The sequence below is a fragment of the Leptodactylus fuscus genome, chromosome 2 (assembly GCF_031893055.1).
Source record: "Leptodactylus fuscus isolate aLepFus1 chromosome 2, aLepFus1.hap2, whole genome shotgun sequence".
NCBI lineage: Eukaryota > Metazoa > Chordata > Amphibia > Anura > Leptodactylidae > Leptodactylus > Leptodactylus fuscus.
The window spans coordinates 262741502-262813590 of record NC_134266.1 but is presented as its reverse complement, the minus strand read 5'-3'; the positions used below and the strand labels follow the sequence as shown (position 1 = coordinate 262813590).

Genomic DNA, 72089 nt, shown 5'->3' with positions numbered 1-72089 from the left:
GGACTGGGGTGATATGCTGGGTCTGGTGACACTAACCTATCTATCTGCAGGGCTGGGGTGATATGCTGGTTCTGGTGACACTAACCTATCTATCTGCAGGGCTGGGGTGATATGCTGGATCTGGTGACAGTAACCTATCTATCTGCAGGACTGGGGTGATATGCTGGTTCTGGTGACAGTAACCTATCTATCTGCAGGGCTGGGGTGATATGCTGGTTCTGGAATCTCATGTATGTGAGTATATACTGTATATATTGAATGATCCAGGGCTTCTTTCTGCAGTCTGTATCTGAGGAGATGCCAGGAGGGTGGGTGGAGGTTACACGAGCAGCAGAACATCGCTGTAATGGTGGGATACAGATTGTACAGTCACAGCCGCACCATATGGTCGTTGTGTTCCAGGAAATTTCCTAGAATCCCTCCTTGTACTCAATATTCCTATAATAAATGGCAATATAAATATTAACCTCTTCCTGCCGCAGCCATTTTTAATTTTTGGTTTTAAATTTTTGACTCCCTGTCTTAACTTTTTTATGTTTCCATTCACAGAGCCATGTGAGGGGCTTAGTTTTTGCGGGACACATTGTACTTCATAATGGAAATCACAGTGTGTTCGCCGCACATATTTTTTATTGCAAGATGTGGATGGGATTCGCTAGAATAAATTTAATATAAAGTCAATACAAATTCTACAGTCAGAAGAGACAGAATTTTTCCTAACCCTGCCTGTACAAGCTGTTCACTTCAGTGCGATGATGTCACATATCCTGAGATCCCGAGTCAGTCTGCAGAATAAATAAACAACCCCACATACAGACCGTCCGCTGACATCTCGCACCCCCGGCCTGCTTACCCAAACTGCAGGTGCACAGAATTCCCTTAAGGCCAGAAAGAAAAAAAAAATGTAAAAATAAATAAATATTCCTATCCTGCAATACCTCACATGGCCACAAGGTCACGAGGTCTGACAGCAAAACAAACACAGAAGAGAGACAAAGAGAATGGAGGCAACATCATAGAGTTTCAACTTTTTGAGATACTTGGATTAGGGTCTACTATTTACTGTATATATTGTCTTTATAGGACAGAACTCGCCTTTACTTATTTACTTTATTTAATGTATAAACCCATTATATATATATATATATATATATATATATATATATATACACAAAAATGTAGTATAATACGTTGTGTCTGTCAGAAATAATGAACAGAAACAGATCCGTTTTTTGATACATTAATCTCTACGTAAACGGAAGGTCAACTGATTGCATATTATCACCCCATAGTGACCCTTGCACACAGTATTATGCCCCATAGTGGCCCCTCCACACAGTATTATGCCCCATAGTGACCACTGCACACAATATTATTATGCCCCATAGTGGCCCCTGCACAAAGTATTATCCCCCATAGTGGCCCCTGCACACAGTATTATCCCCCATAGTTCCCCTGCACACAGTATTATGTCCCATAGTGGCCCCTGCACACAGTATTATGTCCCATAGTGGCTCCTGCACACAGTATTATTCCCCATAGTGGCCCCTGCACACAATATTATACCCCATAGTGTCCCCTGCACACAGTATTATGCCCCATAGTGACCCCTACACACAGTATTATGTCCCATAGTGGCCCCTGTACACAGTATTATACCCTATAGTGGCCTCTGCACAGTATTATGTCCCATAGTGGCCCCTGCACACAGTATTATACCCTATAGTGGCCCCTACTCACAGTATTATTCCCCATAGTGTCCCTTGCACACAGTGTTATACCCTATAGTGGCCCCTGCACACAGTATTGTTCCCCATAGTGACCCCTGCACACAGTATTATCCCCCATAGTGGCCCCTGTACACAGTATTATGTCCCATAGTGGCCCCTGTACACAGTATTATACCCTATAGTGGCCTCTGCACACAGTATTATTCCCCATAGTGTCCCCTGCACACAGTATTGTTCCCCATAGTGGCCCCTAATCACAGTATTGTTCCCCATAGTGGCCCCTGCACACAGTATTATCCCCCATAGTGGCCCCTGCACACAGTATTGTTCCCCATAGTGACCCCTGCACACAGTATTATCCCCCATAGTGGCCCCTGCACACAGTATTATCCCCCATAGTGGCCCCTGCACACAGTATTATCCCCCATAGTGTCCCCTGCACACAGTATTGTTCCCCATAGTGGCCCCTTCACATAGTATTATGCCCCATAGTGGCCCCTGCACAGAGTATTATGTCCCATAGTGGCCCCTGCACACAGTATTATTCCACATAGTAGCCCCTGCACACAGTATTATGTCCCATAATGGCCCCTGCACACAGTATTATCCCCCATAGTGTCCCCTGCACACAGTATTGTTCCCCATAGTGGCCCCTTCACATAGTATTATGCCCCATAGTGGCCCCTGCACAGAGTATTATGTCCCATAGTGGCCCCTGCACACAGTATTATTCCACATAGTGGCCCCTGCACACAGTATTATTCCCCATAGTGGACCCTGCACACAGTATTATACCCTATAGTGGCCTCTGCACGCAGTATTATTCCCCATAGTGGCCCCTACTCACAGTATTGTTCCCCATAGTGGCCTTTGCACACAGTATTGTTCCCCATAGTGGCCCCTACTCACAGTATTGTTCCCCATAGTGGCCTTTGCACACAGTATTGTTCCCCATAGTGGCCCCTGCACACAGTATTATGCCCCATAGTGGCCCCTGCACACAGTATTATCCCCCATAGTGGCCCCTGCACACAGTATTATGCCCCATAGTGGCCACTGCACAGAGTATTATGTCCCATAATGGCCCCTGCACACAGTATTATTCCCCATAGTGGCCCCTGCACACAGTATTATTCCCCTTAGTGGCCTCTGCACACAGTATTATACCCCATAGTGGGCACCCATGAAAAATTATACTCAGACCCCAGAGTATAATAATCGGACACCCAGAGGGACACAAACATAAAAAACTACTGTTACTTACCTATCTCCCGGTTCTGAGGCATTCTCCGCCGCTGTCAGCCATCTTTCCAGGACGTCATGTGACCAGGCGGCCTGCGACGCATATGGATGCAGGTCCCGGGTCATGTGATGTCACGCAAGTAGGCCCGAAGTAGCCCCGAATCATGCCCGGATTGTGGAGAGGTAAGTAACACTGTTTTTTATGTTCTTTACCTCTCCCGAGCCTCCGATCGTTATACTCGGGGGTCCAAAAAGACCCCCGAATATAATAGTGCTTTTGGGGCCCGCAGTGTCACCGATCCCGGCCCCTGCCAGGATTGGTAAGTAAGTAGGGCCCGTTACCGGCTGGAGTAACTTCAGCCGGTAACAGCCTATTTTTTTAAAAAAATGCAGCGGTAGCGGCTGTCGGCGGGCCCCTAATGTCCCGGGCCCTGTGGCAGCTGCTACCGCTGCTACCCCGATAGTTATGCCACTGATCCTAAGGCCCCTGCATATTCTTTGTCATTCCGAAGGTTGTGGACCCACTGTATCATCCAGCTGGTTTGACGTCGAGTGATTCCCAAGGACATTGTCTCCTGGTTTTCAACCTTTAAACTCCCTTGCAGGAATCTGGATGTAACTCCAGGGGACTACCAGGTCACTACCTCTAAGAGTTGCCCTTGTATTGGTGACAGTTGAGAGGCTTGGGAGATACCAATATATGGCACCAATGGAACAGGTAGGAACATAGTCAAGGTGAAGACTGAGGTCGAAGTTGGCAGAGATTGTTCGTTGGCAATAGGTCTGGACAGGCAGCACAGGTTCAAAGTCAGGAATCAGGCTGAGGTCAAGTACGGGTAAACAGGAGTTGAATGGACCGGAAAACTTTTGTATGGACTAGCAATTTAAGGACCAAAGTTGCTCAGGCACCTTTCTGTGGGACAAGGTGACCAGGACTCGATGAGGATTGGCCTGGGGCATATTAGTCTGTCCATACGCTAGACCTATGGTTAGGGGAAGATGTAGGTGGCAGAGGGAAACGGGAGACCGAGAGTGATGGGTCTTTAGGTAACTCAATGACTAGAACCACCTAAGATACTGGTGATCCACATCAAGTTTTTGAAATTTTACTTGATCTGATATTTCAAAAAATAAAAATATTTCACTCCATTATTTTATATTTCCGTCTTAGTTTTTATTGTGTTGCCGACTTACTGAGACATGAGTAAAGTGTATGTATTATTGAGGTGGGAATTGCTTTTACATTTATTTTCGTCGCTATGTAAAAGCCCAGTATGAGCTTGTGGTTAATCGATGGCAGTGGCATTCCCCAACTAGAACCCAAGCACTAACTTAGGAGAGCCAAGAAGTCAATTAGAAGTGAGCGGACTCCCCGAGGAGCCGCTACCATTTGTGTTCTAGGGATTAACAGATTGAAGTAGATGGCTGTGGTCTCGGCAGGAGGCTGTGCAAAAATGCATAAAACATCAATCATAATCATTAAAGGTAATTGCTCATAAAAAGGCTGGATAGAGAAAAAAAATTTGCTTTCAAGCTCGACCAAAAATATTTATACTTGATTTGTAGGAAATGAAATAAAATGGGCTTTACTGGATCGCTTCAGATGGGGTCATGGACAGGTATGTGGAGGTGAAACATTCAGGGGATTGACATTCGAGAAATTTGTCGATAAAGCGGATGTATAGGATTAGAAAAATATGGCTGCTTTCCTCTAGACACCGCTCTACACCTGGCCAAAGGTTGTCATCACCCATGAAACTCGTTTTGATGAATATTCGTGGGTTTGCCTGATGTTTTGTTTTGGACCATACTCTTCAGATGCATGTGGATGTCCATAATAAGCCCTTTCCTGGGCTCCGTTGTGACATCTGGGGCATCCTCTAGGTCAGTGGTTCTCAACCTTTCTAATGCCGTGACCCTGCAATACAGTTCCTCATGTTGTGGTGACCCAATTCAGTTTGGAATGTGCGTCCATAACGGCGTGTGTTCCAGCTGGATAGCGTTGATGCAGACAGTAGCGTGGCTTCTGAGAGGCTAAAGCCATCAGAAATATGTATTTTCTGATGGCTTTAGGCATACCTCCCAACTTTTGAAGATTAGAAAGAGGGACAAAATATGCGGTGCGCGAAGCGCGTCGCGGCGAATTTAGCTCCGCCCACTTTTATGTTGACTCCGCCCATTCTCATTCATTTTTCATGTGTTCCCACACAGTATAATCCTCCTACAGTCACCCGTACATTATATGTCCCCTCGCCATCTCTCCCCCAGTTTCATATAACCCCTTCATCTGCCCCCAGTTTCATGTCCCCTCCATCTCTTCCCCCAGTTTCATGTCCCCCCATCTCTGCCCCCAGTGTCATGCCGTACCCCCCTTCATCTGCCCACAGTTTCATGCCCCCCCATCTCTTCCCCCAGTTTCAGGTCCTCATCTGTTCCCCAGTTCCATGTTCCCCCATCTCTGCCCAGAGCTTCATGTCCCTCCATCTCTGTCCCCAGTGTCATGCCGTCCCCCCCTTCATCTGCCCCTTCATTATGTTGCACCTTAATGTTTAAAGGGATTCTACCACTAAAACACATTTTTTTCTAGTTACCACGTCGGAATAGCCTTTAAAAAGGCTATTCGTCTCCTACCTGTGGAAGTGCTCTCCACTGCGCCGTTCGTTCAAAGTACCGGTTTGTACCGGTATGCTAATTAGTTCTCTCGCAGCGATGGGGGCGTCCCCATCGCAGGAGCAGCGATGGGGGCGTCCCCATTGCAGCTCGAAAACTGACCGCAGCGCCGCCTCTCTGGTCTTCGGTGTCCTCCCCTTGCTTCTTCAGCGTCTGTCGGACGCCTGCGCAGTACGCTCTGTTCGGCGAAGATTCCCGAATGTGCTGCGCATGCGCGAAATTGCGGTGCCCGCACTATGGCTGGGACTGCAATTTCGCGCATGCGCAGTACGTTCGGCAATCTTCGCCGAACAGAGCGTACTGCGCAGGCGTCCGACAGACGCTGAAGAAGCAAGGGGAGGACACCGAAGACCAGAGAGGCGGCGCTGCGGTCAGTTTTCGAGCTGCAATGGGGACGCCCCCATCACTGCGAGAGAACTAATTAGCATACCGGTACAAACCGGTATTTTGAATGAACGGCGCGGCGGAGAGCACTTCCACAGGTAGGAGACGAATAGCCTTTTTAAAGGCTATTCCGACGTGGTAACTAGAAAAAAATGTGTTTTAGTGGTAGAATCCCTTTAAACCAAAAAAAAAACCCACTTATACTCACCTTCCAACGCTCCCCCGCCGCTCTCTCCGCAGTCTCGCTTACTTATATAGTTGTAGGCACGATGTGACGGGGTCGCGACCCACAGGTTGAGAACCGTTGTTCTATGTCCTCTTCTGACATCACGCACCAAAGCCTTTGATTGGTGTCAACAACGTGACACTTTCATGTAGAATATAATAGTTTCGAAACTTTTGAAAAATTTGGGTCGATTCCGACCAACCTGAACCAACTCAGTCACCTGTAGTTGTGTGTAGTATTACTACTCACATCCATTTACTAAGTTGCAATACCTGACTCATCCCATGGACACGTGTGGCACTGTTTCTGGAAGAAAACATCAATGTTTGCTTGGCTGGTTACAAGATGACAGATGAACTGGAATGTACCTGTTGAAATCCACTTTTGTGGGTTCTATCATTGTCTCACGGTATTCAGTTATCCCCTGGACTTGCCGTAGGGTCAAATTAGGCGACAGCGAAAAAAATAGAGGAATTTCTGAGGAAAGGGATCACAATCCCAGCAAGTGAGACATAAATAAGAAAATGGGAACCCATCAGTAAATAACTAGAATGGTATCAGAATGGTCAGATAATGGAACAGATGATGATGATGGTAGTCAATGGATGGGGATATTGATAAGCAGAAGATGACCATAAACTAATCCTAATTCTAGCTAGCCCTGAACACTTCCCTAATGCTATCCCTACATGTTGTTGACGTGGTTTGGTCCAAAACAGGAATTCAGGAACCTGATATTTTTTAATTTCACGTTAGGAGGAAATGTTCTCTAAATGTTCACAAAATGATCAGATAAGAACATGACTACGAATCCTGCCTACCTTCTGGCACCATCAGCAGAGATTTGTAAACCGCCTGATACTTCTTCCAAAGACTTGCAAAAAAGCACACTTGGCAGAAGCTGTCAGACGCTTAAAAATATTTTCAGCGACAAACTAATTTAGCCCAAGCTTCTGGAAGCTTCAGACCACAGCAACAGACTTGTCAAATAGCATCCACTTGTCCGGGGCTGGGAAGACAAGAGCGTTCTAATCCAAAGCCTCAAGAGGCTTAGTACACGGTCTGTGGAAAACAACCCCTGTCTGCGTGGCAATTGCTTTTTTGGAAATATTTTAAGGGTATTAAGAGGTATTCCCATTTCTAGGCTCATATTAAAATTTGTATCTTTAATGTGTCCCTTTTAGATAATTTGGTGATCACTCTCTGTTACTAGGGAAGATCTGTCCATAGATACCATCTAAAAGCATATCAGGTTTACAGTGATAAAAAAATATGCAAATCTATTCTCCAGGATGTAATTAGGAGAACAGTGCACTCTGTACACCGCCCTCTAGAGGGCAGCATCCTTAACATCATGCATGACTCAGTTAAAAAGTCTATTTAATTAATCATGATGCGGATTTAATTGCCAAATTAGTATTTCTATTCCAAAAGGAACAGATTCCCAGCTATGATTGCATGATGTTAAGGATGCTGCCCTCTAGAGGGCAGTGTACAGAGTGCACTGTTCTCCTAATTACATCCTGGAGAATAGATTTGCATATTTTTTACCCAGAATCCCTAGCGGAGCAGGAATGACTTGTAAGTCTCCGTACTGCCTATGTAGGCACACACTCTCCCTGATGTGTATGATTATCCCCTGACCCAGGCTTACAGTGAATGAAGGAGAGAGGGCCTGGAGTTCCTTCCTATGAAGAGGGGAGGATTCCACACAGTTTTCCCACCTCCTACATAGAAGTTTCTCAAAAGTCAGAGAGGGTATATTTATTTCTAACTAGCGGCTTGTGTTATTTCTGATGGATTGTTAGTCATTTACAGTAAGCTGCTTTCCTTATTGTGCTCAGATCTCTTTTTTTTCTGTGGGATCTTTTTAGCTGCATCATGTCCTGTATTTGCAGTTCAGTGCTCCTGGATCTCCTATGTTATGTTCTCTTTTTCTTGGTCTTTTTCATCTATTTGTTTGCTATCTTACAGTAACTCCTGGCAGTATTGCCTTTAAAGAAATCAGTTACTGCCACTATCATGAGCATTCCTACTAACATCAGACTCACGAAGGTTAACAGCAACTAGGAACTACCTCAGGGAAAACACTACCACCACCACCACCCTGCAGACCCCCTAAGAACTGCACCAGCCCAACCGGAGAACTGGAGCAATCCATGCTATCCATCAAGGAACTACTACTACTCCCAGGCTCCTAGCTGCCACCAAAAGTTTGGTGTACTGATTAACAACTGGCCCTCAGACCAATCAGCTGTACGAAGCTGCTTCTGGCGCCCATCTTATACTCAATACTGAGTTGGAAGCAGAAAGTTCCGCCTCATTTGGGGGCCATCCCTACAGCTCACCTCCTATTTAAGTGAGTGATGGCGCCGGATGCTATTCGAGGGTCGGTGATTACTGCTTGCGGCCCTGTATTGTGTTTATAATGGGTGTCAGAGAAGCTTCAGTCTGGGTGACGGCTCTTGACCCCTTGACCAATCGGGTATATATGGTGTATCCTAAGGATAGGCAATAAAAATGTTAAACCTGGACAACCCCTTTAAGGTCAAATTAGACCATCTCTTCCAAATGGAAGAAAGACCCGCATGCAGACAACTGTTTTGGGGTCATTGCTCCTCATCAGTGCAAAGCAGGGTACTGGCAGGAGTGTGGGGTCATAGACATGGCTCAGATGGGGTACTATGTCACCTACGTAGAGCTGAGCGTCCATGTGTATGGGAGGATTGTGAGACATAGATGAGTCCATTATCCCATCTTTATGGCTGTCCCAGCTCACCGAACTGGATACGTTTCTGTACGGAACTCCACCGAAAGTCAAAATTAGTTGTCATGGCTACCCCAGCTCTACCGATCTGCGCCAATCTTCATAAACAACCCGTAATATAAGAAACTTCTCTTTCTCGAGTTTCATTTTTCATGACAGGACACTTGTATAAGAAGGTTTTTTGTTCAGTATGGCAAGTGGCCAGGCCATCATTGTGTGCGCTGTTTAATGATTTCCCAAATGCGACGTGGATCTGATTTTGTACAATGCGGCCCGACAAAGAATTCTTGTGCTTTGAGCTGGGCTATTGCTCGGCTCGCTGGTGTACAGAAAGAAGGAAAGCAACTCTTAATGGTTGGCAGGAGCTTATACCTCTAAATACTACATGTATTATCCTGGTGAAGAGGAGAATCCATCTACCCCGGTATCTACCACAGCGAGACAGATGGAGTCTGCAGAGAATGCCATGTTTTTTGGGTGTTTTTGAAAGTTTTTTTTCTGAAAGTTTTGTAACTGTTTCTTTGTCACCACTCTCCGGGATAATTGCGATTCTGGACATGTATCGTGTAGCGGTGAGACCAACTCGCTTGTCACAGTAAATTGTAAATGAATGTGGCCTCATCCTTTATTTGTGTAGCAAAGCAAGACTGGGTTTGCGATCTGAGAACATTATATTCATTTATGAGGGACACTTAAGGAAAAACTTAATACCCTGAGTATGTCTATTACATGGCTTGACAAGGAACCCCAATGTGAGAATCTTTGTATCATGTACCACCATCTCTCCATCATCGACAATGGATGGTCATGTGGTGGTGGTGGTGGTTCTTTGTAGAAAAAAGCTCCCAAGGTTTGCTAATTCTGGACAACCCCTTTAACTAAGGACATAAAAGAGTGTTGTTATCAGTGGGTGTCACTGTCTCTGGAAAATGACAACCATCAGATATTTTTCTTATCCTGGACCTTTAAAGGGATTCTACCATTAAACTACTTTTTTTTCTAATTACCACATCGGAATAACCTTAAGAAAGGCTATTCGTCTCCTACCTTTAGACGTGGTCTCCGCCGCGCCGTTCCGTAGAAAAACCGGTATGCAAATGAGCTCGCCGCAGCAATGAGGGCGGGCCCCAGCGCTGAAACACCGATGAGCGCGTCCCCATTGCTGCCCAAGAGCTCTTTCCTGCACCGCCTCCTTCTTCTGCAGCAACTCCGCCTCTTCTGGCTTCTCTTGCTCTTGTAGTTCGAAACAGGAGCATAGAGAGGCCACCCCAAAATGGCCGCCGGCCAGCTCCTGTATTGAACTGCAAGAGCGGCTACCCCAAAATGGCCGCTGGCCGGCTCCTGTATTGAACTGCAAGAGCGGCTACCCAAAAATGGCCGTCGGTGGCCATTTTTGGGTAGCCGCTCTTGCAGTTCAATACAGGAGCCGGCCAGTGGCCATTTTGGAGTGGCCTCTCTATGCTCCTGTATAGAACAACAAGAGCAAGAGTAGCCAGAAGAGCCGGAGTTGCTGCAGAAGAAGGAGGCGGCTCAGGAAAGAACTCTCGGGCAGCAATGGGGTTACGCTCATCGGCCTTTCAGCGCTGGGGCCCGCCCTCATTGCTGCGGAGAGCTCATTTGCATATCGGTTAAAACCGGTATTTCTATGGAACGGCGCGGCGGAGACCACATCTAAAGGTAGGAGAGGAATAGCCTTTCTTAAGGCTATTCCGACGTGTTCATTAGAAAAAAAGGTAGTTTAATGGTAGAATCCCTTTAAGGATATCTTCACATGGGTAATTTTGAGATGGAATCTGGAATCTACTTCCCATTGAAAACATTTAAGGGCAAGTTCACACGGTGATTTGTCCGCGCAGCTAGCCACATCGGGATGCTGGTGCAGTGCATTGGCATCCTGTCGCGGCATCCCGCTCCTGATTAGGCCCGAATGAATGGGTCTAATCAGGAGTGAGCCTCGCACCACAGACACTGTGGCTGAAGATAGGGCATGTCGATTCTTTTTCCTGCTAGCTGAAAAAAAATCGCTAGCGGAAAAAAAAACCGAGTGGCTCCCATTGAAATCAATGGGAACCTTTTTTGCAGGCGGATTTTGAGGTGGATTCCGCGTCACAATCCGCCTGCAAAAAACTTCGGGTGAACATACCCTAAAGATGCTGAAAAAAGGAAGCTTCTTACTCAATCTTGCCATGGATTACGCAACTGATTCAGTTGCGTGGTGGGATAATTTGCTGATAGCCTCATTGTTCTGACTCTTATCAGCATGTAAAAATCCAGTGGAAAACCAAAACTCGGCTATGTCTTTCCATCCTGGGCTCCATGGGGGCGGAAAGTGGATTGGAGCTGGAAGTCCAACTCAAGTTCTTCTTCACTTTCCACCATGTGAACGGACCCTAACTCAGGACGTAAAAGAAGGGTATTCCAACTGGGTCAATACAATCATGAAAACTCTTGACTGGACTGGTGTTGTCCACTTTGAGAGCAGCCTTCTCCTTTAGGCCGACTTCACACAAGTGTATTTGGCCAGTGAAATATTGACTAGATGTATTTCCTGGACCGAAGACTGAGGTCATCGAACCAGGACTTCATACATCATGGTCATCTATGATATCAAGAAGCCCTGCCTCCCTGAGTGACTGCTTCCATACTATAATCTTCTCATAGCACACAGTAGGTAGGTTGAATGAAAACACGGGTCCATTACATCCAACCTATAACCCTACTGTGTTGATCCAGAGATAGGCAAACAGCCCCGTGAGGCTAATATCAATTGCCCCATGTCAGGGGAAAAAAAATTCCTTCCCGACTCCAAATTCAGTATAAAACCCTGGATGAACTTGTCTTCACCAGACATGCAGGCCCTTCATGAACTCATGCTGTGAAATACAAAGTAGTCAGCGGCACTACTGCAACAGCGCTCGTATTCACAATCTTGTGTCAGTATTGGCAAATCTTCCAGCTGTAACAGCCAAAAAACCATGGAATAAATAAAATCCCAGGGTGGTGCTCACTGTGAAAAAACCTAGACAGGCAGTGACATATGTGAAATGTAGAAAACAGGGCACTCACCCGCCACGGGATACATAAAACATTCGTTTTTATTTCATCCTCTTTAAAAAAAGGGTCAAACCTTGACCATCGGGGTACAGTAGACGGAATGATGCAAAGAAACAAACAGCGACGATCGTTTCGTGCTTAGTGCACTTCGTCAGGCTTCTTTCAACTGCTAGCAACATCATTGATTTATCCAGATGGAACAGGTCAACACGCCTACTTTTGACCTTACTACACCCAAGTTCAGATAATTACATTCATCAGTTAAAAACAAGTTAAAATACACAATCGATGTAATGTTGATAACATGTAATACATCATACATTATTAGCCTCAGTTTGTGACATTTTTCTCTATAGAGCGTAATTCTTTTATTAAATGTGCACCAATTGGCGCTACCCCTAATTCACCTTCCGCCACCAGCACATCTATACAACGGATCTATAAAAGGGAACTACATTGCTATTCCTATACTGATTTTATAGATCCGTTGTATAGATGTGCTGGTGGCGGAAGGTGAATTAGGGGTAGCGCCAATTGGTGCACATTTAATAAAAGAATTACGCTCTATAGAGAAAAATGTCACAAACTGAGGCTAATAATGTATGATGTATTACATGTTATCAACATTACATCGATTGTGTATTTTAACTTGTTTTTAACTGATGAATGTAATTATCTGAACTTGGGTGTAGTAAGGTCAAAAGTAGGCGTGTTGACCTGTTCCATCTGGATAAATCAATGATGTTGCTAGCAGTTGAAAGAAGCCTGACGAAGTGCACTAAGCACGAAACGATCGTCGCTGTTTGTTTCTTTGCATCATTCCGTCTACTGTACCCCGATGGTCAAGGTTTGACCCTTTTTTTAAAGAGGATGAAATAAAAACGAATGTTTTATGTATCCCGTGGCGGGTGAGTGCCCTGTTTTCTACATTTCACATATATCATGCTGTGAAATGTTCTTTCCTCTAGGTGTCAAGGATGTCCCCTTGTCACTGTCACAGGCCGATGATACTTGGTTTTTTGATCTCAGCTCATTGTTCAGTCTGGGAAATACAGTCTACATCCGGTCTACATTTCATGGACCATATATGCCCGTAATAAGCTGGCCTGGGATGTGTTATATAGGTTATCATGACACTGAAGGTCTGGTTATATCTCACTTTTTATATTCTCTATACATAATCTGTACAATTCCTGACATGAACCAGTGAAAGGGAATGACTTGGCCCAGGGTCGAGAATGATAAACATAGCTAGCACACTGGCAATGCACGCAGTTGTGTGCATGAGGCCTAAGACTGCGGATCCTTATGGCCACAATCAGTTTTGTTGAGTTTCCGCCCTTTCACATACTTATGGAGATGTCAACATATGGAGCTGCAGGTGAATCCCCAGTATAGTTTCTAGTCGGCATTAGTAATTACCATATGTGGATCATGTAACTGGACTGAAAAGAATAGACCCTATGAATGACTACGAGCTCGAGCCAGAAACATGGACACCAGAAATTAACCAGAAGCTGAAACCAGGAGAACAAACACCATGAATGGACCAAGATCTGGAACCAGGATTACAGACATAAGGAACAGACAAAGACCAGGTCTCAGACAAAACCAAAAGCTACCAAGAATTGTAACCAGAAAGACACTAGACTTTACATACCAAGAACAGGATCAGGAATAGAAACTTGGCTACAGCACAGTAGTTTGGTCAAAGCACAGGAACGTGACCACAAGAGCAGGATCAAAATGTGGCTATAAGAGAATTGCTTGTTGAGCAATTCCCTAGTGCTGCTGCTGAAACGAGGGAGGAAGGGAAAGACAGAGACAGTGAGTCCTAAGCTCGACCCAGCCCCTGTCCCTACCTATTTGCCACAACTGTCCTAATGACAGGGACAACTGGGTGACAGTCCTTTCTCTGAATAAGTGTAAACACTAAACACAGACAAGAGAACACAGAGGAGAAATCAGCAAGCCAAGGGTCAGAGCCAGAGAGACAAAGCAGTACCAAATCGTAATCCGAAAGAGTAGCCACAAGCCAAAGGTCAGAGGTCAGCAAATACAATACAATAGCAAGAGAACAGCTTAGAAAGGACAGAGTCTCAATAGCTAGCCAACCTGTGTGGGCAGATGACCTGTTTATAGGAAGTCCAGAACCCACACCAGACTTGATTGGAAGATAGGCTGTCAACACCACAGGTAGGGCTAAGATAAACTATTAGAGGAGCAGATGGAACCAAGGAGAAGGAGATGGTTGTGGTGGAAAATCAATTACAGAGATGAGGGAATAGGACAGTATTCAAACAATAAAAGAAGAACCTAAAGCAAAGAACAATAACTGAACATGCCTTCTGTGCCGCAGCATGCGAGCGATGGGAGGCGCAGAAGCCTGAGCAGGCAGAGACGTTACAGCAACCTAGAAAAGGTCCAAGGGTGGTCACCAGGTGTGGATTTCAGAAACCAAATCTAGTAATCATGGCAGTAGTCAGGAATAACCAGAAAACAGGGAGAACTGCATATGCCAAACATGACTAAAGTGGAATTAGAGTGAGGAACACAGGAATAAAAGACCAGGCATGGCCTTCCAGGAACATATCGGGAACGGTACCATTGCCCTTAGTGAATTAGATAGGTGGAGCTCATCCAAAACATCTGAGTAGTCACAGAGCTCATTAAAATGTATGGGATAAGACAATGTTGCTATATCTACACATGCTGCTACAGTTTGTACGGCGATTGACCTGCATGGCTTGGTGTATTTAAACAATCCCCAGAGCTGAACTGTCTGGATACCGGTGATCTACGTAAGGGTCCTAGGTGTCAGACCTCCACAGATCTAACATTGATGGCCTATCCATCAACGTTATAAACCGAATAACCCCTTCAAACATTGCTTTGCTGGATTAGCAGGGTATGACATAACTATGGACACGCAACCACACTGGAGTTAAACAGAAATGAATAGGCCACCAGGATCAAATGGCATCCTGTTAGAAAGAGATAAGTAGCAGTGATTTCCATGAGACCGTGTCTCAGATTTTCTGAAGTGTCATGATCAAATTAATAACCTATTGGGGAAACACCATGAGATGGTGTCTGGGGTTGCATGGACCATTAATGGTGGGTGTTCATAGTATGCAAGCAGCCCAAACATCTGCTGTGGCACAAGGATAACCTCTCTACCTGCACGATTACTATTTTGCTTTATGTTACGGACGATCGCTGTACATGTGACTCTGGTTGCATACATAAATACATATATAGATACGTTTTAAGCCATAACATTATGTATCAAACATATAAAGGTACAATACAAACCTCTCCACCGTAAACTACATTTTTGCTACGTCTCCTGCCATGATGTGACTCTCAGATGCCCCCAAACCCAATCTCTACATTATTGTCTTAAAACGATTCTGGATATTGCGCAAAAAAGCAAAGTGAATGAAACTAAGCTGAAACAAAAAAAAGAGAGAAACATAAAGAGAACATACAAGATCCTTTCTTCTTCCTTCACATCTGAATGAAGCTCCTGGGCTTTCGGCCAAATACCTCCCCCCTACCAGTTGTTGGAGGGACTAGAAAAGTTTTTGTTTCTTTTTTTCTTTTCTTTTTTTTACACAAGTACAGGAGGTCTATGAGATGAGCTGACCCAGCACCACTGCAGCATATGGTGACCCGGTATATAGATCAGTCAAGCGTGGTGACCGTGGACAGTTCAAAGGATTTCATACCGTAGGGCCTAGGATGTTCGCCTCTGTCCATCTACTTTAAAACGTTGTGGGGACACTTGTTAGGAAGATGGCACTGAACGTTCCTGGTTTGATCGCTGTAATCATTTTCTACGCTATGACCCTAGTGACTGGTCTCTGGGCTGCCTGGAAAGCCAAGCGAAGCGAGAGGAACAAGAGGCAAACGGAGGTGGCCATCGTCGGTGGAAGGAACCTGAATATATTTGTTGGGTTATTCACAACTACAGGTGAGTCTATACCATTGCTAAACCTAATGGGACCTATAATACTGTAGGTAGAATAATAATAATTTATTATATTGAAACAAATAGATTTATTGACGCGGTAAATGGAATGTTCCAATGTTACCATTTCTACAACTTTTTGACCTCAAGAATTAAGGTAAATTGCTTTGTGTTACCTAAGACAAGTTTATATTACTCTACATATGGGATTGTGAAGTCAATGAGCCCATCAAGCTTGTTGGATACCTATATCCTTGGGGTAGGACGCCCCTTTAATTTATCTAGTAGTAGTTACTCTTTGTCAAACTTGTCAATTTTTATTATTTGGGAATTAAAGACAAGCGTCGTGGTTTCCATTTTCCGATTAATCCAAGTGGACACTGATGGACCCCTAACCATTGACTTATTTGGGATCTGTCTGGTTCTGCCATGTCGATGGACTAGTTTTTCCATCCGAAATATTAGAATTCTTGATGGAAAACCCAACAAAATGTCCAAACTTCAGTGTGTCTTATATATATATACATATAGTGACATAGTAGATGAGGTTGGATGAAGACATCAGTCCATCAAGTCCAACCTATAACCCTACAATCCCCTACAGTGTTGATCCAGGGGAAGGCAAAAAACCCCATGAGGCTCATGCCAATTGCCCCATTTCAGGGAATATGCAACCCTGTAATAAGCCAAGATCACTGTTTTATACTCTTATATACCTTGTATTTTGGAGGGTGCCATGGTTTCTTCTCTAGTCATCTATCCTAAAGTTGTCTAATGTATCCTTCATTTTACTTTATACCCTCAGGTTGAGTGCAGTTCCTTCTTTGTTTTCTACATTATTGTCACAGTTGTATTAATTAGTTTTAGAATCTCATCAATTAGGAATGTTCTCCCCCGAAATAGAAAATTAATCAGGAAGTTCAAGATCTTCTCGGTGAAGTGGAAAGGATTATGTGTGTGGGCTCTCTACATAGGAAATAATGAGGAAAAATATGTCTAAAGATAAATTAATTTGAAGGACTGATAGGTAAGTAGATAGATAGATAGATAGGAGATAGATAGATAGATAGATAGATAGATAGATAGATAGATAGATAGGAGATAGATAGATAGATAGATAGATAGATAGGAGATAGATAGATAGATAGATAGATAGGAGAGAGATAGATAGATAGATAGATAGATAGATAGGAGAGAGATAGATAGATAGATAGATAGATAGATAGATAGATAGGAGATAGATAGATAGATAGATAGATAGATAGGAGATAGATAGATAGATAGATAGATAGATAGGAGATAGATAGATAGATAGATAGATAGATAGGAGATAGATAGATAGATAGATAGATAGATAGGAGAGAGATAGATAGATAGATAGATAGATAGATAGATAGGAGATAGATAGATAGATAGATAGATAGATAGATAGGAGATAGATAGATAGTATGTATATAGATAGATAGATAGATAGATAGATAGATAGGAGATAGATAGATGATAGATAGATAGATAGATAGATAGATAGGCGATAGATAGATAGATAGATAGATGATAGATAGATAGATAGATAGATAGGAGATAGATAGATAGATAGATAGATAGATAGATAGGAGATAGATAGATAGATAGATAGATAGATAGGAGATAGATAGATAGATAGATAGATAGATAGATAGGAGCTAGATAGATAGATAGATAGATAGATAGGAGATAGATAGATAGATAGATAGATAGATAGATAGATAGGAGATAGATAGATAGATAGATAGATAGGAGATAGATAGATAGTATGTATATAGATAGATAGATAGATAGATAGATAGGAGATAGATAGATGATAGATAGATAGATAGATAGATAGATAGATAGATAGGCGATAGATAGATAGATAGATAGATAGATGATAGATAGATAGATAGATAGATAGATAGATGATAGATAGATAGATAGATAGATAGGAGATAGATAGATAGATAGATAGATAGATAGATAGATAGATAGATAGGAGATAGATAGATAGATAGATAGATAGATAGGAGATAGATAGATGATAGATAGATAGGAGATAGATGATAGATAGATAGATAGATAGATAGATAGATAGATAGATAGGAGATAGATAGATAGATAGATAGATAGATAGATAGATAGATAGATAGGAGATAGATAGATAGATAGATAGATAGATAGATCAATAGCTGATAGAAATAGATATTAGATAGATGAATCAGATATTCACCACAGTGGTTTTCTTAATGTAAAAGTTAATCCAAAGCACAAACGTGAAGACTAATCGTTTTCAGTTTAGAATTTCTTCATTTTTTCCCCACCACAAAGTACATGGAACTGCTACTAAAGCTCAGTTCACATCAGTGCTATTTTGTCCGTTGTTCTAATTTGTCATAGGATCAGAACAATAACTGAAAATGTAAGAGAATGACGGATGCAGGCGGAGCTCTTCTCTTTCTTGTTTGTTTATTTTTTAGTCGGAGAGTTAGCTCACGTGTGCTGTTTATTTTCCATCTAAAACAATAATAATAAAGTCTGTAGAAAGTTTTCCTTATAGTGAAGGGAGGGATACAATGGTGGCTGCTCCGTCTGTCTCTGTCATTCTATTACTTCTTCAGTCCCTTGTTCTGATCCTATGAGACAAAACAACACTCGTGTGAACCAAGCCTAATATCCTATAACCCCAGAACACCCTGAGGTTACCCCCATATCACCATCTGCAGTTTATACTGATATTTAATGACATGATGTTTTATTCTCCGATAAGACGGTGACCCTCAGATTTTAACATCACGTATTCCTCTCTCTTTACATAGCGACATGGGTCGGAGGCGCCTATATCAACGGCACAGCAGAAATAGTCTACCTACCTACTAAAGGACTTGCATGGGTTCATGCACCATTAGGATTTGCAGCGACATTCATCATTGGTGAGTGGATGGTCTTTTGTCCACAGGGGGGACAGAAACCCTTATCTCAGATACTGCTGATGGTTAGACAAGCTCCTTTCACACAGTTATAATGACGTAGTGCAGCCCCCTTGTCTATATACATGTACTATCTCTCCCTATAGTCGTCTCTCAGTCTCATGATGTTTCAGTATAGAATAACATGAGCTGCTAGAGTCAGTGCCATCTCTGCCTGCTGACTGCACAGTGTGATTAGGCTCCATTCTATACTCTCTTAAAGAGAAATGTTCATGTCTTTGAAGATTGGCGGTATTATATACTGCTAGAAAGCTGACAGTGTGCTGAATTCAGTGCAATATCAGCTATTCTGGTAGGTGCCCAGGTGCAGGAGATATTAATGCCGTTACTTTTGGCACTCATTTTTTCCTTATTGCTGGATTGTGAGGAACATCCTCCCTGACTGTAGTCTTCCATAGCCTTGTACAATGACGCCGAGCAGTAAGGCCCGCCCTTCTTACAGTGGAGATATGGGGGCCGAAACTAATAGCACCAACATCTCCGGCACCTGTGCTCATATTGGAAAAGCTGAAGTCAGCGCACGGTCAACTCTCTAGTGGTATATAATACCTCCGTTCTGCAAGGACATGAAAGCTCTTTTTTACGAGACTAGAGGGGAGGATAATCACACTGTACTGTCAGCAGGCAGAGATGGCACGGACTCTAGCTGTCCATGATATTCTGTACTGAAACATCATGGGACTGAGAGAAAAGCACATAAATAGAGAAAGCAAAGAGAAGCTAAACATCAAGAGGGAGTCTTATTAGAATGATATAGAAGGCTGCACTGTAGCACAGTATACAGAAACGTAATATATGACGTGTCATATACAGTCAGGTGGGGCGGGGGGCAGGTAAGACTATGGAGTTGTTCACGATGAACTGGCTTTAAAAAATGATGATAATTGAAGAGTTAATGTCAGTGATAGAAAGAACAAGTTGTGCTGATATAGTCAGCGATCGTGCTGTGAGTCTGGAGTGAGACATCGGCTTTAACGTCACATGTTTACTAGGCTTAAAGGGAACCTGCCAGCTGGAGTGAGGCCCAAATCTGTGATATGTATGTACAAAAAGATTGGAAAAGAATATTAAAAAAAGTGTCAAATCTGCTCCATTACGCCAAGTTACAATGTCAGACACAGCCTGCGCCCGGTCCTGGGGAGTAGAGTAGAAGGCAGTCATGATGTTCAATCCTGTAAAACTGGTTTAATATGAAATATTGCATTCGCATTACTTTGTATAAAGCTGTGCGGTAAGAACGCTTCCAGACATCGAAGGGTTAATAGTTTATTTTTGCCGATTAACAAAATGAAGCGAATGAAGAAAAGAGAAATGTAAATCTCATCAATATTTGGTGTGACTTTTGCCTTTGGGAGGAGGAGTCCCGGAAGTGATGATATGGCCTCCATAGATATAGCCCTGATTGCAACATCATCCAGTCTGTCTGGGATGACATGAAGAGACAGAAGGATTGGAGCAAGCAACATCCACATCTGTATTATCGGGCAAAGGCGCTTCATTTGATGAGACAGTGTAGCTATGTAGGCAAAAAAGGGTCAAGAGATCAATAATCATGTCCTGGAGGACCACTTTAAGAATCATATTGGGGTGTCCCAACTCTTTCCCAATAGCAGATGTCGGGGACAGAAATTATATATAATCCCACCGGAGACAAGTCTCTGCCACCAATGGTCCTGGTCTTCTATTAAAGGGATTCTACTATTAAAAATCTTTTTTCTGTGGATAAGACGTCGGAATAGTCTTTAGAAAGGTTATTCGTCTCTTACCTTTAGCTGTGATCTCCGCCGCGCCGTTCCTTAGTAATACCGGTTTTTACCGGTATGTAAATTAGTTCTCTGGCAGCGATGGGGGCGGCCCCCAGCACTGAAAATGCGATGAGGGCGTCCCCACAGCTGCCTGAGAACAGGATCCTGCGCCGCCTCTATCTTCTGCTGGATCCTCCCCTTCTTTCTTCGTCTTTCTTCTGACGCCTGTGCAGTTGGCTCTGCCACTGAGACACTAGTAGAGCCGACTGCGCATGCGCGCAATTGTGGCCTCGGAACTATGGCCACGCATGCGCAGTCGGCTCTACTAGTGTCAGAGCCGACAGAGGTGAAGCCACCGAAGAAAGGCGAAGAAAGAAGGGGAGGATCCAGCAGAAGATAGAGGCGGCGCAGGATCCTGTTCTCAGGCAGCTGTGGGGACGCCCTCATCGCATTTTCAGCGCTGGGGCCCGCCCTCATCGCTGCCAGAGAACTAATTTACATACCGGTAAAAACTGGTATTACTAAGGAACGGCGCGGCGGAGATCACAGCTAAAGGTAAGAGACGAATAGCCTTTCTAAAGACTATTCCGACGTCTTATCCACAGAAAAAAGATTTTTAATGGTAGAATTCCTTTAATGATTTGGGGCACTAAACCACCCACAGGTTCTTATAGACCGAGGAATTAATGTCTTATATACCCCTTCTATAACCCAATCTATGGCTGCATTAGAAATAAAAAAACCTTTCTATTCACCTAGACATGAGCCTTATGAGTCTCATCGGACCCATCTCTGGTGCTCCCGGGCGCCTGTCCTGTTCTTCAGTGGATATGAGGTCTGGCGGATGCGCACTGAAACCCCCTACAATTATAGGAATTATCATAACCAATATCCAGTATGATAGACCATAAATATCTGATCGATGTGGGAGATAGATGTAGGGACATCCGGACACCTCTATATAGTTATCTGTTAACCCTTTGTATTTCTGTACCTTTCAGGTGCCCTTTTCTTTGTTAAGCCAATGAGGTCTAAAAATTACGTGACCATGATGGATCCTCTGCAGGAAACCTTTGGCGATAAAATGGGGAGTATTCTGTTTATCCCACCGTTACTGGGAGACATTTTTTGGTTTGCATCAATTCTGGCCTCTCTGGGTGAGTTCTATGTCAATACCGCTGTCAAACAATATGTCTATAGAGGCAGGATTGAAGCCATCTTGGTCACCATCTATCCATTAGTGGTCAGGTCAGAATCATCTAAACCAGAATTTTGAGGATATTTCACAACTCTTTTAAGTGGAACCAATGTCAGACTGGTCCACCATAGGCCTACAAGACCTTCTGGTGGGCCCAAGCTCTAAAACAATAATGATCCAGTAGAAGACACACAAATTTGAAGTCTATTTCTTAAGAGTTGTTGGAGACTGGGTCCCAGAATCATTATATCTCGTGGGCCTAAGGAGTCTCAGTCCGACAGTGATTGAACCGGAGGCATAACTAGAATCTCCTTGGTTCAATCCCTATCTACCATGTTCCAATACCGGTGCCTTCCTGTAATAGGGGAACATTTAGGCCCCCATAAGCACAGGGCCCAGTCTGAAGTTTGGGAGCAGAATGGATTAGTTGTGACACATCTTCAAGATTTCTAGATAATTCTATTCAAGATTTCAAGATTCATCTTCAAGATTTCTAGGTAATTCTAGTTGATTTGGATTTACCACCATTATTTTTTTACCCACTTCCCCCACCTATCATGTGCAATTTATTAAACCAGTGTCTTAGTATATAACATTTTGCATTTTATGCCAGGGCATACGGTGTCACGGTGATGTATCTCAACAGCCCTGTCTTCTTCTTCAGGAGCCACGGTCAGGGTTATCCTGGATGTGAAAGGATACTTATCCATTATAATCTCGGCTTGCACAGTCATTCTATATACTTTGCTTGGTGGCCTCTATTCCGTCGCCTATACAGATGTCATCCAGCTGCTCTTTATGCTAGTCAGTCTGGTGAGTGATATGTGAGAATAATTTAAAGGGATGTTGTAGAGCTTTAAGGAAACCAATTAAAAATGGAGTGGGGGGGGGGATTTAGTAATGTTATTTATAAATTATATTATAATTTACAGAACATTTATGTTTCAGTTGAAATTTTTTGGCAAGACGGGTCTATGCCTCATATGGATATCATCATACTTACTGATTAGGGTTTCAGAATCAATTTTAAAATCTGATTTCCGATCATTTTCCAGTCAATCCCGATCGTAAAATTTGCTTGATCACCGATCGGGATCTGATCTTTCCTGATAGTGATCACTCAACCCTAGTCAATGCTTCTCTAGGGGAAAAGTCACTTTTGGGGTTGAGCCGATCTTGAGATTTCAAAATCCGATTTCTGATCATTTTCCAGCCGATCCCGATCGTAAAATTTGCTCGATCGACGATCGGGATCTGATCTTTTCCGATCTCGATCGTTCAACCCTTTTACTGACATAGAATACACAGTGTGCTCGCTGCCATATATTGATATGTACAGGGTCAGCATTAGTGACATGTCAATTGGAGGTCAACCTTCTAAAATTATTGAGTATCTAGCAGGTTGGACCTCCAGTTGGTGGAAAGGCACCTTGTATACATGGACACTTGGGTGGACCAGGATCATCTCCTGTGGTTCTGGACATTATTTGAGGCTTCTACCTCATTTTCCTGCCATGGATGTCAATTCTGTGAAAACATCTCAAAGATAATGTCCACCTAAAGTCTAACATTGTCCCCGTCTTATACAGTGAGGCCATTATGTTCTTGTAGTGGTCATTTTTTTTCAAGATTAACAATAATGGTGCCACTTTTGTATTTGCTTCTTGGAAACCACTAATCTATGTGGACAATATTCTAACGTAAGACATTGTAATTTGGGGGCCCACTGTATCTATAGTATGGTCTACCGGCTCCATCATCTTTTGACTTTGGCTTCATCCAGCACCTCTCTTATGTAGACTGTTGTCTAACTCTCGTACTTTCCAACCCTCCCGTAACAACTGAGAGGTTCCAGAAAAAGGAGATAGCGCCAGGAATCCTGTAAAATTTGGCAAATCTCCCAGGTTCTGCAGAAGGTTCTGTACACTTCCTGGAAAGCCACACAATAGGAACTTTATCCTAAGAATTGCACGTCAAAGGACTAGTGTCCAGTGGAGTTGGCATTTGTACTCTCCAGGCTGATTCGGTTGCAGTTTGCAACCAGCTATTTTCTTCTACTAGGGAGGTGCAATTGGTTTCCAAGGGGCTCCTGGGCCCCTATAATATTGGTGTCTTATATGACCTTTGAGCCCCATGAGGCACCAGATCCCAGGAGTAACTGCACCCTTTAGAATTACACCTCTGTCCTTCAGGACGTTTCCAGGCAAATGAGATGGATGACTTTTCCTTAGGATAGGCCATCAATATCACATGGGCAGAGGTCTGATAACTGGGACTCTCACCAGTTAACTGTCCTCAGGAGATGCTATACAGAGTCATAAGCAGATAGCCATGTTCTCTGTGTAGTGGCCATACTGAGGTCCTACAGAGTCATAAGCAGATAGCCATGTTCTCTGTGTAGTGGCCATACTGAGGTCCTACAGAGTCGTAAGCAGATAGTCCTGTTCTCTAGGTAGTGGCCATGCTAGGATCCTACAGATCAGCACCCTTTAACTCGCATAGAAACCGAACTGCAGTATCTCAACATGGCCACTACATGGAGAAGAGGACTATCTTTTTACAGCTCTGTTCTCCATAAAAGAGCTTAAAACAGCTGATCAGCAAAGGTTCCGGGTGTTGCAACGTGACCTATCCTAAAAGTATATAATTTGCTTGGAAAACCCCTTTAAGAGAAATACTTAGCTTATGCTAGCACCTCCAACCTGGTCAGAAAATTGGACACAGCCTGTAAGTAGTTGTACCAACCAAAAGATAGGGTATGGTTGTTTAATCCATAAAATGGGCACACCCCCCACCCTGCCACCCTCCCATACCAGGCCTGACTACCCTTCCTGTTAGGGACCATGGGAAGAATATGCAAATCTGTCTTCCATGATGTAATTAGGAAGTCAGGTGCCTCAGTGTTGCAAACCAATAGAGGGCGCTCACTGGAATATGCAAGCCTGTCTTCCCTGATGTAAATAGGAAGACAGAATCTCAGTGATATGGCCCAGTAGAGGCTGCTCCCTTTAACATCATGCTCGACCTTCCAAGAGGCCTTTGTTTTGCAATGATGCTGGGATTATTACCAGGTATAGTCTCTCAACCGAGTACGGCCATTTCGATGTTATTGCATCTCGTCAGCCCGGTGTAGAGAAGGCTAATCTGGTAGAGGTGAGAGGCTTAGACAGGGTTAGGGGGATATTGTCACTCCTTGGGGAGAGACCACCATTTAGGTGTGTGGAGACTTATTAAGCCTTTAGCACTCCACTGTGCAAGGGACCATGGGAAGAATATGCAAATCTGTCTTCCATGATGTAATTAGGAAGTCCTCGGTTGAGAGACTATACCTGGTAGTAATCCAAGCATCATTGCAAAACAAAGGCCTCTTGGAGCTTCTCGTCGAGCATGATGTTAAAGGGAGCGCCCTCTATTGGGCCATATCACTGAGATTCTGTCTTTCCATTTACATCAGGGAAGACAGGCTTGCATATTCCAGTGAGCGCCCTCTATTGGTTTGCAACACTGAGGCACCTGACTTCCTAATTACATCATGGAAGACAGATTTGCATATTCTTCCCATGGTCCCTTGCACAGTGGAGTGCTCATGGCTTAATAAGACTCCACACACCTAAATGGTGGTTCTCTCCCTATGGAGTGACGATATCCCCCTACCATTCCTATTGGCACGTTTGCAAATTGGCCACCATTATAATACTGCTTAGAGGCCATTTTTTATGTTTTAGGTGTAAATGGTTTTTTGAGAGACCTTGGGGAAATACTAGACAGATCGATGTTCCTTATTGTTTTTAACTTTTCTTACATATTAAACAAATACTAATCATTTGTCTTATTTCAAACGTAGTGGATTTGTGTACCATTTGCTCTTCTAAATTCTGCATCTGAAAACATTGCTTACACAGCAGTGAATGCACTCTACCAAGGGCCCTGGATTGGTAATATACAACCAAAGTACATTGCAAGATGGTTGGATGATTTGGCTTTTCTGGTAAGTCCATTTGTTATTGTGTAGCGCCCGCTCCGCCCCATGTGGATTTTATTTGCCTTTTTTAAAATCACTTATATGTTCAACAGATTTCTATCAATATAGCATTGAGTTTAATAGCAGATACATAAATCAGGGATTAGTGAGCTCCCCCTAGTGGTGACTACAGGCAGCCAAAATGTTATAATTTAAAATAGACCCCAGATTATAAACAACTGTCCACAAATACAAGCTAAGATAATATACTTTGTGTTATACCTTATTACAGAAATGTCTCCTCTCTTACCAGGCTCCTTGAATAGCCCCCTTTCCCCCTGTACTGATCACCCACTTTGAATTTACATAGCTTTCCAGCTTCATTGTGAGATCAGGTCACAGTTGCCCATAGAAGTCTAAGGAGAGGAGAGGACAAGAGATAAGCTGTACAGTGCAAAAGAAAAATAGACACACACACCTAGACACTGCTCAAGCAAGTTACACTGCTTGGTAGGGCAGTATAATGTCTTCCATGAATTTACATAGCTTTCCAGCTTCATTGTGAGATCAGGTCACAGTTGCCGATAGAAGTCTATGGAGAGGACAAGAGATAAGCTATACAGTGGGAAAGAAAAATAGACACACACACCTAGACACTGCTCAAGCAAGTTACACTGCTTGGTAGGGCAGTATAATGTCTTCCATGAATTTACATAGTTTTCCAGCTTCACTGAGAAATCAGGTTACAGTTGCCCATAGAAGTCTATGGAGAGGAGAGAAAAGATGTAGAATGGAAGAGAAAGACAAAGAGACACTGCTAAAGCAAGCTACACTGCCCAGTATGGCTGTATAATGTCCTCCATGCTGCTGCCTCTGAAGGATTCCCATAGATTGGAGAGTGGGTTCTCCTCCTGTCTGTCTGTGCTGATCCCGATCCCCCCTCTTCTTCCCCTCTCCATAGTGTTACCTTTGTATGATTATCTCTAGATTATTAGTACTTTATATTTTAGAGTCTCGGAGGCATTGCCTGGCAGACTTACTTTCAGAGAGTCCTTGCTGCATCATCTTCCAAGCAAGCCATGGTGACTTCTTATCTCTCAGGGGTGCTCTGTGCCATTATGGGTATTCCATCTATTCTTATTGGGGCTGTTGCTGCTTCTACTGGTAAGTACATGGCTAGTAGATAGTAAAAAATAACCGGAATACTGTGGAAATACAAACCATGTAATCAGTGCTTAAATCGGGGGAACTCTGGAACAATGGCTCCCTGCCTTCCCAAAGACACAGCTTACGCGTTTTGGGGACTTACTCCCCTTACTCAGAGTATAATAATTGGAAATCCTGAGGAGGATACAAACATAATAAACACTGTTACTTACCTCTCCCTGGCTCTGGTGCACTTCCCACAGATGTCAGCCATCTTCAATGATGTACGAGATGAGCAGGGTCTTGCGTTGCAATGCATGGTGACCCTAACCTATCTATCTGGTGCTAATATGTTGGGTTCCGGTGACAGACTCCCTTTCGGGAGCACCACTTTGCTAGAGAGCTGCTGAAAAGTCAATGGCCAGGATCCGACATAGGTTGGACTTCACCATCAGAATAGTAAAGAATATCCTAGTGCTATGCTATAATGTTTTAATATGAAGCTATCCCTTTAAATCTGACAAATAGATTGATACCACTGCAGTGCCTCATAATATGTGATATATCCATCTGCCACTGGCGCTATTTCTTTCAGATTGGAACCAGACTAGCTATGGCTTGCCAACACCATATGAGAGAGATGAAGCAAATATGATTCTTCCGCTGGTTCTCCAGTACCTATGTCCAACCTTTGTGTCAGTGGCTGGGCTGGGAGCCATCGCTGCGGCTGTGATGTCCTCTGCGGACTCTTCGCTTCTGTCGGCCAGCTCGATGTTTGCCTACAATATCTACAAGAAGATGCTCAGAAAAACAGTGAGTCGCAACAAAATTGTCAGATAGAATATGTCACAAATCAGTCTATAAACACGTGTGTAATATTCCTAAATTATTTTTTTTAGATAGTCTCTTATCAATGGGTTTGTTAGATGATGGGCAGAGGTGTACGTAACATAGAGGCAGGGTAGACCGGTGCTACAGGGCCCATGATGGTAGGGGTGCTGCCTATTGTAGCGTCTACCACTACACTAACTGTCTAAACCGAACCCTCTAACCATAAACCTGACCTTCCAACCCTGACCCTACCCCTACCCTAACCATCTAACCCTGGTCTTAACACACTAACCCTAAGACATACCTACCATAGTGGCAGGTAGACCGCTATTGTAGAGGTACTGCCCACTATAGCATCTACCAGCAGCTAGCCCTAACCCTCAAACCCAAAACTAACCCTCTAAACCTAATCTTCTAACCAAAACCCTGGCCCTACCCTTATCGTCTAAACCTGGCCCTAACCCCCTAACCCCCTAACCCTAAGACATACCTACCATAAAGGCAGGCAGACCGCTGCTACAGGGCCCATCATGGTAGGGGTGCTGCCAACTGTAGCATCTACCTGTAGCTAACCGTAACCCTCAAACCCTAAACCTAACCCTCTAACCATAACCCTGACCCTTCAACCCTGGCCCTACCCTGACCCCAAGGGCAGACAGCTGCTACAGGTCCCATCATTGGTAGGTTGCTGCCCATTGTAGCATCTACCTGCAGCTATCCCTAACCCTAATACTAACCCCCTAATCCAAACCTTCTTACTCTACTCCTAGCCCAAACCCTAACACCTGACTCCTACATTGGATAGGGTAGATGTGCGCTCCCCTATTGGAAACTCAAACTGCACGAAACACATACAACCAAATAATATATATAAGCTCCATGTAGATATAGTCCCTGGTCAGCACCATACACTGAGATGAAGGAACCCGATTGGAATGAACTGGACTCAACCCATCTCAAAAATTTGGGGGGTTGCAGGGGCAACATGGTGGTTCAGTGGTTAGCACTGCAGCCTTGCAGTGCTGGAGTCCTGGGTTCGAGTTTGTATGTTCTCCCTGTGTTTGCATGGATTTCCTCCCATTCTACAAAGACATACTGATAGCAAAAAATAATGTACATTGTGATCCCTATTCCCTATATGGGGCTCCCAATCTACATTTAAAAAAAAATATATATTGGGGTTTGCCACTTGCAAATCACTGTTACCTTCTCTTCGAATCCCAGAGTACATTGAGCAGAGTGTCCTCTTCAATTGTCTTCCAGCCTCTTCTGGCCTTCTGGAGGACTTCTGAAGTCTGTGATTTACTTACATAGAGCGCACTTACCTTACGATGCTTGCGTTAAAGCAATGGGATGTGGCCTTGCTCACCGTGACCACTGAGACCCAATTACAAGTCTCAATGGTCCTACAAGGCCTGTGATGTCATCCAGGAGGCTGGGAGACAACTGAAGAAGAACAAGAGGGAGCACCGGACACCACAAAGACCCCTGGGACTCCACATGTACTCTGGGGTCTGAAAAATAACAATAGCACATGCATCTTGCAAATATTCTCTGTCTCTCCATCTCTACACATGCTCCATGAGCTCGACTTCTTCTCAGACCAGTGACGTCCATTGGCCACATGGTCATGCTGCAGCTCTGTCTTATTCAATGTCCTTATTGTGATGGGAGCTTGACGATGTGCCATATATGCCCCTTTTTGTGACAGGAATGGCACTTAGCATGCCCATATTGCGTAGAGAATAGGGTTGAGCCGATCTTGACTTTTCAGGATCGATTTTAAAATCCGATTTCTGATCAATTTTCATTCGAACCCGATCTCGATCCCAATTCCGATCCCAATGCAAGTCAATGGGATTTTTTTTATTAATCGGAGATTGGATTTTAAAAGCAATCCTATTCACTATACAGCATGGAATTGTTAGAATCCACGCTGTGTAGTGAATCACTAATTAGCCAGAGGATTTTTTTTTTAATCCTCTGGCTACTTAGTCTCCCCTGGTGTCCACTTACCTCCAGAGATGGCTGGCCTGGTGCCCGGTGCCTGCTTCTTTGCCTCACTGCCGCTGCACGCTGCTCTTCTCCCTTCGCTGCCCCCTCCCTGCCAGGTTAGGAGAGTGTGGGCGGGTACTAGAAGGGGAGACGTCATGTTTCCCCGCCCTGTACCCGCCCACACTCTCCTAAGCCACAAGCCCCACCTACCTAGCACTTTAAACACTAACCTGGGAGGCGGGGCAGCGAGGCAAGAAGAAGGAGGGCACCGGAGCAGCCATCTCTAGAGGTAAGTAGCTGCTAGATATGTTAGTTTAGCCTCCCATTCGAATAGCCGGTGCACAGGGGGTTAAGGCTGTGTGCCGGCTGCTTCCATTCATTCCTATGGAACTGCAGCGGAGCCTTCACACTGAGTATACAGCGTATACTCAGTGTGAAGGCTAAGCAAAGCATTGTGGGAAAAGATCACCGATCTCAATCCCATATAAAAAGATCGTGTTCGGAATTCCGATGGCGATTATGAAATTTTCTCGATCGCCGATCGGAATCCGATCTTTTCTGAACACGATCGCTCAACCCTAATAGAGCATAATTAGAGAGTCTCAAAGGTCTTAGAGATTCTCCAGCTTTACCTGGAGTTTGGGGGAGGGGTGGGTCTCCCCTTATTTCAGGTGCCTTCCAAAAAATTTGGGACTTGTCTTTGTTTTAAACTTAATACCCTTTCTTTGTCCTTTGGACTAGTACTCTTACCCCTACAGGTACTCCACAGGTTCTCACCACCCAATAGTATAGAGGATGGGTCTATCCAAGCCTGGCCCTCTCTTTCTAAGTTCAGTCTGCCTCTTTGGTACATATGCCGTGGTCAGGGTGGGCTCACTAAATTTTTCATGGACATGACAATACAAAGTACTTTGGAACTCTATTGGAGATACAAGGGTTTATTTCTTTTGCAGGCCTCGGAAAGAGAAGTCTTATGGGTGATGCGCCTCTCCATGGTCTTGCTTGGCTCGGCAGGCACAGGATTGGCCTTCCTCTCCAATTCTGTATACGACCTTTGGTTCCTGAGCGGGGAACTTGTCTATGCTGTGCTCTTCCCACAACTTTGCTGCGCCCTCTTCATCCCCAGCACCAACGTTTATGGCTCGGCAACTGGATTTTTCTTAGGTTTTACTTTACGACTCCTTGGAGGAGAAAATTCCTTAAAAATTCCTCCAGCTCTTCACTACCCAGGATGCATCCTTGTCAACGACACCTACATCCAGTTATTTCCCTTTAAAACATTTACCATGCTGGTCAGTCTGATCACCATCATCGTCACTTCGTACCTGGCGCAGTTTCTATTCATGAAGAAGATTTTGCCGATTCGATGGGACGTGTGTAACGTCTTTCGAAAGGATCCATCTCGCCTCAGTGAACATGAACTAGACGAGCAGGTGGGATTGCAGACCACATGAGGCTCAGTGACATTTTTTCAGAGGACGTCCGTCCATATATTTTTCCAAAAATAATTTTATGCAATAATAATACTACAATGTAAATAAGTGCTATATGTGTTCTATAGGCCGCGTGGATGTAAAATGCTAATGCTACATATTGCTTTGCCTAAAATTATCATTCTAGGAACCATCATCCTATAGGTGGTGACCTCTACCCAAAACTAAAAGATGGAAGACAAAGATGTGCTTGTTGTGTGCACCATATCCTAAAAATCACTGGTGGTTCAGTGGCTGGTACTGGTGAGCTTGTGGTGAGCTCATGGAGCAAATCAGAAAATACCGAGCTGGAGTTACGAGTATTTTTACCTGTCCATGGGTTGTCTCTGGTGTTGCAGTTGAGTTGAGAACGAGCCCTTTTATTACATTTCTGGAGTGTCTCCCTATACGTTCTGAAGCCCTCAGCCAATCAGAGCTTGGGAATGAAGACGGTAGCACGATAACACAAGAATGACTTGTGGTCCCATTTCCTGGGACGTTCTTACAATGTAGCAATGGTTAGGATGTGGGAGAATAAAAAATGCCCAAAACAACCATGGTTTTGTCTTCCAACTACTAATGTCATATATAAATCTTCCAGTATGTAAAATGTGTTTGTTCCTTTATCAATTTTATAGAGTTAAAATTATTTTATCACTTTGGATTAAGCATGTTTTAAAATGATCTTTCCGACCCCTCTATGGCGATCCATCCATCTCTACATCACGATATGGCAGTGACCCCTCTATGGCGATCCATCCTTCTCTACGTCACGATATGGCAGTGACCCATGTATTATAGAACAAACTGAAGAGGCACCTTCAGTGAACTAGGATAACGCAGCTTTTGGACAGTCTCCATAAAGTTTTTGAACAGTCTCTATACAGTTTTTGGACAGTCTTAATAAAGTTTTTGGATAGCCGCCTTAATGTTTTTGGACAGTCTTAATACAATTTTTGGACAGTCTTAATAAAATTTTTGGACAGTCTCAATAAAGTTTTTGGACAATCTCTATATAATTTTTGGAAAGTCTCAATAACGTTTTTGAACAGTCTCTATACAATTTTTGAACAGTCTCCGTAAAGTTTTTGGATAGTCTCCATATTGTCTTTGAACAGTCTCCATAACGTCTTTGGACAGTCTCCATAAAGTTTTTGAACAGTCTCTATACAGTTTTTGGACAGTCTTAATAAAGTTTTTGGATAGTCGTCTTAATGTTTTTGGACAGTCTCTATACAATTTTTGGACAGTCTTAATAAAAAATTTTGACAGTCTCCATAACAGTTTTGGACAGTCTCAATAAAGTTTTTGGACAGTCTCAATAAAGTTTTTGGACAATCTCTATATAATTTTTGGAAAGTCTCAATAAAGTTTTTGAACAGTCTCTATACAATTTTTGAACAGTCTCCGTAAAGTTTTTGGATAGTCTCCATATTGTTTTTGAACAGTCTCCATAAAGTTTTTGAACAGTCTCTATACAGTTTTTGGACAGTCTCCGTTAAGTTTTTGGATAGTCTCCATATTGTCTTTGAACAGTCTCCATAACGCCTTTGGACAGTCTCCATAAAGTTTTCGAACAGTCTCCATAACATTTCTGGCTACCACAACCATTGCACAAATGTTTTACTATGGAGGACAAAGCCAAGATCGCTTGCGACGATCAAGACAATGTCTATTTGATCAGCCGAAAAATATTATAGTCACATGATGTTTGTAACAACAAAATTTTTTACCAGGACTATTGCAAAACCAAAAATTTACCAATTGTAGTAAAATTGCACCATTAACATGACTTATGCCATACCTTTAACCTGTTTCTTACATCTAACTTTGCAACGTGGTTGATGTTTTTTTGCTCCAGGGATCAGAAATTGACTTGTCGCTGCTAGAGCCATTGTAGTGCCGGGAACTATGCCATGGAGCCATGTTGTCAAAAATCATGTTCAACATTTATTTCGGCAAATATTTGCATTGCATGCTGCTAAATACCACCATGGTCAACAAATTATTATATACTTTATGTCTTCCAATTTTTTTTCCAATTGTATGTATATAAAACCACCAAAATGTAATACCCCATACACTGATATCCTTACTTTGCTTGGCTCTACTGGCATCCCATTCTATATATATGAGATGTATTAAAAATCTAAATCACATATAATAAAATGTGCGATGCTTGGACGAAAGAGAAAATGGTAACGGTAATAGAACTCTGATTTGTGGCTTGGCTTTCATACAACTGGGGCAATGAGTTGGTTTGCTGCCCTAGTCCTATGTCTAAATACCCTGTCAAGGCCAATAGGCCCCTGGCACAAAGCAAAGGGATCTCCGCGTTGGACAATGCCTACTTATTAGAATGGTCTATGGACAATAACTGACCACAAACTGTCCCCCCGATAAGATCTACAGCTGTAGTCTGGGGGTCAACCTAGCAAAACTGTTTCCACTCAGGGTTGGACTGGTCCACCACATTGTTAAAGGACTCTCTGGTGGACCCAGGCTATGACATATGGCAGACCTGGGCAAAGTCCGGCCCGCGGGCCACATCCGGCCCTCTGACTGATTCAGTCCGGCCCGCACAGCTTTGACTAGGGAGGCGTGTCTAGGGGGCGTGTCTTAGTGCCGGCCGAAGATGGAGATGTGGAGCGTGTCATAAAGTACTGAGAGATGTAAGGTGAGCTGCAGGGGGGAGAGAGAGAGTGTGTGTGTGTATACTGTATATGTGTGTGTGTCTATATGTGTGCCTGTCTATATGTGTGTCTGTCTGTCTGTCTATATGTGTGTGTGTGTGTGTGTGTCTCAGTAACCCAGGGGCAGAGATGGAAGGGGAATGTTATACTAGGGCAGAGATGGCAGATGGAGGGGGGGACATGAAACTGGGGGTAGATGAAGAGGGCACTTAGACTGGGGGGACATTAAACCATGGAGGAAGCTGTAGGGGGACCTGTCTGCCTCTAGTTGCCCCCAGTTTAATGTCACCCTCCAGCTACCCCTACAGTTTAATGTTTGCTTCCAGCTTCCTGATTTTAATGTCCCCCTCTAGTTGCCCCCAGTTTCATGTCCCGCTCCAGCTGTCAATTTATTGCCCCCCTCCAACTACCCCCACTGTTTAATGTCCCCCTCCAGCTGCTCCAGTTTCGTGTTCCCTCTAGTTTCCACCAGTTTATACTGGGGCACCAGGAGAGGGACGTAATACTGTGGGACAGTTGGAAGGGAACATTATAATGTGGGGGCATATAATGTACAGGTGACTGTAGGAGGATTATACTTTGTGGGGGCACATGGAAAGATGATTGGGAATGAGCGGAGTCAATGTAGAAGTGGGTGGAGCTAAATTTGCCATGGCACGGCCCTCTAGCATAGTTTCAATTTCTTATACGGCCCCATGGGAAAATTAATTGCCCACCCCTGACATATGGTATTATAGAAGGCCCCAAAAGTTCAGCCAAAGATAACCCCATTTGGAGGTATTTTTTGGGCTTTTCTTTCCAATGATATGTCTGTATGGGTATGTACAAGTCCTGTATAGATGGAGGGTCAACCCTCAGTATGATCAACCATGGTGGGCCCAAGGTACGATAGTCCGGCACTGTGTCCACGCAACAAAAAATATTGTAAAAGTTCCTATAGAATTATCTTTCCCATTGGCATTCATTTCACATTTAGTCAAAGCTCCTCGATGATGCCATGTGCCCAGGTCACCCCTAAGTCCTGTGATTGAACCTCAGTGGTGACATGGGCATGCCGAGTAACATGATGTCATGACTTGTCATGCACCTGTGACTGCTGGTGGTCCAATCACAGGCCTCAGTGGTGACCCCGAGTGCATGATGTCACCAGGAGAGCCCAAACGAGGTGAAGGAAGGTGAGTGTGAATGTTTTTTAATTTTTGTCACCTCCCCTGAACCTCCACCTATTATATGCTGGAGCGTGAAGAGATAATGTAACGGCCATTTTAGTTTGCCTGTTTGGTTTGGCTCCTTAGACTTCCTGCTAAACAGCGGAGTAATGATTGTGGTCGCAGTGAGTGCGACTGCGACCGGGCCCAGAGCGGTATGGGGCCTGCGGCCAGCTGGAAATGGTCAGGGCTCCGGACCACAGTGGTTGTAAAAACACTCGTTCCCCAACCACTATACATATTGTCAATAGAAAGGGGCCTGACTGGGCCCCTTTCCATTAAATGCCAGCCAGGGGGAGGGGTACAAAAATAAAAAAAAATAACTATACTCACCTGTCCTGGGCTGAACATCCTGCAGTAGATACTAAATCAGACTCTTGTGTGAGCTGCTGGGAATGAGACTGATGGAAGGTAAGGAGGAGAGAAGAGAACATGTGTGAGCAAGAGGGGGGGATGGGGGTGCAAGCTGTGAGTGAACAAAAAGGGGGATGGGGGTGCAGGCTGTGAGTGAGTAAGAGGGGGACATGGGGGTGCAGACTGTGTGTGAGCAAGAGATGGGAATGGGGGGTTCAGGCTCTGGTGGGGGGGTCACTGGTGAGCCTTGTACTTCAGCTATCTCTAACACTCCTACTGAAATGAATTGAGTCACACATGATCTGCAAATTATACCCTATCCTATGGATAACTTGATTTCATGGGAAAACTCTTTTAGACCTGGGCCCCGTGTAGCATAAAAACACTACGTGGGGCCTTAGTCTAAATGTCTGACTGATACAAGACACACAGCACTAGAATGGGGGCATGTCCACCACTCTCCGTATTCAATTCTATGGTAATCCCCAAACCAGCTGTGCATGCTTGCTTAGATTGTTCAATAATTGTCATAGAAATGGACAAGTAGTCATCAGAATCTCTCAGTAGTGCAGCCTTACTCCTCGTTCACATCTGCATTTGGTAATCCGTTCAGGGAGTCCGCATGGGGCCCCCGTCTGAACGGAATATCAAATGCATTGGCCAGCGGTGTGCAGTGAAAACACACGGTCCCCATAGAGTATAATGGGGTCCGTGTGCTCTCTGCACGGAGTCCGCACAGAACATGTGGACAGAAAAGTACTTTGTGACCTACTTTCATGTCCGCATGTTCCATGCAGGTAGCACGCGGAGAACACACAGACCCCATTATAGTCTATGGGGTCCATGTGCTTTCACTGTACACCGCTTGCCAATGCGTTTGATATTCGGACTCCCCGAACGGATTACCAAATGCAGATGTGAACCAGGGGTTAGGCTGACATCATTTAACCAAGTAAATTGCCCTAAATGGATGATAAATCTGGCAGCGACAGTGGCCCAGACCACATCATGTCCCCTTTCAGGAAAGTGGTGAGGGTAGCGTAAAACGACCACTTGTGACACTTTTCTTCGCACATGCCATATAAAGTCACAAACCCCAATGAGGTCAGAATGATCAATGCTACTACCTTAAATGTGCCCCAAGATATCCGCCATTCCCTTCTCCCTCCTTCTAACAAAAGTCTTATTGTAAGGGAACTGGCTGCAGCAGGAGCCTCTCCCCACTACCCTGTCTGTTATGCCTCCTATGCCAGTTTTCAGGTGTATAAGGCAGAAAAAAGATTCAATTTTATTAATGCAAATGAAGTCTTTTTTTTACTTTTTTTTTGTTTTGTGCCATCCATGGTGCGTGCAGGAACACGGCCTGATTTACGAAGAGCTGTGTCCCAACCCGAACCTGAAGAACAGTAACCCGAATGCTATTGTGAACCTAGCGTAACTTGGGGTGTTAATATTAACTGAATAAATGCTATGTTTTAGGAAACTTTATATAGTATTTTTCAGTACAGTAGCGGTGTATAAACAAAACATATGCCCAAAACAGTGCGCAAGGCACCAACTGGCCCATTGTCACTATGTGAGTAACCACCTGGCCCATCATGAGTAAGGACTAGAGATGAGCGAACAGTAAAATGTTCGAGATTCGATATTCGTTTCGAGTAGCCCCTCAATATTCGACTACTCGAATCGAATATCGAACCCTATTATAGTCTATGGGGGGAAAATGCTCGTTTCAGGGGTAGGCAACGTTCGATTAAATTATACTTACCAAGTCCACGAGTGAGGGTCGGGCTGGATCCTCCGAGCAGTCTTTTTGCAGCGTCCCCGCGGCGTCTTCCGGCTCTTCATTCACTCTGCCAGGCATCGGGCCTGGGCAGAGACGACTGCGCACGCCTGCACTACAAGTGGACATGCGCAGTTGGCTCTGCCCAGGACCGATGCCTGGCAGAGTGAATGAAGAGCCGGAAGACGCCGCAGGGAAGCTGCACGAAGAAGACTTCTAAAGGTAGGAGAAGAACCAGCGTTGATTGGCCGACTGTATAGCATTCGGCCAATCAATGCTGGTTCTGCATCGAACTTTTACATTCGAACAGTGGTTCATCGATCGATTACAAGTATTTCGAATACCGTAGTATTCCATTGAATACCTACTCGATCGAGTACTACTCGCTCATCTCTAGTAAGGACCTAGTCACAGTCTCCGTCCTATGGTCACACTTGAAGAAGGTCTTGGCCTCCATCACCCTTTGGCTGTACCGAGCATAGTCAATGTTTACATTGACATTGACTTTGACCATCCACCTAGTTAGGCTCATTGTTACTCATGTTCTGCAGATGAAAAGTCCCCATTTCTTCCTTCCCTTTGGCACTTGCATCCTCCCCTTTTAACACGTTGCAAATATCCCAACGTTTTGGCAGCCAAGATTTTTTGAACAAATATTCTGAGACATAAGACACAAGAATCTGTGCGCTTAAAGTCACAAGCATGGTGAAGGTCTTGAATGGGAAGAGTTGGACGTAGGCTCCATTGATGAGTGTGCACCAGGGATAATGGATGATGGGTGGAATGTTTATGGAGTCCATGCCTCCTAGTAGTCTCAATATGAAGCCCAAGAAGAAACCAATCACTGAACCATAAGTGTTAGTTCTTGGGACAAAGAGTACGCAACATAGTTGAGGGAAAACCAAAGCATAGACCATCTCGCCACACATGAACCACAGGTCGTAGATAGAGTTGGACAAGAAAGCCATCCCGGTTGCGGTGCCTCCTAGGACAATGGTGGAAATCCTCATAGCCACCATCACTTCTTTCTCCGAGGCCTGAACTAGGAATAAATTAGGAAAATTGTTGGCTCCTCTCAATAGGAACATGGAGGGTTTTCCACTTAAATACTACATTACCGTTTTACGGAGAATCCTTTTATAGATATTATATCCAAACAAAGAACTGGACGACAACAGAGCAGAATCTGCTGAAGACATGACAGCCGCTGCCACCGCTCCCAAGCCAACGACGGACACGTACAGAGGACATAGGTGTTGTAGGACGATGGGTAGGATCATGCTAGCTTCTCCTCTCTCATATGGTGACGGCAATCCATAGCTTGTCTGGTTCCAGTCTACAAATGAGAACAAATGGTTAATAACCTAGTCCAGTTTGTGGAGATTGTAGAATTGGAAAGCTCTTGGGTTGGGAATGGGACAGCCCTCGGCACCTTCAAAAAAGAAGGAAGTCAACTTTTACGACAATGACGCTGGGTTGACCACCAACATAGCCCATAGATCAAGGAGCCACAGTTGTGGCCACCATACTGTGAGATGAGGGACAATGGTGACCTTAATATTTACCTGTAGAAGCTGCTACAGCTCCAACTAATACAGATGGGATCACCAGCACCAAACATCCCACCGCACTGACCGCAGTTGTTACTTTTGCTTGGGTTGTAGTAGAAGCAGATAATACTCTCTGGAAATATATCTGCCATGCAACGCTGCCAAGACCCTAGAGAAGAAAAACGTATGCGTGATTCGCCAGAGCCGTTGTGATCTAGTCAAACTAAGCTATAGAGAGCGCAAATACCTGTGCCAAATAGTGCGTAGTAACAGCGCCATACAGGGTGTATATAATAGTGCCAAACAGTGGTCATGTAGCAGATTCAGAGATTTGTATCGAGAGCCTGGCTCTTATGACAGATGGGTTACCAGAGTTGTGTGCAGGAAGTGTTATCATAGGGATGCAAAAGGAGAGTAGATGTAGGAATTATTAGGCTCTACACAACTTTAAGCACTGGCTATACTGACAAGAACTGTTATTACACATGTTCCAATATAAATAAATATAGATAGATAGATAGATAGATAGATAGATGTATTTAAAATTGAAGCTTACCAGATATAAAAGATCATCTATCCATATTCCAATGTATTGTCTATCAATATTTCCTAGCCATGGAGCCTGAAACACACGGTGTACTGCTGTCTCTGCAATATTCTTAGTAGCAGAGTTTAGTACCGCAAATGGTATACAGATCCACTGTAGATATATAAGGAATTGAAAACAATCATTAACAGGTATGTATAAAAATGCAAAGTATAAAAATCGCTATAATACCTATAATACTGACCATAAGTACAAGAATATAACTACGATGATACTGCTCCTATGTACAAGAATATAACTACTATAATACTGCTCCTATGTACAAGAATATAACTACTATAATACTACTCCTATGTACAAGAATATAACTACTATAATACTGCTCCTATGTACAAGAATATAACTACTATAATACTGCCCCTATGTACAAGAATATAACTACTATAATACTACCTCCTATGTACAAGAATATAACTACTATAATACTGCTCCTATGTACAAGAATATAACTACTATAATACTACTCCTATGTACAAAAATATAACTACTATAATACTACCTCCTATGTACAAGAATATAACTACTATAATACTACCTCCTATATACAAGAATATAACTACTATAATACTGCTCCTATGTATAAGAATATAATTACTATAATACTGCTCCTATGTACAAGAATATAACTACTATAATACTGCTCCTATGTACAGGAATATAACTACTATAATACTGCTCCTATATACAAGAATATAACTACTATAATACTACTCCTATGTACAAGAATATAACTACTATAATACTGCTCCTATGTACAAGAATATAACTACTATAATACTACTCCTATGTACAAGAATATAACTACTATAATACTGCTCCTATGTACAAGAATATAACTACTATAATACTGCTCCTATGTACAAGAATATAACTACTATAATACTACTCCTATGTACAAGAATATAACTACTATAATACTGCTCCTATGTACAAGAATATAACTACTATAATACTGCTCCTATGTACAAGAATATAACTACTATAATACTGCTCCTATGTACAAGAATATAACTACTATAATACTACCTCCTATGTACAAGAATATAACTACTATAATACTGCTCCTATACACAAGAATATAACTACTATAATACTACCTCCTATGTACAAGAATATAACTACTATAATACTACTCCTATGTACAAGAATATAACTACTATAATACTGCTCCTATACACAAAAATATAACTACTATAATACTGCTCCTGTGTACAAGAATATAACTACTATAATACTGCTCCTATGTACAAGAATATAACTACTATAATACTGCTCCTATGTACAAGAATATAAATACTATAATACTACCTCCTATGTACAAGAATATAACTACTATAATACTACATCTATGTACAAGAATATAACTACTATAATACTGCTCCTATGTACAAGAATATAACTACTATAATACTGCTCCTATGTACAAGAATATAACTACTATAATACTACTCCTATACACAAGAATATAACTACTATAATACTGCTCCTGTGTACAAGAATATAACTACTATAATACTGCTCCTGTGTACAAGAATATAACTACTATAATACTGCTCCTATGTACAAGAATATAACTACTATAATACTACTCCTATGTACAAGAATATAACTACTATAATACTGCTCCTATGTACAAGAATATAACTACTATAATACTGCTCCTATGTACAAGAATATAACTACTATAATACTGCCCCTATGTGCAAGAATATAACTACTATGACAGTCTCCTTCGTAAATATAACTGCTATACTATTGTCACTTTGAACAAAAAACTATTACATTTGTACTTACCAACCCAAGTACCATAAAGACAAGCTGTATGACATCAGTGTAAACCACAGAGTATAGGCCTCCAAACAATGTATATGTAATGACAATACAAGCAGATATGATAATGGACAAGTAACTGGCAATATCCAAGATGACACTGACTGCAGAGGCTGAAAGAGAGAAGTATAAGGACATTACATGAAAGAGAAGTAACTTACTAACCAGACTTTTATATCTACATCTAGTCCTGTCTTATAGGGGTTCAGGTAAGAATATGGGGCTGGTCTGTTAATAAGCCAGTCCACAGATTCCAATAGATATCAGCAGAATAGTGAGCACAGCTCTGGAGTATAATACAGGATAAGTAATGTAATGTATGTACACAGTGACTGCACCAGCAGAATAGTGAGTGCAGCTCTGGAATATAATACAGGATAAGTAATGTAATGTATGTACACAGTGACTGCACCAGCAGAATAGTGAGCGCAGCTCTGGAGTATAATACAGGATAAGTAATGTAATGTATGTACACAGTGACTGCACCAGCAGAATAGTGAGTGCAGCTCTGGAGTATAATACAGGATAAGTAATGTAATGTATGTACACAGTGACTGTACCAGCAGAATAGTGAGTGCAGCTCTGGAGTATAATACAGGATAAGTAATGTAATGTATGTACACAGTGACTGTACCAGCAGAATAGTGAGCGCAGCTCTGGAGTATAATACAGGATAAGTAATGTAATGTATGTACACAGTGACTGCACCAGCAGAATAGTGAGTGCAGCTCTGTTGTAAGGATCAATATAAGACAAGTAATGCAAATGATATACAAAGTTACTCATCTGAAGTATCTAACAATTGCATTACACATACATCTTTCCATCACCCCGCTTTAGTATACAGTATACACATAAAAGTCCTTTGTTCTATTTAACTTAAATAAATACTAAATAAATACTTTCAGTTTATCACTTACCTAGAGATGCCAAGATGGCGGCGAACCAGCAGACGTCAGCTATCAGGGCAGGGATGAAGAGTAGACAAGTCATGGAGTCCCCATAGGCTTCCTGGAGAGGGTCCATCATTGTCAAGTACTTCTTTGATCTCATTGGGGTTACAAAGAAGATGGCACCTGAAGGCAGGAACAACATTGTAACCCCATAATTTACGAGAACATCACCATACATTTATCTATAATACATCTATTTACAGTTTAGGGTAAAGAGTTAAACTTGTCATCGGATTCAAGACTGCATCGAAAAGGACTTCTTCAGGGAGGTCTATGTCCAATAAACATAATGGATCAAACACAACTTGATCCTCCAACCACCTTCAGGCTCAGGGAGGCTTACAACCATTAGGAAGTGCCCCCAAGATAACACTACTACCACTGCCAGACACCCTGCAGACCTCCTCAAGACTGCACAAGCCTAGTCCGAGGTGACCACTGCAACTACTACTAGTAGTCCAGCTTCAGGGCCTCCCCCAATGGGCTGCTGAACATGGACCTATTGGGTCATTCCTTCTCTTCCTACACGTTGTAGGATCTTACGGTGACTATATACTCAATAACTATTGACCTTACCATGCCGGTGAACGTTCGGTGGTAGTAAAGGACTCTATTTCCCAACATAGGCCAACGGGGCAAGTTCCACATAAGTCTAAATGAATATGGACCTCTTCTATTTGCCCAACATGTTTAGGCTTCCATTCCCCAGGTCCAATGCCTCCATCTCCAGGAAATATAAGCTGGGACGTTATAGGGCGGATACATTTCTTTGCCTTACCTAAAATTAACCCTAGGGCAAATCCCACAGGAACCTGAAGCCATGCCAGCCCTCGTCCAGGAAGGTAGACGATCTCCGCAGATCCATTAATATAGGCGCCGCCAACCCAAGTAGCTGAAGGAGAAAGAAGTCAGCGTTGCATATAAGGTAACCTAAAGTTATTGAGATCGGCCCACGTGTCCAATTCTGTAGGGTATGGAAATGATTGGAACCTCCCATTTTATTAAAGGGGTGTCCCAGGATTTAGATATTGAAGTCTTCATCAAATTGGTGAGGGTCTGACACCTAGCACCCCTTTGTGTACTTTGGGGCACCCAAGAAAAATAAAGACAGTGCTGAAGAAATAAAACGCTGCCGATAGAGTCACCTAAAAAAGTAAGAGCCATCCCACAAAAAACAAGGTCTTAAATACAAAGAAAAATTCTAAAAGGTTATGGTTGGCCAAATGAAAAAAAAAATTCCCTTGGTCAAATTTTTTTTAGTCTTTAAGGGGTTAACTACAAGACGGATTAGACATACCTGTCGTGGTAAATAATCCGATGACCATATTGACCTTCCGTCCCCCGACGATGGCGACTTCCATCCGGTTTCCATTTTTTTGCAACTTTTTGGATTTTCTTGAAGCCCACACTCCAATCCCCAGAGTGAGGGCATAGAATAGAAGTACGGAGAGCAGAGCGGGGACGTTCAGAGCCATCGCAAATCAGTAATGGTGAATGAGAGGACGGTGTAATGTTTAGGGCTACGCTTCTGTCTTGTGACCGAACATGTGGCTCCTCCATCTGAACAGCCGAGGTATCGCTCTACACAAAGGGCCATTCAAGAAAGCCTTACACGGAGACATGTGATCTCATCATGTCATACACATACCTGGATTTTGCCATTAAATTCACCATGGATGACCCGTACATCCTGGGTGTTGAAAATTCATGGTGCCTGGAGGGAGCGGTGTAGCTTGCAGCTCTAAAGTGAGATCTGGAACAAGACCCCACCGACTAGGTGCTATATATAATACCAGGGTGTGCCATAGGAGGACATATTTGCCGGCAGGGACCAGGTCATAGGTGCAACTGCTCATCTGCACCTTGCTGATTGTTTTGGGATCTGTCAGCAACTTATATCATGTAAGCAGCATCCATATTTACCATGATGTTTAGTCATATGGCAGTAACATTTATGATCACCATATATATTCCTTATAGTAAGAATTCTTATAGCCTACTAGCTGGTACCCACGACTTCGTCTGCGGTGATTGTAGAAGTGGGTATATACAGGCGCGGGTAAGGTTTTCGTATTGTGTATAAGGTATGGGATATGAAATGTAACTTTGTATCTTGTTTTTGCTGTAATTCAGAGAATACGTGAGACTTTTGTGTTGAATGTAATTTGTATTTGAGCTGCTATACGGTGTTGTGAGAAACTTTACATAGTGACTTTGGGACAGAAGTATTTGAGGCGGATGGCATTTTTTGATTTTCGTTTTTTGTTTTGGACTCCCCTCCTCCTAAACCCCATAACTTTTTTATTTCTCCGCTCCCAGAGCCATATGAGGTCTTAATTTTTCCTGGGACAAATTTTTCTTCATGATGCCACCATTATTTATTCTGTACAATGTACTGGGAAGCAGGGAAAAAATTCAGAATGGGGTGGATTTGAAGAAAAAATGCATTTCTGCGACTTTCTTACGGGCTTTGGTTTTACGGCGTTCACTGTGCAACCAAAATGACATGTCCCCTGTATTCTGTGTTTCGGTACGGTTCCAGGGATACCAAATTTATATGGTTTTATTTACATTTTGACCCCTTAAAAAAAATCCAAAACTGTGTTAAAAATTTTTTTTTTGAAAAGTCGCCATATTTCAACAGCCGTAACTTTTTTATACGTGTGTGTACGGGGATGTATAGGGCGTCTTTTTTTGCGGGACTGGGTGTACTTTGTAGTTCTACCTTTTTCGGAAAATGTTATTGCTTTGATCACTTTTTATTCAAATTTTTATCAGAATCAAAACAGTGAAAAAACGGCGGTTTGGCACTTTTGACCATTTTTCCCGCTACGGCGTTTACCGAACAGGAAAGATATTTGTCTAGCTTTGTAGAGCGGGCGATTTCGGACGTGGAGATACCTAACATGTATGTGTTTCACAGTTTTTAACTACTTTTATATGTGTTCTAGGGAAAGGGGGGTGATTTGAATTTTTAATCCTTTTTATTTTATTTTATATTTTTTTACTTTTTTAAAACTTTGTTTTTGCATTTATTAGACCGCCTAGGGGTATTGACATGGGTGGGCGGTGTCGCGGATTGTCAGAGTTGTGGGGGTTGGCAAACATGGCTGCTCCGGAGCGTTAAAGAGCGCCTCCTGGAGTATCGTTAAGGTGAGGGGCAAAGTGGTAAAGTATATGTATATGTGATTGTGTGGGGTTAGGGGCTAAGCTGTAGAGGGCAATATGAATTTTGTGACTTGCTATGGTCCAAAGTGTGTGAGATTGCAGAGATGGTGATGTGAGTTGGCTTTTTGCGTGGGTCCTGGGAAAAACGTATGTGCGTTATTGTGATGAAAAGTAGCCTATTGTGCAATCGGGTGTATTAACTATGTTTTTGGAAAATTTGAGCCAAATTGGTGGAGCGGTTTTTCCGTGATTGAGGAACAAACATCCGAACATGCAAACATCCAAACACACAAACCCACAAACTCACAAACTTTCACATTTATAATATTAATAGGACTAGTTCATTGCCAATACCCCCGTGACCATCACGTGACAATACCATGACCACCACATGACCAAAAGGCAACATGGAGCCCCAGCCTAGACCGACTACCGATCCCTATAGCTATAATGGTGATAGGATGTGATGCAGGAATTGAGGGGATCACTGAATATTACTGCTCCTTTATGTTCAAGTGTATCATAATGGCAGGGGCAAAAGGGGCAGTTGCCCTAAAGTTCAGTCCCATTGAAGTGAATGTGTTGTTGAGCTGCAATATCAAGCACAGCCACTGTACAATGTACGGCGCTGTGCTTGGTGAGCGGTGAAGAAGTCGCTTGTCCATGGCCTCTCCATGGATTGGTCACGGTACTAGACCACAGATCTGATATTGTAGCCTAATATCTAGGCTTGGACAACCCCTTTAATTCTGAGTGGAGATGGTTCCTTTAGCTGCAGTGCACAGGGTTAGATTGGCTCACCAGATTGTCACACAATATTTGGCCTCAAACGCCAGCAGAAGGTAAACATACTATTGAAATGAATAAGGTTGAGCTGCAATACCACATATGACCAGTGGGCAGGTGTGGCGCTGTTTTCTTTCCATTCTTTTGGAAAGCGGTGATGCTTTTCTATAAAATCCCTTTAAGAATAGCCCCATCATTTCACATGGATGGTCTCCTGTATGACGGCATTAAAGGGATAAATCGTAGTAAAAATATTTTATTTAAGTTATTTTTCATTTTATTCCAAGATGGCTGAGTAGGAGCAGGATTGTGCGACCATGATAACAGCATAGCCCGTCCTCTGTGAGCTCGGAGGCCCGTATACCTCATGTACACGGACACTGAACCACAGAGCATTGCCCAGACTGATGTAGTCAATGAGAAGGTCCTTGCACAGATGTAATACAGGGATATTTATTATAAATTACAGGTTACATTGTATATATACAAGACTAGAGAAGCGCTTGGTGATAGTCAGTATATACCTGCAGTACCAGGCATGGCCACAGGTCACACATCATGATATCACACCCAGTTGTGCTATGACATTCGCTGCCCTACCACATTGATTGTCAGCTCTGCTACATCTGTACAAGCGCCGTGTTCTAGGCTTCATTGTTTTCATTTCTGACCAGAGTTTCTAGGTGTCCATGTCCGCCGGGCTTGTTATTGTCTCAGGGCATGTCCATGCTCACGCTTCAGTGGTCTGAAATAGAAGAAAGGACGTTGTAATAATCAACAGTATTGGACATATATAATAGGTGTAGGATATGTGCAAGCAGTGGCGGTATTATATGTGATACTGGAGAATAAGAAAGGTAGGTGCGGAATATGTGTATACTGCTACAGTGGTTGTGTCCTGTATGATGTCAGGGGTATGGAAGTACTGAAGATATGGTTATGTATGGTATATGGTGGTAGTGTTTGTGTGATGTACGGCGATAGTATTTATGTGTAATGTATTGTGATAGTGTTTATGTGTGAGATATGGTGGTAGTGTTTATGTGTGAGATATGGTGGTAGTGTTTATGTGTGATGTATGGCAATAGTATATATGTGTGATGTATAGCGGTAGTGTTTATATGTGATGTATGGCGGTAGTATTTATGTGTGATGTATGGTGGTAGTATTTATGTGTGATGTATGACGGTAATGTTTATGTGTGATGTATGGCAGTAGTATTTATGTGTGACACATGGCGGTAGTATTTATGTGTGACACATGGCGGTAGTATTTATGTGTGATGTATGGCGGTAGTGTTTATGTGTGATGTATGGCGATAGTGTTTATGTGTGAGGTATGGTGATAGTATTTATGTTTTATATATAGTGGTAGAATTTATGTGTGATATATGGCGGTAGTGTTTATGTGTGATGTATGGCAGTAGTATTTATGTGTGATGTATGGCAGTAGTATTTATGTGTGATGTATGGCGGTAGTGTTTATGTGTGATGTATGGCGATAGTGTTTACGTGTGAGGTATGGTGATAGTATTTATGTTTTATATACAGTGGGGCAAAAAAGTATTTAGTCAGTCACCAATAGTGCAAGTTCCACCACTTAAAAAGATGAGAGGCGTCTGTAATTTACATCATAGGTAGACCTCAACTATGAGAGACAAAATGAGAAAACAAATCCAGAAAATCACATTGTCTGATTTTGTAAGAATTTATTTGCAAATTATGGTGGAAAATAAGTATTTGGTCAGTAACAAAATTTCATCTCAATACTTTGTTATATATCCTTTGTTGGCAATGACAGAGGTCAAATGTTTTCTGTATGTCTTCACAAGGTTGGCACACACTGTTGTTGGTATGTTGGCCCATTCCTCCATGCAGATCTCCTCTAGAGCAGTGATGTTTTGGGGCTGTCGCTTGGCAACACGGACTTTCAACTCCCTCCAAAGGTTTTCTATAGGGTTGAGATCTGGAGACTGGCTAGGCCACTCCAGGACCTTGAAATGCTTCTTACAAAGCCACTCCTTCGTTGCCCTGGCGGTGTGCTTTGGATCATTGTCATGTTGAAAGACCCAACCACGTTTCATCTTCAATGCCCTTGCTGATGGAAGGAGGTTTGCACTCAAAATCTCACAATACATGGCCCCATTCATTCTTTCATGTACCCGGATCAGTCGTCCTGGCCCCTTTGCAGAGAAACAGCCCCAAAGCATGATGTTTCCACCCCCATGCTTTACAGTAGGTATGGTGTTTGGAGGAAAAAGAATACTGAGTTGCATCCATCAAACACGAAAAGTTGTGTTTCTACCAAACAGTTCCAGTTTGGTTTCATCAGACCATAGGACATTCTCCCAATACTCTTCTGGATCATCCAAATGCTCTCTAGCAAACTTCAGACGGGCCCGGACATGTACTGGCTTAAGCAGTGGGACACGTCTGGCACTGCAGGATCTGAGTCCCTGGCGGCGTAGTGTGTTACTGATGGTAGGCATTGTTACATTGGTCCCAGCTCTCTGCAGTTCATTCACTAGGTCCCCCCGCGTGGTTCTGGGATTTTTGCTCACCGTTCTTGTGATCATTTTGACCCCACGGGGTGAGATTTTGTGTGGAGCCCCAGAGCGAGGGATATTATCAGTGGTCTTGTATGTCTTCCATTTTCTAATTATTGCTCCCACAGTTGATTTCTTCAATCCAAGCTGGTTGCCTATTGCAGATTCAGTCTTCCCAGCCTGGTGCAGGGCTACAATTTTGTTTCTGGTGTCCTTTGACAGCTCTTTGGTCTTCACCATAGTGGAGTTTGGAGTCTGACTGTTTGAGGGTGTGTACAGGTGTCTTTTTATACTGATAACAAGTTTAAACAGGTGCCATTACTACAGGTAATGAGTGGAGGAAAGAGGAGACTCTTAAAGAAGAAGTTACAGGTCTGTGAGAGCCAGAAATCTTGATTGTTTGTAGGTGACCAAATACTTATTTTCCACCATAATTTGCAAATAAATTCTTACAAAATCAGACAATGTGATTTTCTGGATTTGTTTTCTCATTTTGTCTCTCATAGTTGAGGTCTACCTATGATGTAAATTACAGACGCCTCTCATCTTTTTAAGTGGTGGAACTTGCACTATTGGTGACTGACTAAATACTTTTTTGCCCCACTGTATAGTGGTAGTATGTATGTGTGATATATGGCGGTAGAATTTGTGTGTGATGTATGGCGGTAGTGTTTATATGTGATGTATGGCAGTAGTGTTTATGTGTGATGTATGGCGATCGTGTTTATGTGTGACATATGGCGGTAGTATTTATGTGTGATGTATGGCGGTAATGTTTATGTGTGATGTATGGCGATAGTGTTTATGTGTGATGTATGGGAATAGTTTTTATGTGTGACATATGGCAGTAGTATTTATGTGTGATGTATGGCGGTAGTATTTATGTGTGATATATTGCGGTAGTATTTATGTGTGATGTATGGTGATAGTGTTTATGTGTGATGTATGAGAATAGTTTTTATGTGTGACATATGGCGGTAGTATTTATGTGTGATGTATGGCGGTAGTATTTATGTGTGATGTATTGCGGTAGTATTTATGTGTGATGTATGGCGATAGTGTTTATGTGTGATGTATGGGAATAGTTTTTATGTGTGACATATGGCAGTAGTATTTATGTGTGATGTATGGCGGTAGTATTTATGTGTGATGTATTGCGGTAGTATTTATGTGTGATGTATGGCGATAGTGTTTATGTGTGATGTATGGGAATAGTTTTTGTGTGTGACATATGGCGGTAGTATTTATGTGTGATGTATGGCGGTAGTATTTATGTGTGATGTATGGCGGTAGTATTTATGTGTGATGTATGGCGATAGTGTTTATGTGTGAGGTATGGTGATAGTATTTATGTGTGATGTATTGCGGTAGTATTTATGTGTGATGTATGGCGGTAGTATTTATGTGTGATGTATGGCGGTAGTATTTATGTGTGATGTATGGGAATAGTTTTTATGTGTGACATATGGCGGTAGTTTTTATGTGTGACATATGGCGGTAGTATTTATGTGTGATGTATGGCGGTAGTATTTATGTGTGATGTGTGGCGGTAGTATTTATGTTTGATGTATTGTGATAGTGTTTATGTGTGAGGTATGGTGGTAGTGTTTATGTTTTATATATATATATATATATATATATATATATATATATATTGGTAGTATTTATATATGATGTATGATGGTATACTGTGATGTAAGGATAATCCATGTATCATGCTAGTGATGGATATGTATGATGTATTGCAGTAGTAGTGGTATGAGTACACCATGTTTACTATATGAAAATCATGAGGGTAATAGATAGGTGTAAAGAAGATATTGATGCCTTGGGTACCGTATGTATGACATGTCGGGTAATGTGGGTTTGGTTAGGTGCAATGTACTATACAGGCGAGTAGTAAATACTGGCCATGTATGATGATAGTTCTGGTGTTTTCGCACCACACAGCGCTGACAACTTACATTGATCTTCCTTTTCCTCAGGCAGGTGCCGCAGATCACTCCGATGACGCCATTGATGACCTGAATGAGGCACAAGATGGCCTCAATAGCGCCCAGCCCTAACAGGATGGAGAACAAGACCACGTTCCACAGCACGACGTTCTCAGGTTCTTTACATAAGCTCCACGTGTCCTGACGGAAGAGATAGTTGTCCCTGCAGTCACAGAAATGGTGAGAATATAACATAGATGTGTGATACATCATAGTGTGAAATCACTAGAGATAGCGCTGACATCAGTCAGTTATTAGACAGCCACTTAATATAGTAAAGCAGCGCCATCTAGTGGCAGACAGCAAGTAATACACTTCTTAAGAATTCTTAGAATTTACAGTGCCAATATTAATATGTGTTACCACAATATATTAGTAATCTGTTTCTATAAAATCTGGTTATAACTACATTTCTCAGAGTTGTTATCACCCAACTTTCTCAGGCTCCTGGATGATGACTCTGCCCTGTAAATAGAGAACCAGGTCCCAGATTTGGACTGTCAGGGCTCTTAGGAACCCATCTATAAAACATAGTGTATAACACTGTCAGGACTCCTAGGAACCTATCTATAAAACATAGTGTATAACACTGTCAGGGCTCCTAGGAACCTATCTATAAAACATAGTGTATAACACTGTCAGGGCTTCTAGGAACCTATCTATAATACATAGCGTATGACACTGTCAGGACTCCTAGGAACCTATCTCTAAAACATAGTGTATAACACTGTCATGGCTCCTAGGAACCTATCTATAAAACATAGTGTATAACACTGTCAGGGCTTCTAGGAACCTATCTATAATACATAGTGTATGACACTGTCAGGACTCCTAGGAACCTATCTATAATACATAGTGTATAACACTGTCAGGGCTTCTAGGAACCTATCTATAATACATACTGTATGACACTGTCAGGACTCCTAGGAACCTATCTATAAAACATAGTGTATGACACTGTCAGGGCTCCTAGGAACCTACCTATAAAATATAGTGTATGACACTGTCAGGGCTCCTAGGAACCTATCTATAATACATAGTGTATAACACTGTCAGGGCACCTAGGAACCTATCTATAATACATAGTGTAGAATACTGTCAGGGCTCCTAGGAACCTATCTATAAAACATAGTGTATAACACTGTCAGGGCTCCTAGGAACCTATCTATAAAACATAGTGTATAACACTGTCAGGGCTTCTAGGAACCTATCTATAATACATAGTGTATGACACTGTCAGGACTCCTAGGAACCTATCTATAATACATAGTGTATAACACTGTCAGGGCTTCTAGGAACCTATCTATAATACATAGTGTATTACACTGTCAGGACTCCTAGGAACCTATCTATAAAACATAGTGTATGACACTGTCAGGGCTCCTAGGAACCTACCTATAAAATATAGTGTATGACACTGTCAGGGCTCCTAGGAACCTATCTATAATACATAGTGTATAACACTGTCAGGGCACCTAGGAACCTATCTATAATACATAGTGTAGAATACTGTCAGGGCTCCTAGGAACCCATCTATAAAACATAGTGTATAAAACTGCCAGGGCTCCTAGGAACCTATCTATAAAACATAGCGTATAACACTGTCAGGGCACCTAGGAACCTATCTATAATACATAGTGTAGAATACTGTCAGGGCTCCTAGGAACCTATCCATAAAACATAGTGTATGACACTGTCAGGGCTCCTAGGAACCTTTCTATAAACCATAGTGTAGAACGCTGTCAGAACTCCTAGGAACCTATATATAATACATAGTGTATGACACTGTCAGGACTCCTAGGAACCTATCTATAATACATAGTGTATAACACTGTCAGGGCTCCTAGGAACCTATCTATAAAACATAGTGTATAACACTGTCAGGGCTCCTAGGAACCTATCTATAAAACATAGTGTATAACACTGTCAGGGCACCTAGGAACCTATCTATAATACATAGTGTAGAATACTGTCAGGGCTCCTAGGAACCTATCTATAAAACATAGTGTATGACACTGTCAGGGCTCCTAGGAACCTTTCTATAAACCATAGTGTAGAACGCTGTCAGGACTCCTAGGAACCTATCTATAATACATAGTGTATAACACTGTCAGGGCTTCTAGGAACCTATCTATAATACATAGTGTATAACACTGTCAGGGCTTCTAGGAACCTATCTATAATACATAGTGTATGACACTGTCAGGACTCCTAGGAACCTATCTATAAAACATAGTGTATAACACTGTCAGGGCACCTAGGAACCTATCTATAATACATAGTGTAGAATACTGTCAGGGCTCCTAGGAACCTATCTATAAAACATAGTGTAGAACGCTGTCAGGACTCCTAGGAACCTATCTATAATACATAGTGTATAACACTGTCAGGGCTTCTAGGAACCTATCTATAAACCATAGTGTAGAACGCTGTCAGGACTCCTAGGAACCTATCTATAATACATAGTGTATAACACTGTCAGGGCTTCTAGGAACCTATCTATAATACATAGTGTATAACACTGTCAGGACTCCTAGGAACCTATCTATAAAACATAGTGTATGACACTGTCAGGGCTCCTAGGAACCTACCTATAAAATATAGTGTATTACACTGTCAGGGCTCCTAGGAAACTATCTATAATACATAGTGTATAACACTGTCAGGGCACCTAGGAACCTATCTATAATACATAGTGTAGAATACTGTCAGGGCTCCTAGGAACCTATCTATAAAACATAGTGTATAACACTGTCAGGGCTCCTAGGAACCTATCTATAAAACATAGTGTATAACACTGTCAGGGCTTCTAGGAACCTATCTATAATACAGAGTGTATGACACTGTCAGGACTCCTAGGAACCTATCTATAAAACATAGTGTATGACACTGTCAGGGCTCCTAGGAACCTACCTATAAAATATAGTGTATGTCACTGTCAGGGCTCCTAGGAACCTATCTATAATACATAGTGTATAACACTGTCAGGGCTCCTAGGAACCTATCTATAAAACATAGTGTATAACACTGTCAGGGCTTCTAGGAACCTATCTATAATACATAGTGTATAACACTGTCAGGGCACCTAGGAACCTATCTATAATACATAGTGTAGAATACTGTCAGGGCTCCTAGGAACCTATCTATAAAACATAGTGTATAACACTGTCAGGGCTCCTAGGAACCTATCTATAAAACATAGTGTATAACACTGTCAGGGCTTCTAGGAACCTATCTATAATACATAGTGTATGACACTGTCAGGACTCCTAGGAACCTATCTATAAAACATAGTGTATGACACTGTCAGGGCTCCTAGGAACCTACCTATAAAATATAGTGTATGACGCTGTCAGGGCTCCTAGGAACCTATCTATAATACATAGTGTATAACACTGTCAGGGCACCTAGGAACCTATCTATAATACATAGTGTAGAATACTGTCAGGGCTCCTAGGAACCTATCTATAAAACATAGTGTATAACACTGTCAGGGCTCCTTGGAACCTATCTATAAAACATAGTGTATAACACTGTCAGGGCACCTAGGAACCTATCTATAATACATAGTGTAGAATACTGTCAGGGCTCCTAGGAACCTATCTATAAAACATAGTGTATGACACTGTCAGGGCTCCTAGGAACCTTTCTATAAACCATAGTGTAGAACACTGTCAGGACTCCTAGGAACCTATCTATAATACATAGTGTATGACACTGTCAGGGCTCCTAGGAACCTATCTATAATACATAGTGTATGACACTGTCAGGACTCCTAGGAACCTATCTATAATACATAGTGTATAACACTGTCAGGGCTTCTAGGAACCTATCTATAATACATAGTGTATAACACTGTCAGGGCTTCTAGGAACCTATCTATAATACATAGTGTATGACACTGTCAGGACTCCTAGGAACCTATCTATAAAACATAGTGTATGACACTGTCAGGGCTCCTAGGAACCTACCTATAAAATATAGTGTATGACACTGTCAGGGCTCCTAGGAACCTATCTATAATACATAGTATAGAATACTGTCAGGGCTCCTAGGAACCTATCTATAAAACATAGTGTATAACACTGTCAGAGCTCCTAGGAACCTATCTATAAAACATAGTGTATAACACTGTCAGGGCTTCTAGGAACCTATCTATAATACATAGTGTATGACACTGTCAGGACTCCTAGGAACCTACCTATAAAATATAGTGTATGTCACTGTCAGGGCTCCTAGGAACCTATCTATAATACATAGTGTATAACACTGTCAGGGCTTCTAGGAACCTATCTATAATACATAGTATAGAATGCTGTCAGGGCTCCTAGGAACCTATCTATAAAACATAGTGTATAACACTGTCAGAGCTCCTAGGAACCTATCTATAAAACATAGTGTATAACACTGTCAGGGCTTCTAGGAACCTATCTATAATACATAGTGTATGACACTGTCAGGACTCCTAGGAACCTACCTATAAAATATAGTGTATGTCACTGTCAGGGCTCCTAGGAACCTATCTATAATACATAGTGTATAACACTGTCAGGGCACCTAGGAACCTATCTATAATACATAGTGTAGAATACTGTCAGGGCTCCTAGGAACCTATCTATAAAACATAGTGTATAACACTGTCAGGGCTCCTTGGAACCTATCTATAAAACATAGTGTATAACACTGTCAGGGCACCTAGGAACCTATCTATAATACATAGTGTAGAATACTGTCAGGGCTCCTAGGAACCTATCTATAAAACATAGTGTATGACACTGTCAGGGCTCCTAGGAACCTTTCTATAAACCATAGTGTAGAACACTGTCAGGACTCCTAGGAACCTATCTATAATACATAGTGTATGACACTGTCAGGGCTCCTAGGAACCTATCTATAATACATAGTGTATGACACTGTCAGGACTCCTAGGAACCTATCTATAATACATAGTGTATAACACTGTCAGGACTTCTAGGAACCTATCTATAATACATAGTGTATAACACTGTCAGGGCTTCTAGAAACCTATCTATAATACATAGTGTATGACACTGTCAGGACTCCTAGGAACCTATCTATAAAACATAGTGTATGACACTGTCAGGGCTCCTAGGAACCTATCTATAATACATAGTGTATAACACTGTCAGGGCACCTAGGAACCTATCTATAATACATAGTGTAGAATACTGTCAGGGCTCCTAGGAACCTATCTATAAAACATAGTGTATAACACTGTCAGAGCTCCTAGGAACCTATCTATAAAACATAGTGTATAACACTGTCAGGGCTTCTAGGAACCTATCTATAATACATAGTGTATGACACTGTCAGGACTCCTAGGAACCTATCTATAAAACATAGTGTATGACACTGTCAGGGTTCCTAGGAACCTTTCTATTAACCATAGTGTAGAACGCTGTCAGGACTCCTAGGAACCTATCTATAATACATAGTGTATGACACTGTCAGGACTCCTAGGAACCTATCTATAAAACATAGTGTATAACACTGTCAGGGCTCCTAGGAACCTATCTATAAAACATAGTGTATAACACTGTCAGAGCACCTAGGAACCTTTCTATAATACATAGTGTAGAATACTGTCAGGGCTCCTAGGAACCTATCTATAAAACATAGTGTATGACACTGTCAGGGCTCCTAGGAACCTTTCTATAAACCATAGTGTAGAACGCTGTCAGGACTCCTAGGAACCTATCTATAATACATAGTGTATGACACTGTCAGGACTCCTAGGAACCTATCTATAAAACATAGTGTATGACACTGTCAGGGCTCCTAGGAACCTACCTATAAAATATAGTGTATGACACTGTCAGGGCTCCTAGGAACCTATCTATAATACATAGTGTATAACACTGTCAGGGCACCTAGGAACCTATCTATAATACATAGTGTAGAATACTGTCAGGGCTCCTAGGAACCTATCTATAAAACATAGTGTATAACACTGTCAGGGCTCCTAGGAACCTATCTATAAAACATAGTGTATAACACTGTCAGGGCTTCTAGGAACCTATCTATAATACATAGTGTATGACACTGTCAGGACTCCTAGGAACCTATCTATAAAACATAGTGTATGACACTGTCAGGGCTCCTAGGAACCTACCTATAAAATATAGTGTATGACACTGTCAGGGCTCCTAGGAACCTATCTATAATACATAGTGTATAACACTGTCAGGGCACCTAGGAACCTATCTATAATACATAGTGTAGAATACTGTCAGGGCTCCTAGGAACCTATCTATAAAACATAGTGTATAACACTGTCAGGGCTCCTAGGAACCTATCTATAAAACATAGTGTATGACACTGTCAGGACTCCTAGGAACCTATCTATAATACATAGTGTATAACACTGTCAGGGCTTCTAGGAACCTATCTATAATACATAGTGTATTACACTGTCAGGACTCCTAGGAACCTATCTATAAAACATAGTGTATGACACTGTCAGGGCTCCTAGGAACCTACCTATAAAATATAGTGTATGACACTGTCAGGGCTCCTAGGAACCTATCTATAATACATAGTGTATAACACTGTCAGGGCACCTAGGAACCTATCTATAATACATAGTGTAGAATACTGTCAGGGCTCCTAGGAACCCATCTATAAAACATAGTGTATAAAACTGCCAGGGCTCCTAGGAACCTATCTATAAAACATAGCGTATAACACTGTCAGGGCACCTAGGAACCTATCTATAATCCATAGTGTAGAATACTGTCAGGGCTCCTAGGAACCTATCCATAAAACATAGTGTATGACACTGTCAGGGCTCCTAGGAACCTTTCTATAAACCATAGTGTAGAACGCTGTCAGAACTCCTAGGAACCTATATATAATACATAGTGTATGACACTGTCAGGACTCCTAGGAACCTATCTATAATACATAGTGTATAACACTGTCAGGGCTCCTAGGAACCTATCTATAAAACATAGTGTATAACACTGTCAGGGCTCCTAGGAACCTATCTATAAAACATAGTGTATAACACTGTCAGGGCACCTAGGAACCTATCTATAATACATAGTGTAGAATACTGTCAGGGCTCCTAGGAACCTATCTATAAAACATAGTGTATGACACTGTCAGGGCTCCTAGGAACCTTTCTATAAACCATAGTGTAGAACGCTGTCAGGACTCCTAGGAACCTATCTATAATACATAGTGTATAACACTGTCAGGGCTTCTAGGAACCTATCTATAATACATAGTGTATAACACTGTCAGGGCTTCTAGGAACCTATCTATAATACATAGTGTATGACACTGTCAGGACTCCTAGGAACCTATCTATAAAACATAGTGTATAACACTGTCAGGGCACCTAGGAACCTATCTATAATACATAGTGTAGAATACTGTCAGGGCTCCTAGGAACCTATCTATAAAACATAGTGTAGAACGCTGTCAGGACTCCTAGGAACCTATCTATAATACATAGTGTATAACACTGTCAGGGCTTCTAGGAACCTATCTATAAACCATAGTGTAGAACGCTGTCAGGACTCCTAGGAACCTATCTATAATACATAGTGTATAACACTGTCAGGGCTTCTAGGAACCTATCTATAATACATAGTGTATAACACTGTCAGGGCTTCTAGGAACCTATCTATAATACATAGTGTATGACACTGTCAGGACTCCTAGGAACCTATCTATAAAACATAGTGTATGACACTGTCAGGGCTCCTAGGAACCTACCTATAAAATATAGTGTATTACACTGTCAGGGCTCCTAGGAAACTATCTATAATACATAGTGTATAACACTGTCAGGGCACCTAGGAACCTATCTATAATACATAGTGTAGAATACTGTCAGGGCTCCTAGGAACCTATCTATAAAACATAGTGTATAACACTGTCAGGGCTCCTAGGAACCTATCTATAAAACATAGTGTATAACACTGTCAGGGCTTCTAGGAACCTATCTATAATACAGAGTGTATGACACTGTCAGGACTCCTAGGAACCTATCTATAAAACATAGTGTATGACACTGTCAGGGCTCCTAGGAACCTACCTATAAAATATAGTGTATGTCACTGTCAGGGCTCCTAGGAACCTATCTATAATACATAGTGTATAACACTGTCAGGGCTCCTAGGAACCTATCTATAAAACATAGTGTATAACACTGTCAGGGCTTCTAGGAACCTATCTATAATACATAGTGTATAACACTGTCAGGGCACCTAGGAACCTATCTATAATACATAGTGTAGAATACTGTCAGGGCTCCTAGGAACCTATCTATAAAACATAGTGTATAACACTGTCAGGGCTCCTAGGAACCTATCTATAAAACATAGTGTATAACACTGTCAGGGCTTCTAGGAACCTATCTATAATACATAGTGTATGACACTGTCAGGACTCCTAGGAACCTATCTATAAAACATAGTGTATGACACTGTCAGGGCTCCTAGGAACCTACCTATAAAATATAGTGTATGACGCTGTCAGGGCTCCTAGGAACCTATCTATAATACATAGTGTATAACACTGTCAGGGCACCTAGGAACCTATCTATAATACATAGTGTAGAATACTGTCAGGGCTCCTAGGAACCTATCTATAAAACATAGTGTATAACACTGTCAGGGCTCCTTGGAACCTATCTATAAAACATAGTGTATAACACTGTCAGGGCACCTAGGAACCTATCTATAATACATAGTGTAGAATACTGTCAGGGCTCCTAGGAACCTATCTATAAAACATAGTGTATGACACTGTCAGGGCTCCTAGGAACCTTTCTATAAACCATAGTGTAGAACACTGTCAGGACTCCTAGGAACCTATCTATAATACATAGTGTATGACACTGTCAGGGCTCCTAGGAACCTATCTATAATACATAGTGTATGACACTGTCAGGACTCCTAGGAACCTATCTATAATACATAGTGTATAACACTGTCAGGGCTTCTAGGAACCTATCTATAATACATAGTGTATAACACTGTCAGGGCTTCTAGGAACCTATCTATAATACATAGTGTATGACACTGTCAGGACTCCTAGGAACCTATCTATAAAACATAGTGTATGACACTGTCAGGGCTCCTAGGAACCTACCTATAAAATATAGTGTATGACACTGTCAGGGCTCCTAGGAACCTATCTATAATACATAGTATAGAATACTGTCAGGGCTCCTAGGAACCTATCTATAAAACATAGTGTATAACACTGTCAGAGCTCCTAGGAACCTATCTATAAAACATAGTGTATAACACTGTCAGGGCTTCTAGGAACCTATCTATAATACATAGTGTATGACACTGTCAGGACTCCTAGGAACCTACCTATAAAATATAGTGTATGTCACTGTCAGGGCTCCTAGGAACCTATCTATAATACATAGTGTATAACACTGTCAGGGCTTCTAGGAACCTATCTATAATACATAGTATAGAATGCTGTCAGGGCTCCTAGGAACCTATCTATAAAACATAGTGTATAACACTGTCAGAGCTCCTAGGAACCTATCTATAAAACATAGTGTATAACACTGTCAGGGCTTCTAGGAACCTATCTATAATACATAGTGTATGACACTGTCAGGACTCCTAGGAACCTACCTATAAAATATAGTGTATGTCACTGTCAGGGCTCCTAGGAACCTATCTATAATACATAGTGTATAACACTGTCAGGGCACCTAGGAACCTATCTATAATACATAGTGTAGAATACTGTCAGGGCTCCTAGGAACCTATCTATAAAACATAGTGTATAACACTGTCAGGGCTCCTTGGAACCTATCTATAAAACATAGTGTATAACACTGTCAGGGCACCTAGGAACCTATCTATAATACATAGTGTAGAATACTGTCAGGGCTCCTAGGAACCTATCTATAAAACATAGTGTATGACACTGTCAGGGCTCCTAGGAACCTTTCTATAAACCATAGTGTAGAACACTGTCAGGACTCCTAGGAACCTATCTATAATACATAGTGTATGACACTGTCAGGGCTCCTAGGAACCTATCTATAATACATAGTGTATGACACTGTCAGGACTCCTAGGAACCTATCTATAATACATAGTGTATAACACTGTCAGGACTTCTAGGAACCTATCTATAATACATAGTGTATAACACTGTCAGGGCTTCTAGAAACCTATCTATAATACATAGTGTATGACACTGTCAGGACTCCTAGGAACCTATCTATAAAACATAGTGTATGACACTGTCAGGGCTCCTAGGAACCTATCTATAATACATAGTGTATAACACTGTCAGGGCACCTAGGAACCTATCTATAATACATAGTGTAGAATACTGTCAGGGCTCCTAGGAACCTATCTATAAAACATAGTGTATAACACTGTCAGAGCTCCTAGGAACCTATCTATAAAACATAGTGTATAACACTGTCAGGGCTTCTAGGAACCTATCTATAATACATAGTGTATGACACTGTCAGGACTCCTAGGAACCTATCTATAAAACATAGTGTATGACACTGTCAGGGTTCCTAGGAACCTTTCTATTAACCATAGTGTAGAACGCTGTCAGGACTCCTAGGAACCTATCTATAATACATAGTGTATGACACTGTCAGGACTCCTAGGAACCTATCTATAAAACATAGTGTATAACACTGTCAGGGCTCCTAGGAACCTATCTATAAAACATAGTGTATAACACTGTCAGAGCACCTAGGAACCTTTCTATAATACATAGTGTAGAATACTGTCAGGGCTCCTAGGAACCTATCTATAAAACATAGTGTATGACACTGTCAGGGCTCCTAGGAACCTTTCTATAAACCATAGTGTAGAACGCTGTCAGGACTCCTAGGAACCTATCTATAATACATAGTGTATGACACTGTCAGGACTCCTAGGAACCTATCTATAAAACATAGTGTATGACACTGTCAGGGCTCCTAGGAACCTACCTATAAAATATAGTGTATGACACTGTCAGGGCTCCTAGGAACCTATCTATAATACATAGTGTATAACACTGTCAGGGCACCTAGGAACCTATCTATAATACATAGTGTAGAATACTGTCAGGGCTCCTAGGAACCTATCTATAAAACATAGTGTATAACACTGTCAGGGCTCCTAGGAACCTATCTATAAAACATAGTGTATAACACTGTCAGGGCTTCTAGGAACCTATCTATAATACATAGTGTATGACACTGTCAGGACTCCTAGGAACCTATCTATAAAACATAGTGTATGACACTGTCAGGGCTCCTAGGAACCTACCTATAAAATATAGTGTATGACACTGTCAGGGCTCCTAGGAACCTATCTATAATACATAGTGTATAACACTGTCAGGGCACCTAGGAACCTATCTATAATACATAGTGTAGAATACTGTCAGGGCTCCTAGGAACCTATCTATAAAACATAGTGTATAACACTGTCAGGGCTCCTAGGAACCTATCTATAAAACATAGTGTATAACACTGTCAGGGCACCTAGGAACCTATCTATAATACATAGTGTAGAATACTGTCAGGGCTCCTAGGAACCTATCTATAAAACATAGTGTATAACACTGTCAGGGCTCCTAGGAACCTATCTATAAAACATAGTGTATAACACTGTCAGAGCACCTAGGAACCTATCTATAATACATAGTGTAGAATACTGTCAGGGCTCCTAGGAACCTATCTGTAAAACATAGTGTATGACACTGTCAGGGCTCCTAGGAACCTTTCTATAAACCATAGTGTAGAACGCTGTCAGGACTCCTAGGAACCTATCTATAAAATATAGTGTATGTCACTGTCAGGGCTCCTAGGAACCTATCTATAATACATAGTGTATAACACTGTCAGGGCACCTAGGAACCTATCTATAATACATAGTGTAGAATACTGTCAGGGCTCCTAGGAACCTATCTATAAAACATAGTGTATAACACTGTCAGGGCTCCTAGGAACCTATCTATAAAACATAGTGTATGACACTGTCAGGGCTCCTAGGAGCCTATCTATAAAACATAGTGTAAAACACTGTCAGGGCTCCTAGGGACCTATCTATAAAACATAGTGTATGACACTGTCAGGGCTCCTAGGAACCTTTCTATAAACCATAGTGTAGAACGCTGTCAGGACTCCTAGGAACCTATCTATAATACATAGTGTATGACACTGTCAGGACTCCTAGGAACCTATCTATAAAACATAGTGTATGACACTGTCAGGGCTCCTAGGAACCTACCTATAAAATATAGTATATGACACTGTCAGGGCTCCTAGGAACCTATCTATAATACATAGTGTATAACACTATCAGGGCACCTAGGAACCTATCTATAATACATAGTGTATGACACTGTCAGGGCTCCTAGGAACCTATCTATAATACATAGTGTATGACACTGTCAGGGCTCCTAGGAACCTATCTATAAAACATAGTGTAGAACACTGTCAGGGCTCCTAGGAACCTATCTATAAAACATAGTGTATGACACTGTCAGGGCTCCTAGGAGCCTATCTATAAAACATAGTGTAGAACACTGTCAGGGCTCCTAGGAACCTATCTATAAAACATAGTGTATAACACTGTCAGGGCTCCTAGGAACCTATCTATAAAACATAGTGTATGACACTGTCAGGGCTCCTAGGAGCCTATCTATAAAACATAGTGTAGAACACTGTCAGGGCTCCTAGGGACCTATCTATAAAACATAGTGTATGACACTGTCAGGGCTCCTAGGAACCTTTCTATAAACCATAGTGTAGAACGCTGTCAGGACTCCTAGGAACCTATCTATAATACATAGTGTATGACACTGTCAGGGCTCCTAGGAACCTACCTATAAAATATAGTGTATGACACTGTCAGGGCTCCTAGGAACCTATCTATAATACATAGTGTATAACACTGTCAGGGCACCTAGGAACCTATCTATAATACATAGTGTAGAATACTGTCAGGGCTCCTAGGAACCTATCTATAAAACATAGTGTATATCACTGTCAGGGCTCCTAGGAACCTATCTATAAAACATAGTGTATAACACTGTCAGGGCTTCTAGGAACCTATCTATAATACATAGTGTATGACACTGTCAGGACTCCTAGGAACCTATCTATAAAACATAGTGTATGACACTGTCAGGGCTCCTAGGAACCTACCTATAAAATATAGTGTATAACACTGTCAGGGCTCCTAGGAACCTATATACAGTCCTATGAAAAAGTTTGGGCACCCCTATTAATCTTAATCATTTTTAGTTCTAAAAATTTTGGTGTTTGCAACAGCAATTTCAGTTTGATATATCTAATAACTGATGGACACAGTAATATTTCAGGATTGAAATGAGGTTTATTGTACTAACAGAAAATGTGCAATATGCATTAAACCAAAATTTGACCGGTGCAAAAGTATGGGCACCCTTATCATTTTATTGATTTGAATACTCCTAACTACTTTTTACTGACTTACTGAAGCAAAAAATTGGTTTTGTAACCTCACTGAGCTTTGAACTTCATAACCAGGTGTATCCAATCATGAGAAAAGGTATTTAAGGTGGACAATTGCAAGTTGTTCTCCTATTTGAATCTCCTCTGAAGAGTGGCATCATGGGCTACTCAAAACAACTCTCAAATGATCTGAAAACAAAGATTGTTCAACATAGTTATTCAGGGGAAGGACACAAAAAGTTGTCTCAGAGATTTAACCTGTCAGTTTCCACTGTGAGGAACATAGTAAGGAAATGGAAGACCACAGGGACAGTTCTTGTTAAGCCCAGAAGTGGCAGGCCAAGAAAAATATCAGAAAGGCAGAGAAGAAGAATGGTGAGAACAGTCAAGGACAATCCACAGACCACCTCCAAAGAGCTGCAGCATCATCTTGCTGCAGATGGTGTCACTGTGCATCGGTAACAATACAGCGCACTTTGCACAATCAGAAGCTGTATTAGAGAGTGATGAGAAAGAAGCTGTTTCTGCAAGCACGCCACAAACAGAGTCGCCTGAGGTATGCAAATGCACATTTGGACAAGCCAGCTTCATTTTGGAAGAAGGTCCTGTGGACTGATGAAACAAAGATTGAGTTGTTTGGTCATACAAAAAGGCGTTATGCATGGCGCCCAAAAAAACCAGCATTACACGAAAAACACTTGCTACCCACTGTAAGATTTGGTGGAGGTTCCATCATGCTTTGGGGCTGTGTGGCCAATGCCGGCACCGGGGATCTTGTTAAAGTTGAGGGTCGCATGGATTCCACTCAGTATCAGCAGATTCTTGAGAATAATGTTCAAGAATCAGTGACGAAGTTGAAGTTACGCCGGGGATGGATATTTCAGCAAGACAATGATCCAAAACACCGCTCCAAATCGACTCAGGCATTCATGCAGAGGAACAATTACAATGTTCTGGAATGGCCATCCCAGTCCCCAGACCTGAATATCATTGAACATCTGTGGGATGATTTGAAGCGGGCTGTCCATGCTCGGCGACCATCTAACTTAACTGAACTTGAATTGTTTGTCCAAAATACCTTTATCCAGGATCCAGGAACTGATTAAGAGCTACAGGAAGCGACTAGAGGCTGTTATCTTTGCAAAAGGAGGATCTACTAAATATTAATGTCACTTTTCTGTTGAGGTGCCCATACTTTTGCACCGGTCAAATTTTGGTTTGATGCATATTGCACATTTTCTGTTAGTACAATAAACCTCATTTCAATCCTGAAATATTACTGTGTCCATCAGTTATTAGATATATCAAACTGAAATGGCTGCTGCAAACACCAAAATATTTAGAACTAAAAATGATTAAGATTAATAGGGGTGCCCAAACTTTTTCATAGGACTGTATAATACATAGTGTATAACACTGTCAGGGCACCTAGGAACCTATCTATAAAACATAGTGTAGAATACTGTCAGGGCTCCTAGGAACCTATCTATAAAACATAGTGTATAACACTATCAGGGCTCCTAGGAACCTATCTATAATACATAGTGTATGACACTGTCAGGGCTCCTAGGAACCTATCTATAAAACATAGTGTAGAACACTGTCAGGGCTCCTAGGAACCTATCTATAAAACATAGTGTATAACACTGTCAGGGCTCCTAGGAACCTATCTATAAAACATAGTGTATGACACTGTCAGGGCTCCTAGGAGCCTATCTATAAAACATAGTGTAGAACACTGTCAGGGCTCCTAGGAACCTATCTATAAAACATAGTGTATGACACTGTCAGGGCTCCTAGGAACCTATCTATAAAACATAGTGTATGACACTGTCAGGGCTCCTAGGAGCCTATCTATAAAACATAGTGTAGAACACTGTCAGGGCTCCTAGGGACCTATCTATAAAACAGTGTATGACACTGTCAGGGCTCCTAGGAACCTTTCTATAAACCATAGTTTAGAACGCTGTCAGGACTCCTAGGAACCTATCTATAAAACATAGTGTATGACACTGTCAGGGCTCCTAGGAACCTACCTATAAAATATAGTGTATGACACTGTCAGGACTCCTAGGAACCTATCTATAAAACATAGTGTATGACACTGTCAGGGCTCCTAGGAACCTACCTATAAAATATAGTGTATGACACTGTCAGGGCTCCTAGGAACCTATATATAATACATAGTGTATAACACTGTCAGGGCACCTAGGAACCTATCTATAATACATAGTGTAGAATACTGTCAGGGCTCCTAGGAACCTATCTATAAAACATAGTGTATAACACTGTCAGGGCTCCTAGGAACCTATCTATAAAACATAGTGTATAACACTGTCAGGGCACCTAGGAACCTATCTATAATACATAGTGTATGACACTGTCAGGGCTCCTAGGAACCTATCTATAATACATAGTGTATGACACTGTCAGGGCTCCTAGGAACCTATCTATAAAACATAGTGTAGAACACTGTCAGGGCTCCTAGGAACCTATCTATAAAACATAGTGTATAACACTGTCAGGGCTCCTAGGAACCTTTCTATAAAACATAGTGTATGACACTGTCAGGGCTCCTAGGAGCCTATCTATAAAACATAGTGTAGAACACTGTCAGGGCTCCTAGGAACCTATCTATAAAACAGTGTATAACACTGTCAGGGCTCCTAGGAACCTATCTATAAAACATAGTGTAGAACACTGTCAGGGCTCCTAGGAACCTATCTATAAAACATAGTGTATAACACTGTCAGGGCTCCTAGGAACCTTTCTATAAAACATAGTGTATGACACTGTCAGGGCTCCTAGGAGCCTATCTATAAAACATAGTGTAGAACACTGTCAGGGCTCCTAGGAACCTATCTATAAAACAGTGTATAACACTGTCAGGGCTCCTAGGAGCCTATCTATAAAACATAGTGTAGAACACTGTCAGGGCTCCTAGGGACCTATCTATAAAACATAGTGTATGACACTGTCAGATCTCCTAGGGACCTATCTATAAAACATAGTGTATGACACTGTCAGGGCTCCTAGGAACCTATCTATAAAACATAGTGCAGAACACTATCAGGGCTCCTAGGAACCTATCTATAAAATATAGTGTATAACACTGTCAGGGCTCCTAGGAACCTATCTATAATACATAGTATATAACACTGTCAGGGCTTCTAGGAACCCAGCTATAAAACATAGTGTATGACACTGTCAGGGCTACAAGGAAAATATCTATAAAACATAGTGTATAACACTGTCAGGGCTCCTAGGATCCTATCTCTAAGACATAGTGTATAACACTGTCAGGGCTCCTAGGAACCTATCTCTAAGACATAGTTTATAACACTGTCAGGGCTCCTAGGGACCTACTAGATATCCCAAAGCAATATCCTGTATATAGAGGATAAATGTTTGTAATGGCAAAACCTATTTAAACAGCCGAGAACAGAGCCAAAATCCTTTATATGGAAATATGCCGCAGCTTTTGCTCCAAGGTCAGGGTGTTAATCACATGGGTGTCTCCACCAGGGTGGAGACTATCAGAACCAAGCTGCTTCTATCGGTCTCAAGTTACTACCAGAAGTGGATGGAGGACATCTGGTAGGTCATGCTAGAGTTAGCCTGCAACCTACAAAGTGAAGGGTGGGGCAAATAGTTAAAGCACAGCCAATTTTTCTCTCAAACACTTGTGGTTTGAAAAACCAGATCAGAAAATCCTTGCCATTTTTCATAGGAACTCAAGGTCCAACAAGGTGGATAACTTGGGCCACATGCCCTATAATTTGGCCTTGTACATAAATGACTAGGAAATGACCGGGTTACTTACTCATCTGTATCATTCCTGAAGGGGTATATGTATTCACCATCTCCTATGTCACACCGAGGTCCGTTGACTAAGCCCATTGCAGAGATGACCACACAGTAGGCTCCTCCAATGGTGCCCAGCGCAGACAGGATTACACTCAGGAACATCTGGTAATGAAGACCAATGAAGACCACACAATCATCTCATGAATGGTGCACATAGACTACAAGACGCCATATACCTGTACAGGAGTCTTCATAGGGTATAGCCTTACATATCACATCATCCAATAAACATATATATTCCCCCTTAGACAATAGTTCCCCATTGAACAGCCATATCCTACCCACTTATACTGGGTGTTTTAGATTGAGGGATATAAATGTTGCCCCCATAAGGCTTGAATCCATGCCCCAGTACTGGCAGACATCTGAAATATATACTCTGCCAACCAAGAATGGAATAAGCCCTGACATAGACATTTGCAAGAAAGAGTATGTTAACCCTTTGGTCTGTGGTCTGATTGTTATCTAAGTCACAATTATAGACAAACATGATTTAAAGCATGAATAACCTCCCCCCTCCCCCATATATCCATAGTGCAGGTGAAGATAACAAAGTTTGTAATATACTTTATATAAGAAAAGTTCCTGTTTCTTCAGTTATTTGCCTTCTTTTGCCATTGATCAAATCTGGACAATAGAAGTCTATGGAGAGGGGATGGGGGAAGAGCGCTTCAAAACAGAGAGACATCTGCACTATAGAGAGATAGTTTTCCTTCACAACACAGCTGGGTTACCAGGAATTACTATCCAGCCTTCTCCTGTAGACGGCCTCATCTCTCTGACTCTCGTCTTCTCCTCCTTCCCTCCATTGACTGCATTGCAAACTAATCTGCTTGTATATGGAGTACACCGCAGATTATGCCTAAAATTGGTGGAGAGAAAAGACGTGCAAGGAGGACTTTTCTCTCTGCCAGTTTCTGTATAAAACCAGCAAAACCCTGCAGGTCCCATGATAGTCTATGGGGCCCACAGGTAGCCGCTTTTTATACGGGCAGGCTCTCCACCTTTTGGGCCCCTATGCGGACTCAAATGAAGGACACCTGAACCACATCTTTTGAGAAAGAAGTCAGAGACATAGGGGTTCACTTACTTTTTCTCTATTAGTTGCTTTAATTTAAATTATGATTTAAAAAAATTGTCCCAATATTTTGGTGCATTTTCAATAGTAAAACTTCCCTACTGTTTCTTACCCCACATCGGTTTGCACAACATCCTTCTCCACCTGCACCCAGCATCATGAATGCCGGGAGAAAAACCTGAAGATGATAAGAGACATAAGATTATAGATGGAAATCTTAAAGGCATGGGTCTTATGATAAATAATCTGGAGAATAAGAATGCCCTATATATCCCAAGGGGCTATCCCATAATCAGCAGGTCTAAAGGTCTGATTGCTGGGGACCCCTACCAATCACGAAAATGGGGGGTCCCCTGTCCTCCTGTCTGAATTGAGTGATATAGATAACAGAACACAGTCATCAGTCCCTTAGACATTGAGTGGGACATCACCGTGCATGGCTGACCACAACACCATTCTGACATGGGATACGGGAAACCTGTTCTTGTGATTTTCAGTGATCCCACTGATAGGCCCTCCAGCTATCAAACACTTTGTCGCCCATCAATAAAATAGTGATAAGTGTTGATTCTGGGATAACCCCTTTCATTGATCAAGAATAGAGATGAGTGAACAAAACTGGACTTGTTTCGAATTTTCCAAAAAGTTTTGGTTTTGACCCGCAACCCTTTTGGATTTTGTCACCCACCAATCATTGTAAGGAACACTCCTTTGGGGTCAAAGCGCCATGATGTTGGAATACCCCACATGAATCATAGGTCTTGGTGGTCCCCCAGGGCCCATGACATCACTGAAGGAAACACCAGATGCCAAAAGGAACCCAGAAGAGATGGGTGAAGTGTTTTTTTTTATGCCTCCACACCTCCCCTGGACCTCTACTTATTATACTCTGGGGTCTGAAGAAACCATAGACTATAATGATAGCACTTCTGGTACAACATAACAAACCTTTATGTGCTATCCTATAATGATAATCAGATGACTCTGCTTATTCTGCCTCAGTCTATACAGCCAAGCCAACAGGTGAGCAGCAGAAAGCAGCAAGTCAGCCTACTGTCACTTCTCTATACTGGAGTATTTCACAAATTTTTGGTTGAGTATTGTACTAAAAAATGCCTCCATGCCTCTTAAGCTACTTTCACATGGCTATTATACATCTGCATTTTAAGGTCCATTATACAGCCTAGTTTAACCCTGTGCTGGCTCGAAGCAAAGCAAGAACCCAGCTAAAACGTAGGAACTTACTTTTTTTGTAAAACTTGTACATAACCAGAGACCTGCCTACAGTCTTACACTGTTTCATATCTGTACCACTATGGACCACAGACAACTCAAAAATTAAGAATCTGTTCCTATTTTACTGAAACCTAGTGCCCACATCTTCATATAGACTCACCAATAATCCAGCTCCCACAATTCCATGGAAATACCATACATAATCTGTAATCTGATCCACTTCTAGTATCTTGCCATTTGGGAAGTACAGGAGAAGATTGGCAACAATCGCGCAGATTCCTAATGGGAATAGGAGTTTACCAATAAACTTTGCACATTTGCCCGTGCACATGGTCAGGTCAAGCTGCAATGACAAAAAAAATCACGAATTAAGGAGTGTTAATAGCTTTAACAGGTTATCCTTAGGACAGGCCCTTAGTATTAGATCTGTGGGGGTCCCGGGTGCAAGTGCTGCAGCGATAGCCCACCGAGGTAATGCATCCCACCTGCAGTTTTACATGATAGAAAACTGGGTTGGATATTACTAAAATACTAAAACCCTGAACAAGAATACAACTACTAATAGTAGTAATACTCTATTTGGACAGGAATTTAACTACATTAATACTGCTCTAATACTCAGAATTATAACTATTATAATACTGCCCCTATGTACAAGAATATAACTACTATAATACTGCTCCTATGTACAAGAATATAACTACTATAATACTACTCCTATGTACAAGAATATAACTACTATAATACTACTCCTATGTACAAGAATATAACTACTATAATACTGCTCCTATGTACAAGAATATAACTTCTATAATACTACCTCCTATGTACAAGAATATAACTACTATAATACTACTCCTATGTACAAGAATATAACTACTATAATACTGCTCCTATGTACAAGAATATAACTACTATAATACTACCTCCTATGTACAAGAATATAACTACTATAATACTACTCCTATGTACAAGAATATAACTACTATAATACTACTCCTATGTACAAGAATATAACTACTATAATACTGCTCCTATGTACAAGAATATAACTACTATAATACTACCTCCTATGTACAAGAATATAACTACTATAATACTACTCCTATGTACAAGAATATAACTACTATAATACTACTCCTATGTACAAGAATATAACTACTATAATACTGCTCCTATGTACAAGAATATAACTACTATAATACTACCTCCTATGTACAAGAATATAACTACTATAATACTACTCCTATGTACAAGAATATAACTACTATAATACTGCTCCTATGTACAAGAATATAACTACTATAATACTACTCCTATGTACAAGAATATAACTACAATAATACTACCCCCTATACACAAGAATATAACTACTATAATACTACCTCCTATGTACAAGAATATAACTACTATAATACTGCTCCTATGTACAAGAATATAACTACTATAATACTACCTCCTATGTACAAGAATATAACTACTATAATACTACTCCTATGTACAAGAATATAACTACTATAATACTACCTCCTATGTACAAGAATATAACTACTATAATACTACTCCTATGTACAAGAATATAACT

The 72089-nt window shown here is 41.9% G+C and overlaps 3 protein-coding genes across 3 annotated transcripts; 1 reads left to right on the top strand and 2 right to left on the bottom strand.

Annotated features, from left to right (window-relative positions):
- Positions 1-15697: 15697 nt before the first annotated feature.
- LOC142195964 (high affinity choline transporter 1-like) lies at positions 15698-31648 on the top strand. Its single transcript, XM_075266099.1, has 8 exons — positions 15698-16049; positions 18875-18988; positions 21792-21947; positions 22653-22801; positions 25833-25976; positions 26960-27113; positions 27691-27908; positions 30875-31648. The coding sequence occupies exons 1-8, from the start codon at positions 15872-15874 to the stop codon at positions 31373-31375; spliced, it is 1614 nt and encodes a 537-aa protein (XP_075122200.1). The 5' UTR covers positions 15698-15871; the 3' UTR covers positions 31376-31648.
- A 6283-nt stretch (positions 31649-37931) lies between these two features.
- On the bottom strand, positions 37932-43846 carry LOC142193964 (high-affinity choline transporter 1-like). The gene is made up of 8 exons (XM_075262987.1): positions 43669-43846; positions 43150-43263; positions 42339-42494; positions 41383-41531; positions 39538-39681; positions 38997-39150; positions 38550-38767; positions 37932-38468 (listed from the first exon to the last, which is right to left on the bottom strand). The coding sequence occupies exons 1-8, from the start codon at positions 43844-43846 to the stop codon at positions 37950-37952; spliced, it is 1632 nt and encodes a 543-aa protein (XP_075119088.1). The 3' UTR covers positions 37932-37949.
- Positions 43847-47044: 3198 nt separating this feature from the next.
- LOC142193963 (transmembrane 4 L6 family member 1-like) lies at positions 47045-70835 on the bottom strand. Its single transcript, XM_075262986.1, has 5 exons — positions 70665-70835; positions 69381-69446; positions 68147-68292; positions 50835-51027; positions 47045-47070 (listed from the first exon to the last, which is right to left on the bottom strand). Exons 1-5 carry the CDS (start codon positions 70833-70835, stop codon positions 47056-47058), a joined length of 591 nt encoding a protein of 196 aa, XP_075119087.1. The 3' UTR covers positions 47045-47055.
- Positions 70836-72089: the final 1254 nt, after the last annotated feature.

Excerpts from the sequence above, each read along its gene's own strand:
- LOC142193963 (XM_075262986.1), bottom strand. The coding sequence starts at position 70,835 with ATGTGCACGGGCAAATGTGCAAAGTTTATTGGTAAACTCCTATTCCCA. Across the intron at positions 68,293-69,380 it reads GTTGTGCAAACCGATGTGGG|ATGTTCCTGAGTGTAATCCT; the intron begins GTAAGAAACAGT and ends CTTCATTACCAG. Across the intron at positions 51,028-68,146 it reads TTCAGGAATGATACAGATGA|GGACAACTATCTCTTCCGTC; the intron begins GTAAGTAACCCG and ends CTGTGACTGCAG.
- LOC142195964 (XM_075266099.1), top strand. The coding sequence starts at position 15,872 with ATGGCACTGAACGTTCCTGGTTTGATCGCTGTAATCATTTTCTACGCT. Across the intron at positions 18,989-21,791 it reads TGCAGCGACATTCATCATTG|GTGCCCTTTTCTTTGTTAAG; the intron begins GTGAGTGGATGG and ends TGTACCTTTCAG. Across the intron at positions 27,114-27,690 it reads GGCTGTTGCTGCTTCTACTG|ATTGGAACCAGACTAGCTAT; the intron begins GTAAGTACATGG and ends TATTTCTTTCAG.
- LOC142193964 (XM_075262987.1), bottom strand. The coding sequence starts at position 43,846 with ATGGCTCTGAACGTCCCCGCTCTGCTCTCCGTACTTCTATTCTATGCC. Across the intron at positions 41,532-42,338 it reads CGCCATCTTGGCATCTCTAG|CCTCTGCAGTCAGTGTCATC; the intron begins GTAAGTGATAAA and ends TCTCTCTTTCAG. Across the intron at positions 38,469-38,549 it reads AAAGGATTCTCCGTAAAACG|GCCTCGGAGAAAGAAGTGAT; the intron begins GTAATGTAGTAT and ends TTCCTAGTTCAG.